Raw genomic sequence first — 71,659 nt, 5'->3', positions numbered from 1 at the left:
ATATGAAACTAGCGGGTCCAGTGTGAGGCAGAACAGAGACGCCGTCAAGGCTCTCAGGAGGCTGAACGGGAAGCCCATGGCTCAGGCCCCGCAACGCCCTAATGGTGCCTGGAGCAGCCCACAGGTCTGTGTCCTTCGTGTGGGTTCACCTTCCTAGTTTCCTGGGTGAATTCAATGTACAGCATTTATTCGCCAAGAAAAGAACATTCAAATCAAACTACTGTCATAACTCTGAAGGGCTCTTAACACTCCAGTCCGCACGTTCAAAAGCCCACAAATATCAGTGCTGCCACTGTGCAGGTAACAATGTTTTGGATGCATCATGCACGTAACCAGTAACGATGTTTTCATGTTTTCCGTAGCCATCTCATTCGGGATACATAAATATCTGTGACGACTTGACACTTAGTTATCTGTGACTTTCAGATAGATTTAACAAGTCTACCTGACGGAGAAGGCCTCACCCTCCTGATCCCGGGCACAGGCGCCCCTACGTGCACCCGGGGCCTGGGGAGCGCACTCTCCATCACCTCCCGCTCTTCAATGTTAAATGTCCTCCCGGCGCGCCCGCGTCGTGGGCCCAGGCTCGGGCCCCTCCTGGAGAGCCGCTTCCACATTGCAGGGCAGGGGAAGCCCAGAGCCCGCGCCGCGGCGCCGCTGACGTCCCGGAGTCCCAGCTTTCTGGTCCTTCCGGTCCGAGCGGAGGCTGGCGGGAGTGCCTGGGACCCATTTTAGTTTTCAGTTTTGTCACGAGCCGGAAGGCGACAGCACATGCGAGCACAAGAAACCCTTTTTGTAAATCTTCCAGCGGAAACGCGAGGGGCTGCCGGACCGCCTCGGAGACGCCAGGCGGGAACCCAGAGCACCCACGCCGCGTCCTGCATTGCAGCAGCCGGGACCCCGCCCACACTGCGCGGGGCACGAGGCTACAGGAGGCGTGCGGGGACCCGCCGTTTCTTCCTCGACACGCTGGGTGGTGGCGTGGGGCGGAGTTGGGGGGCGGGGGGCCACTTAGGAAGTGATCGCGCTGTACCCTCGCTTCGGAGGGGAAGCCCGGCCCAGTCCTACAGCTCAGAGGCAGAACGACCCCCGAGGGCGCTCCAGGCGACCCCTCTGCCAGGTTCAATTTAAAACATAAACCGGAGGGGATGGAAAGCTCACTATCTTTCGGATGGAGGTTCCTACGGCCATGTCCCTTCCTCCTCCGCCCCACCCGGCAAGGACCCCGGGGCTGCCTTGACGGTTCACGCTGCCCCTCAGGTACCCCTGCCCTGCCGCTCCCGGGCACCGGCTTCGACCCAGTTCTCCCGATCGCTTCCCCGCTCTTCTCCCCGGTTCTTCCCATCGCTTCCCCATCTTTCCCCGGGTCCTCCCATCGCTCCCCCCCTCTTCTGCCCTATCCCCCCATCCCCTTCGCCCTGTTCTCCCTCTCTCCGTCCGTCCCGACCTCGCCGCCTGGAGGGGGGCGCGCACCTTGAGCATCCCCGCCACTGGTCAGCACGCCGATGGCCTTGCCGGCCCCGGAGAGGTGCTCCAGCAACTTCCGCAAAGAGCCCTTGGGGGCCCGGGAGTCGTCCGCGTCCATGGCGAGGAGGCCGAGGGTAGTCGCTAGTCCGGGTGCGCGGCAGGCAATGGGGACCCTGCCCGCGGGCGCCGGACTCGGAACTGCTGCCCCGCCCGCGCCCCCGCCTGGCGTCAGCGCCCATGGGCAGTGACGGGCGGGGCCCGAGCGCACCCGAGGGCCTGCGGGGACGGGGGCGCGGCTAGGGGCAGGAGCAGGGAAAGGGGCAGGGAAAGGGCAGGGGCTGGCGGGGAGGGCGCGTGTGTAGGCAGGAGCACCTACGCGGGGGTCGTCGTAGGTAAGGGCCGCGCTAGCGATGGGGGAGGTCGCAGATGCGGAGGTACCGCCACAGGTGGGCGGGGTCCCTGTGGGTGGGGCCGCGTTGCTGGTGCGCGAGCCTCGCGGGTGGGTTGGAGGACTCTGGTTGGGGGCTTTAGAGATGCCCGGAGCGCCACAGGTGGGGGCAGGGGCAGCGTCCGGGGAGGGGGATACCGCAGGGGGGCGAGGTCACAACGTTTGCTGGGCGCGCCATGGCGGGGCGGAATAGAACGCGGGGAGCATCTCCCGGGGGGGGCAAGGGAGACCGTGAGTGGGCGCGAACGCCGGGGCGGGTGGAAACCCCGCACTTGCTGGGAGCGCCGATGGCGGGGCGGGATGGAATTGGGGCGCGGAGACCCTACCTGGACGAGGAGGCTCGCGGCAGGCCCGGCCGCTCCTGCTGTTGTCGGCGCCTAGCCCGGCCGCTCGCACAGCTCGTTGTTGCCCGCAGGATTCCTCTGGGGGCTGCGCTGGGAGCCCCGGGGCGCGGCTTCCTCGACCCCCGCCCCCAAGTTTTCTCTGCAGCCTGAGGTCGGGAAGGACGCACGGAGAGTGAGTGGATCATTCAGGTGGCGAGAAAAGCTGAGCGCGGCGGGCTTAGCTATAACGAAGCTGCGATTTCCCGGGCCCACGGGGGCTGTGGCGCTCCTGAGCCACCAGCCCGGCCCTTTGGGAGAAGCAGCCTTGGGGTGGAGGAGGATATCGGGGCGCGACCCTCAGAGACGCCTGGGCGCGCCGAAGTCAGAGTGGGGCAGGAGGAGGCGCAACAGGACTGGCCTGAAGGGGAGGCGGGACGACCCTTCCTCCCCACGGACACGCGCGCTGCTGTACGCTGTGCTGACCTCGGCTGACTTCACTGGCCAACTCCACGTACTGAAATACGCACACCCGATGGGATGTGCGGTTGTCCATCCACAGCTTAACAGCCTGGTGCCGGTTACCCTGCGACGGGAGAGGGGGCAGCCCCCACAAAAGCACGGGCCTATGGGGCCCCGGTTCCTTCAGTGCTCACCCCACGAAGTAGGGCTGCCAAACGGCCCCACTCGAGGGCTTACCGGAGGATGGTCCTGCGCGGTGGGTGTTTGTTGAACAGATAAGAGACAACAAAAGAGACTAAGAAGAGGTTTGTTCTATGAACCGGGGAATACGAAGCAATCGCAAAGGAGAGTCTCGCCAAAGGGCAATCCTGGGGAAGAGATGGAGAGGCATGGATTTTTCTTGGATGTGTGCCTCATCCTGGGGCTCATCCCGCTGAGCATCAAATATTCCTTGCAAAAGAGGAAAAAAAAAATATGCTGCGGACAATGCTGGATGGTCTGATCTCTCCCTTGGCCAGAATTAACGGGGAAATTCCTAACCCCTCGTGGTCCTCAGAATCACCTGTCCTATGCACACCCCCACTAAACCACTGAAGTCCAGTTTCAGCCAGCGCAGCCAGGGAATGTATATTTTTAAACAAACCACCTAGGTTACTCTGATGAATGCAAAGTCAGAGAGCGCTGCTCTCATGCACTGAGCCTGAGCATTATTCTATTAATAAAAAAGGAGAGGAGAATCCTGGGTGTCTTCAGGTGGCAGTTGAGTGGCCTTTGCCTTCTGGCGGGCAGAAGAGCAGACCGAGGCTCTGAGCACCTGCACCCACCGCTGGGCTCAGGATCTGTGCTGGAGAATAGAAGGGCTAATTTAATTATTCATGCCTTTTTAGAGCATATTACATGTGGAGAAGGTAGGGCACACTGAATTTTATTTTAGCCAAATACCCCTTATCTCCTTATACAATTGACATTTTTGTATTGAACATGAGGGGATGGGTCATTTGTCATGAAATTGTCTATAACACAGAAAACGATAGACACAACCTAAGAGTTCAAACATGATGAGTTAAAGAAATGATGGTAAAAATAGACGCTGCAATAATATTTAGTTGCTGTTACCGCTACGAAGATAAGTGTCTACTGACATGGAAATAAGTTCAGGACATACAAATCAGTGAAAAGGCAGGCCTAGACACAGTGCGAGCCTGTGCGTGCGAGTGTGCGAGTATGTGTGTGTGTCTGCATATATATGTAAATGTTTCTGAGCATTTCATTTCCTTTCTTTTGCTTAGTATAGGTAATGCCATTTTTTCTCTCCGATGAACAGGTATTGCTTAGGGAATAGAAATAGTAAATTAAAGCAATAAAATTTAGAGTGTCAAGACCCCCAAGGCTACAGATTATGTTCAAAAGTTTGTCTGTATATAAGGGCTGAGGTCAGGGTGGTCACTGACGGTCCTCACACATCTGTTCTTATGAGTCTGGCCCATTGCTCAGTCAGTCAGGGAATTAACACATATTAATATATACCTGTAGCTAAGATGGAAAAGAATGGCTATGGCTATTTTTTTTTTTTTTTTTTTTGCAAGTCATGTTTTTTAATGGTGCTACAATTAGAGGTTTTCTTTTTTTTTTTTAAATCTTTGGCCTTAGCAATGAATCTTCTAATTCAACTGGAAGATATTGTCATGCTCGTCCCTGCGAAGAGACCACCAAAGAGGTTTTGTGTGAGCAACATGGCTGTTTATTTCACCTGGGTGCACGTGGGCTGAGTCCCAAAAGAGAGTCAGCAAAGGGAGATAAGGGTGGGACCGTTTTATAGGATTTGGGTAAGTAAAGGAAAATTACAGTCAAAGGGGAGTTGTTCTCTGGCGGGCAGGAGTGGGGGTCACAAGGTGCTCAGTGGGGGAGTTTTTGAGCCAGGATGAGCCAGGAAAGGGAATTTCACAAGATAATATCATCGCTTAAGGCAAGGACCGGCCATTTTCACCTCTTTTGTGGTGGAATGTCATCGGTTAAGGCGAGGCAGGCCATTTGCACTTCTTTTGTGATTCTTCAGTTACTTCAGGCCATCTGGGCGTATACCTGCAAGTCACAGGGGATGCGATGGCTTGGCTTGGGCTCAGAGGCCTGACAGATACTACATGCCCTGCTGACCGTACAGCTTCCACCCAGTAGGACCTGAGGTGTGTGTTTGTTCTTCATTGTCCCTTGACAGGTTACTCCAAACTGTGGCCCACACCAGCACACAGTTATACCCCAGGAATGATTACTCCTTGGGCCGGGAGTTCAGGCTTCACTGGGCCCTCTGCCCCAGGGGCTCTCCGTGGCTGCAGCAGGTGTCTGCCCAGGGCTGCTGTGTCTTCTGAAGGCTCAGGCTCATCAGGGGAGGAGCTGCTTCCACGCTCGCTTCTGTGTTGCTGGCAGGATTCTTTTGCTTGCAGGCTGTTGGACTGAAGGCCCCTGACTCTCCGTGGCATCAGCTTAAGGCCTCCCTCTGCCCTGGGCAGGTGACTGGCTATGCCAGAACTAGCACCTATGAAGACCCAGGGGGAGAGTACCAGTGGATGGAAGCTGCAGCCCTCCCAATCCAATCTCAGGAGAGACCGCCATCTCTTTTGCCTGCTTCTATTCATTAGAAGTGAGCCGCTGAGTCCAGCCCTCTTCGAGGGTCTGGCTGTGAACACTAGGGGCAGGGGCCAAGGTGAGCCACTTGGGAGGGGAGGTGCTGCCTGGGACCTGCCTAGGACCAAGTCCCGCTTCCCCTCTGTGGTGAGCGCAGGAGATGCCGATGTGCTCTGAAAGAGTTGTGGCATCCCAGGAGGGAAGCAGCTCCCAGCCATGAGGGCACCATGACCCAGTGCCCCAGCATGTCGGGCTGCACGTTCCAGGGCTACCTGAGCTGCAGCCTCTTCCCCTTCCCTGCCGTCTCTGCCTGTGCATGGAGTGGGCATCTCAAATCTGCAGGGGCCAAACTGAGCTCAGGCCTCTGCACCCCCGCACAACCCCCCACCGCTCAGTCTTCCTCACCTCAGCTCGTGGTGACTCCATCCTCCCAGGGGCTCAGGCTGAAGCCTTGCAGTGCTCCTCCGCCCCGGCATCTAAGTCCCTCAGGAAAGTCCCTCTTGGCTCTTCATTGAATCTGGAGCCACTGGGGCCAAGTCACTTCCACTGACCTGGACCGGAACAGGCTCCTTCCCCATCCCCTGCTCTGCCCCCACATCCACCCCACCTCCATGCCTCGGGTATGCTCAACTTCAAAGTCAGGGTGCACCTATCAGGAGGTAATTCAGGCATCTTCTCTGCTGACTTGGAGTCACAGGCCCCACACGTGGTACACTGGCCTGTCCTCTGGTCCCTTCAGATCCTGGTGTTGCCCAGAGGCCGATGCAGGCACCCGACAACCTCAGGCCCAGCCTGCTCTTTCCTCAGCCCAGGCCCTCCTCTCCCTACCCACTCTGCCCACCTTCCTCAAGTCTGTCCTGCAAGGTCTTCTGCAGTGGTGAGGTGTCCCCAGATCACCCTCTTAGAAATTCTGGGCTCCATGCACACTCCTGTTCCCTCCCTGCTTCTCTTTTTTTTTTTTTTTTTTTTTTTTTTTTTTTTGAGACGGAGTCTCGCTGTGTCGCCCAGGCTGGAGTGCAGTGGCCGGATCTCAGCTCACTGCAAGCTCTGCCTCCCGGGTTTTTACACCATTCTCCTGCCTCAGCTTCCCGAGTAGCCGGGACTACAGGCGCCCGCCACCTCGCCCGGCTAGTTTTTTGTATTTTTTAGTAGAGACGGGGTTTCACCGTGTTAGCCAGGATGGTCTCGATCTCCTGACCTTGTGATCCGCCCGTCTCGGCCTCCCAAAGTGCTGGGATTACAGGCTTGAGCCACCGCGCCCGGCCTGCTTCTCTTAAAACATCCTCATCAGTGTCACACATGGGGCATTTCACCTATCTACTGGGCTTCTCCAGAGGTCCCCCTGCTGAACTCTGAATGCCATGGATTCAGAGATCTTTGACTATTCCCTGCTGCAGGCCCAGGGCAACAGCAGAGCCCACGACAGAGTGAACCTGTCATGGATGCTGCTGAATGAATGAATGAAGGAGTGAGTGAGTGAGTGAAGGAGTAAATGAGTGAGTACATGAGTGAATGGGTGAGTGAGTGATCCAGTCAGTGAAGGAGCGAGTGAGTGGATGAGGGAAGGAGTAAATGAGTGAGTGAGTGGGTAAATGAGTGAATGAGTGAACGTGAGTGAGTGAGTGAATTGCTAAGTGAGTGAATGAGTGAAAGAGTGAGTGAGTGAATGGGTGAGTGAATAAGTAAGTGAATGAATGAGCGACTTAGTGAATGAGTGAGTGAATGAGTGAGTGACTGAGGGAATGAGTGATGAGCGAGTGAGTGAGTGAATGAATGAGTGAGTGAGTGAATGAATGAGTGAGTGACTGGGTGAGTGGGCGAATGAGTGAGTGAACAAACGAGTGAGTGAGTGAGTGAATGGGTGAGGGAAAGAGTGAGTGAATGAGTCAGTGAGTGAACAAGTGAATGAGTGAGTGAAGAAGTGAGTGAGTGAATGAACGAATGAGTGAGTGAATGAGTCAATAAATGAGTGAGTCTGTGAGTAAAGGGTGAGTGAATGAGTGAGTGAGTGAGTGAATGAATGAAGAGGTGAATGAGTGAGTGAATGATTGAGTGAATGAATGAGGAAATGAGTGAGCAAGTGAATGAGTGAGCGAATGAGTGAATGGCTGAGTGAGTGGATGAGTGAATGAATGAGTGAGTGAATGGGTGAGTGAATGAGTGAGTGAATGGCTTAGTGAATGAGTGAATGAGTGAGTGAATGGGTTAGTAAATAAGTGAATGAGTGAGTGAATGGGTTAGTTAATGAGCGAGTGAATGGGTGAGTGAGTGAATGGGTGAGTGAGTGAATGGGTGAGTGAGTGAATGGGTGAGTGAGTGAATGGGTGAGTGAGTAAGTGAATGGGTGATTGAATGAGTAAATGAATGAGCGAGGAGTAAAACGGTGAGTGAATGAATAAAGGACTGAGTGAGTGAATGAGTGAGTGAGCGAGTGAAGCAGTGAATGAGTGAGTGAGTGAGTGAATGAGTTAACGAGTGAGTGAATGAGTGAGTGGGTCGCTCAGCGGAGATGAGGACCGGAGCTGCCCTCTGACTGCTACAGTAGACAGGAGCTGAGGGAGGAGTCTGAATGGTGGGATGTGCCCACTCAGTACATATACCCTGCTCCACACATCCCCAAGAAACCCAATCTCACCAGAGTGGTCTCTTGAGAATTATTAGTAATAACCTTTTTTCCCAATGTTTCATATATGCAGGATGACTTCTTACTGTCCTTTAAAATGCCAATCGCTTTTTGGACTTGGAATTCTCCACTGGTGGTCCATGCCACTGTATTCTCCCAGAGGGGCATCCCCCGAGTTGGAGAAAGCGTCATTCCCAGGAATGGATAAAAGCCAGAAGAGCATCATCAGATGGGGCACCTTCTCCTATCATCCTCTCCTTCCTGCTTGGGTAACCCTGAGTGACTTGGTTTGGAGGTCTACAAAATGCGGACATACCAAATTCGGATAAAAGCCTAAGCAGTTTAAGAGGTTGCAATGCTAGCAGGAAGGTCTTTGGCTCCCGGCACCCTCCTCCCGTCCAGTCTCTGCTGGACCCAGGACTCTGTCTCTACCTTCGGGCTTGGGAATTTCCTTCCTTCCTTCCCAGCCACTGAGCCGCCTTGGGCTAATCTGCAACCTCAGAGGCGCAGCCCTCCTCCTTTCCTCCCGCCTCTTCCACCCTTCTCAGTTGCCTTCTGCTTCTTTCGGGACTTTGGAAAGTCCAAGAATAAGCAAAACCGTAGACCAAAAAACGCTGCCTTCAGCCCATTCCCCTCCCACAAGCTTCCCTTCAGATTCCTTGATCTTTACACGTTATTTTGCTTTGTATCCAGATGCTAAACTTTATACAGAAAACAGGTGGAGCTGATTTCTTGGCCAGGTACAGTGGCTCACATCTATAATCCCACCGATTTGGAGGCCAAGGCGGAAGGATTGCTTGAGGTCACATGTTTGAGACTAGCCTGGGCAACACAGGGAGACCTCGTCTCTACAAAATTCAAAAAAAAAAAAAAAAAAAAAATTAGCCTGGAGCGATGGCACATCTGTAGTCCCAGCTTCTTGGGAGGCTGAGGCAGGAGGATCACTTTAACTCAGGAGTTTGAGATTACAGTGAGCTATGATTATATCACTGCACTCCAGCTTGAGTAAGAGAGTGAGACACTATCTCCTAAGAAAATAAAAATAAAAAGTGCTGGAGTTCATATCCAAGCCCACAGTCAATTGCGACATGTGGATCTTTTATTTTTATAATCCGCCTCTCTTGTCTAAGTGCCAAATGACACTCACATCGTGTGTAACTACTTCCACCTTTGTCTGGCTTCTATTTCCTTATGTATTAAGAATCAGGTCGCATAGTTCTGAGAAAATAAATAAATAAATCAGCTGTGTGCCGTGGCTCATGTCTATAGTCTCAGCGCATTAGGAGGCTGACATAAGTATTGTTTGAGACCAGGAGTTTGAGACCGGCTTTGGCCACATAACGAGATCCTGACTCTACACAAAATAAAACAATAACAATAAAACATTAGCAGGACATGGTGGCACACCTGCAGTCCCAGCTGCTCAGGTGGTGGAGGCCTGAGGATTGGCTTGAGCCTGGGAGGTTGAGACTGCAGTTAGCTGTGATCACACCACTACACTTTGGCCTGGGTGACACAGTGAGACTCTATTTCTAAATAAATAAATAAAATAAAATAAAACAAAAACAGGTGGAAGCTTCCCAAGACTTTGATGCAGAAACAGGTTGCCCTGAACCAATTAATATTAATATCTAAAAACTGGAAAGAAACGAAAGAAGAAAGTTGCATTATTTCTGTAAAGTATGAGGCCATTACAAGTTTTACTTTCTCTAGGACATTTTCTCAGTAGTGTTAACTGAAGTCCACTTCACGGAATGACTTCATCTCCTGAGCACCTTGGAGAACGATGGTTAAAGAGACTTCCTGGCACTCCTGATACTTTTAGTGTCACATGGAAGCAGCAAGAGTCATATGTGTGAAATGGGTGGTATTACAGCGGAAGACATTGGTTTGTTCTTTCACGAACATCATCGGAACATTTCCCTAATGACTAGCGTTATGTCAGAAAATGGGGGAGAGAGATGGTTCTTTATTGGCAAATCAGTTACATAAATTTCCCAGTTAGAAAAACAATCATGATTTTAGCCATGTCAGATGAGGTCAGATATGCCCTATGCTTCAGTTACGGAATGCTACCTCTGAATATTGATTGACAGGCATCTTCCACAGACCTGTGACCTGTCGCTGTGTACAAGCTTGAATTCGTAACTACCAGTCCTTGACGCTCCCTTGCTGCCCACGCTGAACTGAAGTGGCTCCCGACAGAGGCATTCAAGGGAGAACTCACTGAAATATTGGAAACCACCGCCATGAACAAGAATGCTCTTCCTGTGTGCCAGGATGTACACCCACAGTGTTATCTTGTTAGCTGTATATGCCAGCATCCCGCAGGAGCTTTTACCTTTTTTTGGGTGTCAGCATTGAGATTCTCAAGTAAGCCCCAGACCTCTTCCTCTGCCTGCAAGCACGCCCACCCACAACCACGTGTTGCCTGGGTTAGAGAACTCCTGAGCCTGTGGCCGCGGCCGCCTACAGGAGGAGGAGTGAAGCCCAGACCAGGGACAGCGTCAGAGCTGCGGTCACTCATCCAGGAATGGACAGCTCTGCATTCTTGGGAGGACCCAGATACCTCTTCTGTTGGAAGGCCAAGCCCAGAGCCTAGGTGATCTTTGAACCCAAATAGACTTTGTGGTCTAGGGAATGAGAGCCCCACTCACCAGATGAAGAAATTGGGGATCTTGGTCCTCAGTTTGTGGGGCAGACTTTTGCCATTTTCCACCCCCTTTCCCTGCCATGCCCTATTTGAAAAGAAGTCACTTCCATTTCAGTGAGCCAAGATCAAGCCGCTGCAGTCCAACCTGGGCAACAGAGTGAGACTCTGTCTCAAGAAAAAAAAAGAGGTCACTTCAAAACTTCCCTGTTCAAACAGTTGACCCTTGAACAACAGGGTTTAAACCGCGTGGGTCACTTACTTACACTTGGACTTTCTTTCACTTCTGTCACCCCTTAGACAGCAAGACCAATCCTTCCTCCTCTCCTCCCACCTCCTCCTCCTCAGCCTACTCAATGCAAAAATGAGGAGAAGAAACTCTATGATGAGCCACTTAATGAATAGTAAACACATTTTTCCTATGATTTCTTCTAGCTTACTTTACTCTAAGAATACACTATACAATACATACAACACACAAAATGTGCATTAACCGACTCTCTGCGTGATCACTGAGGCTTCCACCCAAGAATAGGCTATTAGTAAATTCCTTTTGGTATAGTCAAAAGTTATTGTAGAAATTTCAACTGTGTGGCGGCTTGGTGCCCGAATCTCTGCATTGCTCACGGGTCAATTGTATTGCCTAAGAGGTGGTCATTGGAACACTCCTTAGGGGCTATTTTTTTTTTTTTTTTTTTGAGACAGAGTCTCGCTTTGTCGCCCAGGCTGGAGTGCAGTGGCCGGATCTCAGCTCACTGCAAGCTCCGCTCCTGGGTTTACACCATTCTCCTGCCTCAGCCTCCCGAGTAGCAGGGACTACAGGCGCCTGACACCTCGCCCGGCTAGTTTTTTGTATTTTTTTAGTAGAGACGGGGTTTCACCGTGTTAGCCAGGATGGTCTCGATCTCCTGACCTCGTGATCTGCCCGTCTCGGCCTCCCAAAGTGCTGGGATTACAGGCCTGAGCCACCGCGCATGGCCCAAGGGGCTATTTTTTTTGTTAAAAAAGTTTTTGCCACAATGAGCCACTCATTTAAGGCCCTAGGACTCCTCACTTCTGAGCTCCTGCTGCCATAGACCAAGTGCTGGTCATTTTTGTTGCTCAACATACTTGTCACTTCCATCCATCACAGGACCCACTCTGACCTTCCAGGAGCTGCTCCTTCCACTGCCTGTGATCCTGAGGGTCAGCACGTCCAGCCAGGCCAAGTAGCGAGATCAGTCCTCTCCTCTGCCCCAGGTCATGGATGGGTACAGGATGCGGGTGGTGGGGGTGGTCCACCCGGTTCCTGCTAATACTACTGGATCATCAGGTGGGGAAAGTCAGCTTGCATAGTGAAACCAAAGAGAGCTGCGAGATGGAGAGTGAGAGTGAGAAACCAAGAGAGTGAGACACACACACACGCAGAGAAAGAAAGAAAGAAAGAAAGAAAGAAAGAAAGAAAGAAAGAAAGAAAGAAAGAAAGAAAGAAAGAAAGAAAGAAAGAAAAAAGGAGAGTGAGAGAGACAGAGAGAGAGACAGAAAAAGTCAGAGAAGCAGAGACACAGAGAGACATGGAAAGATGGAGAAAGAAATGAGGGGAAGAGAGAGACAGAGACACACACAGAGTCTTGAAAAGAGACAAAGAGAGACAGAGCAACCAGGAAAGAGGCACAGAGAGGGAGAAACAGAGACAGACAAAGTGAGAGGCAGAGAGAGATGGAAAGAGAGATGGGGAGAGGGACAGAAAGAGGGAAGCAAAAGCACAACATTCCTTGAATTGCTTCTCCCTGAAGTCACCATTCTATTTCTGCACTTCCAGTTGCCACCAAGAATCTTTCTAAGTCACCTGTCCTCCTTCCTTCCCCATCTTCCTCACGCACTCTTACTAAAGCCTCCTGAAATCTGCCTTCCCAATCACAACTCCTCCTTGAAATGTCACCACTGACTTCCAAACAACCAACAAATAAAAAAGGTTTTTAAAACAATTACTTCCACCAGTTTCTCAGTTTAACTAAAGTTGTGGTGCTGTTTCTTAAATCCTCTCTCAAAAATCCTTCTCTTTGTTGTTTATTTCTTTGCATAAAGTAACATGAAGATAGAGCACAACATATTATAGTGAATATAGACTATAAATGATGTTTTGTGCATACCTTATTATTAGTGATAAACACTGTCTAAGTAATTTATTTTTGCCATTTCTTTCTTACTATGGCTTGAAAGTGTCCCCCAAATTTCAAGTGTTGGAAACTGCATCCCCCATGCAGTAGTGCTGAGCGGAGGGATCTTAAAGGGGTGATCAGGTCATGAGGGTTTCGCCCTGGTGAGTGGACTAATGTTGTTATTGGGGGAGCAGGTTCCTTATCACAAGAATTGGTCTGTTACAAAAGTGAGTTTGACCCCTCTTACTCCTTCATGCTCTCTTGCCCTTCCACCTACCTGTGGGATGACACAGCACAAAGGTCCTTGCCAGATGCCCATCACCCCTTAACCCTGTACTTCCCACTTCCAGGACTGTGAGAAGTGAATCTCTGTTTTTGTAAATTACCCAGTCTCAGGCAGTCTGCTAAGAGAAGCAGAAAACAGGCTAAGACAAAATGTTGTAGGATTCTCTTCCCTCACAGTTGCAGTGAGAAGTTTATAGCTTTGTTTTGCTTTGTGCAAGATAAAATGCTAAATAATAGGCATAATTTTGAAGGTTTCTCCTTCCATCCAAATATTTTATTCATTTTAAAATTTCTATTACACTGAGTTGTTGACCCTTGCTTCTGATGCCTCAGAGATGTCTGGAAGAAAACCGCGGAGGAAACCTTGAGTGCCATGTAATCCGTCTTAGCTAAGTGCCCTCTGGATTTCAAGAAGGCTCTTTCTGTGAAGCAGAGAGCTAACAATGTAGCCCAGCTCAAGACAGTTTCCTTGAAAAGCTTTCAGAACACAGCCATTCCTGGGGAGCATCACAGCTTTTAGACTTCACAACAGGCACCAGAGAGCAATCAGAAGACTATGGAATATTTTGCCTGAATTCCTTCCAGCATTTTGTTCCAGGAACCTTGAAACTCCCTCCCCCTGCACTTGGGTCTTAGGTTTCTCTTTCCCAACCCAAACAGACTAGTGTTTAAACAATCCCCAAGAAGACGACGTCTCAGCGTTACCTATAATTGAATTGTAAATCTTCTAAATTCAGAAAGAAAAAGTATGGAAATAATTCAGAAGCCCTTGAGTTTTTAGCAAGAAGAATCTGCAGCGAGGGGGAGACTCTTTTTATCCTCCGAATTCCCAGCGTGCTTCTTCCACACACGATCCTTGCTTGTGTCTCTCTCCAAGCCTGTCTGTGAATAACCCACTCATCCTTCCAAGCTCAACTAAAACGCCATGTGACAGAAACAGTTGGTTCAACATCCATTTCTTCCTCTTCTGACCAAGGCTCTGCACTAAATGCTTCGTTTCCCAGCTGTCTTTGTGCACCCATGTGGCCATGTTGGTGCATTCTGGCCCATGTGATAGAAGTGGAATTGTTGAGTAGGACATCCAAAAGGACTTAAAAGAAGCCAAACTACTGAGTATGACGTTGTTTTATTTTTTCTTTTTCCTGCTGCTTTGAATGCAGCTGTGATTGCAGGAACAAAGCTGCTCTCTTGGGGCATGAGGTGATCTAGAAGATACAACCACCTTCAGTCAAAGTGCCTGAGGGAATGATAGGAGAAGCTGGGCTCTCTGATAAGATCACAGATCCAGTGCACAGGGAGGACTGCCTGCCTTCAGATTCCTTTCATGTGAAAAGACAGACCTTTCTATGTGTGAGCCTCTGTTAGCTTGTGTCTTCTGTTTTATGCAGCCAAACTTAACCCTAACTGCCACACACCGTCTACTTCTATTTTATGACGCTCTCTCTAATCTCTTAGGTAATTGTGTCCCCCCAGAAACCTATGGAGAGCTGAAGGGGTTTTAGGATCATGGAATTCACCCTCCTCCTTTGGTAAAAGAGGACAAAAGCCAGGGAGCTGTGTGATGGCTGAGGCATGCGATTGTAAACCAAAAGGTACCTGAGACCAATCTCAATCCATTTAAAAGGTAATTCTGCCAAGGTTAAGGACATGCTTGGAAGAAAAAAACACGGAATCACAGAAACAGTCTGTGGTCTGCGCCTTCCTCCCAAGATGATTTTGAGGGCTTCAGTAGTTAAAGGGGAAGGGTGTGCTGGAGGGAAGGGTGGGCTGGAGGAAAAGGGTGGGCTGGAGGGAAGGGTGTGCTGGAGGGAAGGGTGGGCTGGAGGCAAAGGGTGGGCTGGAGGAAAGGGTGGGCTGGAGGGAAGGGTGGGCTGGAGGCAAAGGGTGGGCTGGAGGCAAAGGGTGGGCTGGAGGGAAGGGTGGGCTGGAGGGGAAAGAGGGAGCCTGTGGTCGTCCTCAGGTTGCAAGAGAAAGAGAGCAGGTGGGGAATGGTCCGTTATGTCTTCATCTCACATGCGGTAAATCAGTCCTTTACATAAGATAAGGTGAACATAGACCAGCTTCCTGTGGAGATATGTAACCCTTTATCTGTAGCTATCCGCTTAGGAACAAAAGGAAAGGCAGTTTCTTGCATGATTCAGCTTCCAGCTTAATGTCTTTTTCTTTTTGGCTGTGAATTGGGGTCCTGAGGCTTCATTTTTCCCTGCATACTATATTGTATGTGAAAATTGTTGTTCAGGATCTCAAGTTGTTTACCCACTCCAGCTACATCCCTGAGCTCAATTTCCATTTGGAGTGGCTTCTGGAAGGCTGGAATTGAAATCCACCAGTGCCCATTTCAAGGTGTTCCCAACATCGCCTGGAAAAAAGGAGCCCAGATACGCTTCCCTGTGGATGCAGGTCAGTCATCATAATGCACAGAAACAGCGTTGACCTCAGCCTGGAGCCATTGTCCTGAAAGGGGATTCTTCCCAGCTCAGGCCTGAGACTGATCCCTGAGAAGCGGCCTCTCCATCCCTGAACCCTTCCTGCTTGTGTCTCCTCACTTCCTAGTGATCACGGCGTTCAGGTTCAGAATGCCACAAGCCTATCCCACTGGAAGCTGCCGAGGTGTGTCCTGCCACACAGGACGCCCGGGCACGGCAGCAGCATCAAGGGACGAGCAGGGAAGAGGCTGCACTGATTTGGGGGAACAGCCTGAAAATCACCTGGAGCCTGGTGGCAGGTGGCCCCACCTCCTCCCCAATATTGGTTCCCAGAGAAAATGACAATATGAGCACCTCATGTTGTCATTATTAGCAGAGTCTTTTTATTCTTTCTTTAAATTTTGCCATTCAATTGAGCTCTATAATAGGCCCATTTTCTTCTCTTTTCTTTCGTTTTTTTTTTTAGACAGAGTCTTGCTCTGTTGCCCAGGCTGGAGGGCAGTGAGGCGATCTCAGCTCACTGCAAGCTCCGCCTCCCCGGTTCACGCCATTCTCCTGCCTCAGCCTCCTGAGTAGCTGGAAGTACAGGCGTCCGCCACCATGCCTGGCTAATTTTTTGTATTTTTAGTAGAGACGGGGTTTCACCGTGTTAGCCAGGATGGTCTCAATCTCCTGACCCCGTGATCCTCCCGCTTTGGCCTCCCAAAGTGCTGGGATTACAGGCATGAGCCACTCCTCCACGTCTATAGGCCCACTTTCTGCTTTTAATGCCACCAATACATGAAATTCCAGAGCTGCTACTGCAAAAAAAGTTTCATTTTCATTATTTTATTATTCATTACATTAATTCTAGTATTTTATTCTCTTTGTTTTTTTAAGAAGAACTTCAGCGAGAGAGGGGCTATCCCTGCTGCCTTGTGGCTGCAGAAGGAGAGAGAAGGAGCCTCTCCTAAAAAGGGTTTCATGAAAGCCCTGAGGCGAGATACCCACTTCAGAGGGTTCAGGACAAGGACACTCACTTTGTTCTGTGCGGTGTGGAGACACGGGGGAGCGTTCCTCAGTGACACCAACTGGTTCTCTCTCGTCCTCAGCTGCCAGTGCCCTGGGGCATGTCATTTGGACAGAACACTTTTCCATGTGCTGCCATCCATTCCACGGAGGCAGGAGAAAAGGATCTGCAGGCAGGAACATAAGGCCGATTCACCCTGACTTGGGAGAACGAAATCAAATGGAAACTCTTGGGCTATGACAGGAAATAGCCTCTCCATTTACACAGGGCATACACCGAGTACATGACATTGTAATTGTACTTCCTCCTTTTCATTTACATAGGGTGCACACCAAGTAACCAAAGGACACCTCTAGAGGGGATTCAAACTCCAGAAACTTCAGTAACGGGCTCCCTGTGCTCAGGCGCTCCCACCCTGTGGAGTGTGCTTTCATTTTCCGTCAATCTCTGCTTTGCTGCTTCCTTCTTTCCTTGCTCCATTTTTGCGTTGTGTCCGAGTCTTGCTTCAAGGCACCAAGAACCTGGAAACCTTCAACCAGTAACATTATCTTAATATCTTGCTTTAAAACTGAATTCTGTTTTTCATCTGTTCACCTAGTTTTTAGAAACTTACAGTGAAGGCCGGGCGCGGTGGCTCAAGCCTGTAATCCCAGCACTTTGGGAGGCCGAGACGGGCGGATCACGAGGTCAGGATATCAAGACCATCCTGGTGAACATGGTGAAACCCCGTCTCTACTAAAAAATACAAAAAAACTAGTCGGGCGCGGTGGCGGGCGCCTGTAGTCCCAGCTACTCGGGAGGCTGAGGCAGGAGAATGGCGTAAACCCGGGAGGCGGAGCTTGCAGTGAGCTGAGATCCGGCCACTGCACTCCAGCCTGGGCGACAGAGCCAGACTCCATCTCAAAAAAAAAAAAGAAAGAAACTTACAGTGAAATGCAACTTGGAGCTTACCACAGCTTAATACGAGGGTCACTATGAGCTATACGACAGGTTTGATGTTTAAAAGTTTGCAACATTTTTTATTGCTCTTTCATTTACAAACTACAGTAAATATTTTATTTTTTATGTTTAATTTTGAAATATATCACACGTAAGAGTCTATAAAATTTGGCTGGGCAAGGTGGCCCATGCCTGTAACCCCAACACTTTCGGGGGCTGAGGCAGGTGGATCATTTGAGGTCAAGTGTTCAAGACCAGCCTGGCCAACATGGTGAAACCTGTCTCTACTAAAAAAATACAAAAAGTTGGCTGAGGATCATGGCAGGCACCTGTGATCCCAGCTACTCAGGAGGCTGAGGTGGGAGAATTGTTTGAACCCAGGAGAGAGGAGCTGCAGTGAGCTGACATCATACCATTACACTCTAGCCTGGGCAACATGAGCAAAACTCTGCCTCAAAAACCAACCAACAAACAAAACTGAATGCATAATACCAAAGATTAATAATTGCACTGATGTCATCATCCATTAGCATCAACTGTCTTGAAAGGCTACAATATGCCCTTCCTTGATCACCTGGGTCTCCCTTCTTCACCCAGAGATAGGACTAATGTGTTAATGTTTGTCTCGCTTTTCATAAGGTTTATCATTTCTCTGTATATTATTAAGCAATGTCATATGTTATGGTTTGTGAACTGTATATGGAATAGCATTGTATTTTTCAGTAATTTCCTTTGTTCACTGTAATTTTTCATTGTTGATGCTTCTAACTGCAGTTCATTTTCACAGCTCTATCATATTCCACAATGTGACTATGCCAGCTTTTTTCCTTGATAGGTGTGTGTTTGGATGGCTTTCAGGTGTTTTCTATTTCTGCAATCACTGCCTAAATTTTCTTGTCCCATACGTTTCTCTTGGAGAAGATAGTGCAAGGGCATTTCTGGGGCAGACATGCCTGACAAGGCAAGTGTGAAGCTACAGAGGGGCGTGTCTAGCTTTTTATGAAATACAGTCTCTTAACAGGAGCAACAGCAGTGGATCCTTTGCCACCAGTTGATCTTTTCCACCTTTTGGATTTTTGTGGCTCTGCTGAATTTGTTTCTTGAATTATTGGAGGTATCCACAGTACTTTGTTGACTTATATTTTGTAACTTTTTGCACGCGGACTTATCTTCCTTGGAATTTTATGTGGGGAGATATTTTGAGGACAGGGTTGCATTGTTTCAGCAAAGATGTTCACTCACATGGGGTAGAGGTGAAGTGAGCAGCCGCCTGGTGCCACGTCGATTTGACCCATGCTCTCCAGGTCTTCCAGCATGAACTCCTGGAGGACTGTTTCTCGTCGGTTCTCAGGGTCAGGGTTTTCCCTCCACCCAGCACCAATGCAGGGACAGCTGCTCTCCTCGCTGCTCCTGCTCTGAGGTGGGCTTTCATTTTAAGTCTAAGATGTCAGATTTCTGACTTCATTTTGGAGAGACATACAGTTTTGTTTCTGATGCCCCATCCTCTGTGCAACTGTCTAAACAGGAAAAAAAATGCCACTTTGGTTCCTGCCAATTCTTTATTGACTGCTGTGGATTCCATCCTTCAATGCCAGCTCAGTAATGCACTTACAAAGATGCATTTTGGTAGGTTTTACCCAACATCTCAGTTGTTTTTGTTGGGAAAGCTATTTAGTGTCCCTTATGTTGAAAGTTGGAAGCACCTGGCAACACCATAGGTGAGAGAGCTGCTCTTATCCCTTTTCATCATCTTCGTGCTGGGTCCAGGCCTTCTTTTCCTCTGTGATTAAGCTGCCACAATGGGCCGGGTACTGTGGCTCATGCCTGTAATCTTAGCACTTTAGGAGGGCAAGGTGGGTGAATCACCCGAGGCCAGGGGTTCAAGACCAACCTTGCCCACGTGGTGAAACTCCGTCTCTACTAAAAGTACACAAAATTAGCCCGGCATGGGGGTGCATGTCTGTAATCTCAGCTATTCGGGAGGCTGAGGAAGGACAATTGCTTGAACCAGGACCCGGCAGGTGGAGGTTGTAGTGAGCCGAGATCATGCCACTGCACTCCAACGTGAGATACAGAGTGAGACTCTGTCTAAAATATGTATATGTATATGTATATGTATATGTATATTTATGTATACATATATATTTGAAGGATTATCCAATGAGAGCAGGTGTTCTGGAAGACCTCATCTAAATACACAATCTGAATGGGGGCCCATGTCACACATGCCAATTTTTTATCTTTGCAACTGGGCTTTTCTCCTCTTCTCTGCTGGACTCTGCTGGTTTCTCACAAGATGTTCAGAGAGTCTGCCCTTACAACCAGGACATGAGAAGCACAGAGTGACACCAGCAGAACATAAAGTTGTGGTGACAGTTATCCTCCTCCTGCAGAGTCCAGAGCAGTGCACTCCTACTGCTGGTGCCCTAGCTAAGCCTGGGGGCCAGCATGCCTGATGACTGTCTGGGAGAGCTGCAGTCAGGGTCCCCAAAATGGGCACCCAGCCTGTGCCCTTGCACTCTGCATGAGTGTGACCATTGTCACCTCAGAGCCCCAGTGTACAGATCAATGCATCCTACCAGAGCTGCATGTGAGGAAGAACCACGTGAGTCCTGGGAGAGAGCTGAGGCCCTGCAGGGGGAGGTGGTCAGGACCGAGACCTGATGCCTGTCTGCAGAATCATCTGTGAGTGTGAGTGGTACTGTGGGGTCAGCGCCCGGGTTCTGCTGCTCCCCCTCCTCAAAGATCAGGACCCGAGCAGGGGCTGGCGTGTGTGTGGCACCTGGAACTGCAGGGCCACCACCCATGTATGAAGCCGTCACGGGGACCTGAACACGGTGTCGTGTGCAGACCCCACCCATCCGTTGGCCCCAATTCCTGGCCAGCTTCGGCCAAGGTGAGAGGGTGGAATTTGGAATGTGAATGCAAGCTGAAGCCTGTCCCCCGGTGGCTGACATACAGTGGTGACACTCTGTGTGGGGGAAAGAAAGAGAGATCAGACTGTTATTGTGTCTATAGAGAAAGACGAAGACATAAGAAAGTCCGTTTTGATCTGTACTGAGAAAAATTCTTCTGCCTTGAGATGCTGTTAATCTGTAACCCTAGACCCAACCCTGTGCTCACAGAAGCATGTGCTCTATTGACTCAAGGTTGAATGGATTTAGGGCTGTGCAGGACGTGCCTTAGTGAAAATGTGTTTGCACCGCCTGGGCTCCAGGCTGCCAGCTGTCTGCCCAGGGTCTGAATGTCCTACTGTGACCTGTTTCCTCACCTGGCCCAAAGGACAGATAGGGAAGGCTTGTTTTGAGGATTAGGCAGGGTAATCCCAGTCAGTCCTCATTGGCTTGCCTATCCTCCAGGTCTTTTTGATTTCTTTTTTCTCTTCTTTGTTAGGAAACTCTGGAGAACTGTCCGGCAGCCTGTCTTCAGCTGGGGAGGTGGAAAGACTGGACCATGCCCTTGACTTCAGGGCCCCTTCTAGTTGCCCCCTCCTCCTAGGGTTTTTAAAAGCATATACTTAGCAACATACGCTATACCTGAGAGAGTTACAGAGAACCTCCTTCGTGTCCAAACCAGAACACTTTGTTCCCTGACCCCAGGCCCTCATCACACCCCAAAGCCCAAATACTTTCAGGTGGCCAACTTCAGACAAGAGTCTGAATTCAATGCTTGTTTTCTGGGGTCTACACAGGCCTGTATGATGGGGCTACCTCCATTCTACTCCTGTGCTTCCCCCAATCCATTAGGGACCTCAACTCCAGTGATCCCTAACTGGGAGCTAGGTTCCCCAGGCAGGGAATGCAGCCCTCCCCAGGATGCTGGCCTGGCCATGTCCCAGTGGACATCAGTCCTGGAGCAAGAGGTCCAAGACAGGGAGTTTCACCGCCCATTTCACCAGGTGTGGTGACCTTTCTGGGTTCCTCGCCTTCAAGATGGGATTTTTACACTGTGCCACAGTGGGGGAAACCGAGACACAGGGCCGGTGAGCGGTAAAGAAAGAAAACCTCTGTGACTAGGAAACGTGTCCCTTGCGCAGCACAGCCGCTCCAGGATAGCACCCTCTGGGATGTACCGCTGAGCTGTTCCTGGCACGTGGCATGGCACTGTGGTGGAGGTCAGCAGCTTGTGGAGTTGGGGGTGGGGGTGCTGGCAGTAACAGGTAGTTTTGGACCCGCCATGGGAAGGAAGGGGACATTGCCCCTTTCCCCACACCTTGGGCACAGCAGCAATTTTCTTCTGTGATGTGTGTGGGCACCAATGCCTATGTGGATGTGGGCGCGTCCTCCCCTTTTGTTGATGAAGAATCTTCCTGCAGCCGTTGGGGTGGATATGGGCACCACACATGCCTGGCAGCAGGGTGGTGCCTGTGGAGGCTTGGCTACTCTATGTCTCACTGCCACCTTCCCAGGGGAAGCAGACCCTGTGCCCTAGTGCCCCTCATACCCAGTCCCTCACATTCTTCACTTGGCATCTCCCTGCCTGATTCTCCCAACTCAGGCCCTGTGGGCCCTGGGATGGGATCAAAGGAGGCAGCAACTGTGCTGTCTGCCTCTGCCTGACGTCAGGGATCCCTGGCCGCTACTGGCATCTGGTGGGTAGGATAGGTGGGGAGGTCGGGGGTCAGCTTTTCCACTCCCCAACCTGCACTGGGTAAGTCACCAGGTATAACTGGTCTGGAGGCTGATCTGTGTCCCCCACAGTCCCTTGATGCATTATATTGAAGCCAATCCTTGTGTGAATGACTTGACCTGTTGTTACCGCCCAGATCAAACCAGAACCAGAAGACTGTTGCACTTGGGCCCAGAGTCTGGGGCTGAGGCTGCCGTGACCACTCTGTTCTCTTCCTTCTGTTGCGCTTGGGCGCAGAGCCTGGGGCTGAGGCTGCCATGGCCACCCTGTTCTCTTCCTTTTGGGGTCCCCAGGAGGCTCCCAGGACTGAATGATTCCCATAAAACACAGTGGCCAGGATGGGAGGGCTGGAGGTCAACACCCCCCCACCCCTGCCACCACAACCAGGAAAACCCCATGGAGGTTGGCCCCGAGATGTGGGTCCCTGTGGGATGCAGGCTCCACAGATACTTCAGGGGATGAGCACGGGTCCTCCTGGCTGACAGGAGCCTGGTGGGCACTGGGTGTGTGGGAACTGTGTAGGTGGGTTGGACAGCACTGGGTCTAACCAGGGAGCCAGGGACTGGTGTGGCCAAAGAGGGCAGCAATATGTCGCCAGAACCAAAACTACAGTGCCACCAGCCCAGCTGGTAGGGAGAAGGAGGCCTGCCTAGCAGGACCATCCAGCCCTATCCTGGCCCCAAGCCCAGACTGCCTGCCTGTACTGGACATTGCCTGGTCCAGGAGGCCTGGGCATAAGGGTCAGGTGGTGTGTCCCTGGGTTCCAGGCCTTCGTGGTCCCTTGGGAGCTGAGCATCCTCGGGGCAGGAGAAGGGCCCGCGGTCCACTGTTTGCATCGGCCCCTGGGGGTGTGCCCCCACCCCAGCTTCTTAGCCCGCATGGGGACTTAGCCAGGGCTCCTCCCCTGCTCTGTGGCTCCAGCTCTGAGCAGCTCACTTGGTGAATCTGACAGCTTCCTGCCATACGCTCGAGTCCTCCTCTGTGGGAATGGGTTGTCCCAGGCCCCCTGCAGGCAGGAACCCACCCCCAGCGCCTCTGGTGGGCCCTCCTGGGATTTCTTACCTAGTGGCTTGTGAGACCCGGTTGTCCAAACTTGGTGTCCTATTTTTATTTTGGCCTTTTTCTTAGTGTGTGTTTTCTGTAACTACTGCTGTGTAGATCTTCTATTTGAGTTTTAGGTAGAAAATCTTGCCCACCCAGAGGGCCCCCACCCCAGAGAGCCTCCACTTCGGCCCCCCCGGGCTGGTCCTGCCTGTGCTCTGCTTGGTGTGAATGTTGAGTGTGATGGATCCACACAGTTGCTTGACCCTGCATCTCCTTCCTTCTTGTTGCTGAGGCCGATTCTGTTCTCTTTCTCCACCTGAACTGCACTTGAAGCCAAGAGGAAGGATGAGAAGTGGTTGCTACGAAGGACCCTCCTGCAGCCAATCCCCTGTGAGTAGGCTGCGCTGGCCCAGCCTGTCCGTTCCTTCTCTAAGCTCATTCCAGAGGTCGGCAAGGGGCAGCCTGTCCCTTCCTGTTCTTGTGGCCCGTGAATCAAGAACAGATTTTACATTTTCAAATGGTTGAACAAATAATAAATTAACACTTCATGACACTGAGAAATTTCCATGTCCATGAGTAAAGTTTGATGGGGGTGCAGTCATGCCCATCTCTTCACAGGCCACCTGCAGAAGGCTGCTGTCATGCAGCCATGGCAGAGTTGCATCCTTGAGGCAAAGATCAGTTGGCAAAGCTGAAAATACTGACTCCTGGCTCTTTAGGGAAATAGTTTCCAGTCCCTGGTATAAGGGCTGTGCGGCAGAACTCCAGGATCTTGGTCAGCTTGTTCCTCACTCAGGGCCTTCTGTGGCCTTCGCTAGTATGTCTGCAAAGTCTGCGTGCTATGGTGCCTCTCATGGGGGCGTTGAGCTCTGTCGTGCTAGATTTCAGGGTATCTGCCTCATGATCACCTGTCTCCCCAACAGAGACCCTGTGACCAGATTCAAACTAGCAGGAGCAGTTGGTCTTTGGCAGCAGGGATACCTTTGAGCTGAGCTACCACCCACCCTGAGGTAGTCCCATGACACCCACGGTCTGGGTCAAGTATGGGGCAGGGCTGGTGTCCTGAACTGCCGTGCGATGTGGATCGTAATAGCCAGTGGGGAGAGGGGGTTGCTATTATTCCCCATATCTTGGGGAGTGCCTCACCCCCTGCGATGTGGATTGTAATAGCCAATTACTCCCCCCTGCAATGTGTATACATTATTAGCAGTTTCTTTTGTTCAGGATATTAGGAAGAATTTCACAGGTTGTGTGTACACAGCCTGCGACAGGAGAACGAATACCATCCTCGGCACCTCCGGATATTAGCAGCCATATCACACAATGGGTGTACACTTTTTGGGAGATTTGGGGTAATGTCCTCCTGTGTGTCCCTGAATATTCGGAGACATATCACAGGGCGGCTGTACAGCCACTACTCTCCTGGCAGGAACATAGTACTTTATCTATTGGAAATCAGGAGCAGTATCACAGACTGGGTGTCAAGCCACTGTCATACTGGAAGAAATATCATGCTCTCCCCCACAACTTATGAGGAACAATATCACAGGGGGGTGTGTACCTTCTCCGGTAGTGGGAGTAGTATCATCATCTCTTCCTTTAGATGACAGGAACAATATCATAGGGTGAGCGTACACCTCGTGTGTTTTTGGAAGCAATGTCATTCTCTCTTCCTCTAGGTTTTACGATTCATATCACAGGCGGGGTGTACACCCCTTGTTACATTGGATGGAGCCTCATCCTCCTTTAACCTGTATCTTTAGAACAATATCCCTTGGGGGCTGTCCATCCCTTCAATATTGGTAGTAATATCATCTTCTCCTTTCCAGGATATAAGAAACAATATCACAGGAGGGGTGTACACCCCTTGCAATGTTGGTAGTAATATCACCTCTCCCCTGTGGTTACTAAGGACAAAATCCCAGGGTGGCTGTACGGTTCCTACTTTATTGGGAGTAATATCATCCACACACCCCCTGGATAAGAGGAACCATATCACCGAAGAGGTGTCCACCCCCTTCGATATTGTCAGTCATGTCATCTTCTTCCCGCCTGGATATTAGGAACTATACCCCGGGGTTGGGGACGGTGTACACTCACTAGCACAAAAAAAAAAAAAAAAAAAGGCAAGAAATGCCCGTTAAAATGATGAGTAACATAACCACATTTATTAAAGAGGGTATTCCAGTATCAAATAGCAAATTCCAAGAATGCAAAAACTGCCATTACTTTTGTACTCACCTTACAATAATTTGTGTGATTTCTTTTTTCTTTGTTAGCCTGGCTTGATAGTTACCAATTTTGTTGATCTTTATGAAGAAACAGCTATTGTTCTATTGAGTTCTTCTGTCGATTTTCTGTTTTCAGTGCCACTGACTTGTCATCTTGTTTTTATTTCATTTGAGTGAATTTGGGTTATATTGTTCTTTTTTTTTTGTTTTTTTGAGACTTAGTCTCGCTCTGTCACCCAGGCGACCTCGCTCTTTCGCACGAGGTCGGGAGATCGAGACCATCCTGGCTAACACGGTGAAACCCCGTCTCCACTAAAAATACAAAACATTAGCCGGGCGTGGTGGCAGGTGCCTGTACTCCCAGCTACTCGGAAGGCTGAGCCAGGAGAATAGCTTGAACCCAGGAGATGGAAACTACAGTGAGTCGAGATCGTGCCACTGCACTCCAGCATAGGTGACAGAGCATGAATCTGTCTCAAGAAAAAAAAAACATATTAGCAGGGTATGGTGATGCATGCCTGTAATCTCAGCTATTTGGGAGACTGAGGCAGGAGAATTGCTTGAACCAGGACCCGGGAGGTGGAGGTTGAAGTGAGCCGAGATCATGCCACTGCACTCCAGCGTGGGCTACAGAGCGAGACTCTGTCTCAAAAATAAATAAATAAATAAATAAATAAATAATAAAAATTTATTTATATAAATACACACACACACAAATATATTTATATTTGAAGCATTATCCAATGAGAGCAGGTGTTCCGGAAGACCTCATTTAAATACAGAATGGGAATTGGGTGCCCATGTCATACCTGCCAGTTTTTCGTCTTTGCAGCTGGGCTTTTCTCCTCTTCTCTACTGGACTCTACTGTTTCTCACAAGGTGGTCAGAGAGTCTGTCCTGAATCCTACAACAAGGAGATGAGCAGCACAGAGTGACACCAGCAGGAGAACATAAAGATGCGGTGACAGTTGTCCTCCTCCTGCAGAGTCCAGAGCAGTGCACTCCTACCGCTGGTGCCCTAGCTAAGCCTGGGGGCCAACATGTCCGATGATACTCTGGGGGTGCTGTAGTCAGGGTCCCCACAATGGGCACCCAGCCTGTGCCCTTGCACTCTGCATGAGTGTGACCATTGTCACCTCAGAGCCCCTGGGTACAGAGCAATGCATCCTACCAGAGCTGCATGTGAGGAAGGACCACGTGAGTCCCGGGAAAGAGCTGAGGCCCTGCGGGGGTAGGTGGCCAGGACCGAGACCTGATGCCTGTGTGGAGAAGCGTCTGTGAGTGTGAGTGGCACTGTGGGGTCAGTGCCCGGGTTCTATTGCTCCCCCTCCTCAAAGATCAGGGCCCGAGCAGGGGCTGGCGTGTGTGTGGCACCTGGAACTGCACGACCACCACCCATGTGTGAGGCCATCATGGGGACCTGAACACGGTGTCGTCTGCAGACCCCATCCATCCGTCAGCCCCAATTCCTGGCCAGCTTCTGCCAAGGTGAGAGGGTGGAATTTGGAAGGTGGGTGTAAGCTGAAGTCTGTTCCCCAGTGGCTGGAGCCACTTTTTTTTTTTTTTTTTTTGCCATGACTGATATTTGAAAGTACATGGGTTTCTACTGAAAACACAGCTACCACCTGCATGGCTATGACCAAAATAGTCACATTCATATACACAATTTTGTAGTACTATTTTCAGGTAAACTGTTTTCCAAACACTGACTGCTACACTGAAGTATGTTACATTTTGGGTGAAATTTTTCTAAAAAGAAATAAGTGTCAAGTGACTCTTATTTGTTTCGATCGCTTGTTTTTAAGTTTATGACATGTTAAGATTCCTTCAGAGGACTTAATTACCTCTTCTCAGTGCACATTATCTTATATCTTTCCCAGGTTTCTCGAAGTGATCTTCAATATTCTGGTCTTTCCATTTGTTTCCTAAAATGCAGACCCACAAAATTATCATGAATTATTACAAACTGTAGAAACATTACTAGATTTCATGTTCATTGTACACAGTGCCCATGCCTGATTTCTTCACCACATCATTCCCTTGCCCCATTCCAAATCACAAATAGCACTGATGATAGGGCAATACTCCTGTAATTAAGTGAAATGTGTTGTCATTCTTACCTACAGAAGCCAGTTTCCTGCAGGTTTCCTGCATCACTTCTCTGTAGAGATTCTTCGGAGAAGATTCTAGCAAAACCCATTCCTGCTGGGTAAAGTTCACAGCCACATCCTCAAAAGCCACAGAGTCCTGGAACATTCCACATATGTGGATAGAAGGATGGGTGAGACTGAGAGCACTGGGAATCTATATTCAATTCATAAGCTGTTTACATGATTCTCAAATTTCCAAGCATTTATTCTACGACTTGACTGTCACAACTCTAAACACTGTTCACACATGCTCCCTCCCACACAGCAGTACTAATGCTAGAAGTGAACTATTCAAAAAGGCAACAGCAAAGTAGAAACGCCCATCTCATTAGAGAATCCAGGGAGTAAGATGTGCTGCTAGGAGTCACCTTTCAACTTCACTTTGTACATTTCTAGTATCTGTCAAAGTAAAATCCTACCTGATGTGCATAAGTGAGTTAATATTATCAGTCCTGAGTCTACTTATTCTTAAAAATGCCTGCTCGCAAACTTCCATCTTTGTTTGTATTAGTAACTTACATTTTGAAAGGGATTCCACCAACCCAAGTTATAAGAATGACTCACTGCTTCTAAATGCCTTATGCAATATATTTGCCAAAACTTCTTCTGCTGAAGGTCTATTATTTTGTGTCACTGCAGTGGTGCTGAGGGAACCAGATACCAAATCACAGTCTGAACACAAAGTGTTCAATGAGTTTCCCTGGTACACAATATTTTAGATGTGCAGTCACTTGTTTACTGGGGAGTTGAGCCCATTGCATGGGATTACACCAAGAGACAATAGGCTGATTAAATTTAATTGAGTAGTAAATAAAACCAATAATTGATGTCTAACAATACTAATACAACAAATTTTAAAATTTCTAATTCACAATGTCAAGGCAGAAAGGAATAAGAGGAAATATGACACACGATTTTTAAAATGACATTAATGTCACCACTTCCAGATGCTATTCCTATGAAATCACATCAATTCCCAAATCAGGTGGTTTTAGGCAAGAAAAACTACTTTTTCATACGTAGTAAAAATGACAAATGTCTAATGATTTTTAGTCATCTAAAAAAGGAGTGATGGCTTGTCTAACATACTTCTAAGATTTTCAAGAGAAAATATTCAGGACAGCACAGTATTAGCAGAGAGATGAGCAAGCAGACCAAGGGGAAGAAAAGTCTTAATGACCCAGCATTTATATGGAAAGTTGATGAATGATAGAGTAGGCACTGTACAATAGAAAAAGAAATCACATGCACTTTAAGATATTAGGCAAACCGGCCGGGCGCGGTGGCTCAAGCCTGTAATCCCAGCATTTTGGGAGGCCGAGACGGGCGGATCACGAGGTCAGGAGATCGAGACCATCCTGGCTAACACGGTGAAACCCCGTCTCTACTAAAAATACAAAAAATTAGCCGGGAGAGGTGGCGGGAGCCTGTAGTCCCAACAACTCGGGAGGCTGAGGCAGGAGAATGGCGTGAACCCGGGAGGCGGAGCTTGCAGTGAGCTGAGATCCGGCCATTGCACTCCAGCCTGGGCGGCAGAGCGAGACTCCATCTCAAAAAAAAAAAAAAAAAAAAAAAGATATTAGGCAAACCAGGCTGGCATCTACTTGGGAAAATGCACTGCATTCTTCTCTATTCCATGAACCATAATCAACTTATTATATATCAAATATGAAAGATAAAACCAGAACAATTTTAGAAGTCACAGGAATTTTTTTTTTTTTTTTTACGAAGGATTAGGCAGAATTTTTTCATGTAAGAAAAAAGTGATAAAGGAACAGACAAAGTCAAACATATTAAAATTTAAGGAGTAAAAAGAAAATAGGCCGGGCGCAGTGGCTCACGACTGTAATCCCAGCAGTTTGGGAGGCTGAGGCGGGTGGATCACAAGGTCAGGAGATCGAGACCATCCTGGCTAAAACGGTGAAACCCCGTCTCTACTAAAAATACAAAAAATTAGCCGGGCGCAGAGGCGGGCGCCTGTGGTCCCAGCTACTCGGGAGGCTGAGGCAGGAGAATGGCGTCGGCCCGGGAGGCGGAGCTTGCAGTGAGCCGAGATCGCGCCACTGCACTCCAGCCTGGGCGACAGATCGAGACTCCGTCTCAAAAAAAAAAAAAAAAGAAAAGAAAAGAAAAGAAAAGAAAATAGAGTGGGCCGGGCATGATGTGTCATGCCTGTAATCCCAGCACCTTGGGAGGCTGAGGCGGGCGATCACCCCAGCTCAGGAGGTTGAGACCGGCCTGGCTAACGTGGCAAAACCCCATCTTTTTGTTGTTTGTTTCTTTGTTTTTTGAGACGGAGTCTCGCATTGTCGCTTGTTCTGCGGTGCAGTGGCAAGATCTTGGCCCACTGCAACCTCCACCTCCTGGCTTCAAGCAATTCTCTTGCCTCAGCCACCCAAGTAGCTGGGATTACAAGTGCCTGCCACCACGCTCAGCTAATTTTTTTCTATTTTTAGTAGAGACGGGGTTTCACCATGTTGGCCAGGCTGCTCTGGAACTCCTGATCTCGTGATCCACACACCTTAGCCTCCCAAAGTGCTGGGATTACAGGCATGAGCCACCGTGCCAGGCCTAAAATCCTGTGTTTACTAAAAACACAAAAATTAGCTGGGTGTGGTGGTGGCCGCCTATAATCCTAGTTACTTAAAAAAAACAAGCAACAACAACAACAACAAACCCTCAGATATCCATATAAGAGGATACACATGTTTCCACTGTCATAAATTCTTCACCATCCTACAAGAGGGGAACTGACATTTTGGTGAATCTTTGTAAATGATTAATTTATCTATCACACTTTTATTTCACCAGTAGCATTGACAAAGCTAAGTCCTACAATTCCATTTGAAATTACCCTTAAAAAGAACAGACCTTTAAAACTTACTACACTCATTCTGGGGAAGAAATAAATACAAATTTTTAGCAAGTAAAATACATCATTTTACCTTGCCTCTTTGAAATAGTATTTTTGTCTTTCAAGCTGTACTGACCAAATGTATCTTACAGTCAATTCAGAACTGAAACTCAAATAAGCAGACAAGCCTTTTCAAGGTAACAGACTCAGGGAGAGGCAGTGCTGACTCCAATACAGACCTTTCTAAGTGTCACGGCAGGCCATTCTATCCCTCGGGACACCCATCCTGCTCAGTCAAGTACTCAGTGACAACCTAGGAGGCACTGGCACTGCTCTTTGTCCTCCTGTGTGCCTTCAGTGCATTTTCCTATTCAGGTTCTTGCACATCCTCTCTGGGGTGGGTTTTCCTTGTCCTTTGGGACAGTTTTTCTCTCTTCACAAGTCTGAGACAAGCTAGAGAGCAGAAATCATTTCTGTCTTTTCCTCTCAATATCAGCATCCAATTGGCAGACCACCAATGTGTCTCTGAGGAATAAAACCTCGGGCTGGACGAACACTTTTAATGACCTAACTTTAACGACATTACATTGTATTGTCCATTCATTTTAATGTCCTAAAATTTTAATGACCCTCAGGGGTCACCATTTTAGATGAAACTATCCCAGGAGATTCTTCTAAGGCTAAGAGCATCCAGCTGCTCCCCTGAGAGACTCTACTCCCTACCTCAGGCTGTCCTTGGTGGTGAGATGACCCCGGGGCTGATACTCACTAGACCCTCCAATACGCATGGCCACTGTGGGTATCCTGGGTCATCCCCAGACGGTTCTAAAATGCCAGGACTAGGAAAAGACAGGAGGGTGGCTGAGGACACAATGCCCTGTAAACTTTTCACGGGGAGACCTCAACCTAAAGAGATTTTGGTAATATGTACACTTAGGAAAGATGAAAAGAAGAGACGCACGAACATTTTTTTTTTACAATAGAGTGTCGGGTGATTTATTCTCCACTTTCCTCTCATGTAAAATGTTTGGAAACAGAAAAATATTTTGGCCAAGGTGGCTCATGCCTATATTCCTAGCACCTTAGGAGGCCCAGGTGGGAGATCAATTAAGGTCAGGAGTTCAAAACCAACCTAGCCAACATGGCAAAACCCTGTCTCTACTGAAAATATAAAAATTAGCTGGACGTGGTAGTGTGCGCCTATAAGCCCAGCTACTTGGGAGGCTGAGGCAGGAGAATCGCTTAAACCCGTGAGTCAGAGATTGCAGTGATCTGAGACTGTGCCATTGCACTCCAGCCTGGCAACAAGGCAAGACTCTTTCTCAAAAAAAAAAAAATATATATATATATATGAAATATACATTTATAATTATTACATATAGATAGTGTTTTAAGTCAGGGAACTGACTGTAGGTAGAAACAAGAGAAGACAAGGAAAGTTTTTATATTTATATTTATATATAATTATATAAAATTAATATACATAATTATAACATATAAATATATCATATAGGCTGGGCACAGTGGCTTACACCTGTAATCGCAGCAATTCAGGAGGCCGAGGTGGGCAGATCACCTGAGGTCAGGAGTTCGAGACTAGCCTGACCAACATGGAGAAACCCCATCTCTACTAAAGATACAAAAATTAGCCAGCTGTGGGGGTGCGTGCCTGTAATCCCAGCTACTCAGGAGACTGAGGCAGGAAAATCACTTGAACCCCGGAGGTGGAGGTTGCGGTGAGCCCAGATTGCGTCATTGCACTCCAGCCTGGGCGACAAGGGTTAAACTCCGTCTCAAAATAAATAAATAAATAAATAAATAAATAAATAAATAAATAAAACAATAAATATATATATTTGTGTCTAAATATATAATTATAATACATAAATGTGTATATAAATATACATTTATAATAAACTTATTAATATATGAAATATGTTTATTTCTGAGACAGGGTCTGGCTCTGTCACCCAGGCTGGAGTGCAGTGGCACTATCAGAGCTCATTGGAGCCTTGAACAGATGGCTCAAGCGATCCTCCCACCTCAGCCTCCTGAGTGGCTAGGATTGCATGCACACAACACCATGCCCAGCTAATTTTAAAATTTTTTGTGGAGACAGGGTCTTCCGTTTTTGCCTAAGCTGGTCTTGAACTCCTGGGCTCAAGTGATCTTCCTGCCTCAGGCTTCCAATGTGTTAGACGTGGGTCACCGCATGTGGTCTAATGCATTTGTTAATTTGCGAGTTTATATTATTTAATCTTTTGGAGGACTGAATGTGTTGAACAATCAACTTGCAGAATTCCCAAACAATGGACAGTCAGCTCTCATGTCCTGGTTCAAATCGACCCAGCACACCACGGCTAGAAACCTTTTAGCCAACTTCCACTTATGTCTCCTGGGGCAGGACAATGTCACTTGCCCAACCTCCACTAAGAGGGACTCTGGAAAGGCAAGAAACTATTCTTTTCTCTATAATGGAACCTGACCAGGGAGAAGGCAGCTGGGAGGGCCAGCTGGGCCCTCCAACCAGCAGCGTCCACCATCGACCAACTGCCCTAGAACTACACCGTGCTGGGCATTTGGGGCACTGTTATGAGCAAGAGTTTCTATTTTTCTTCTCATAGGACCTTCATGCTAGTGGCAAGAGACAATGTTTGTTTGTTTTTTTGTTTTTCTTGAGACAGAGTTTTGTTCTTGTCACTCAGGCTGGAGTGCAATGCTGTAATCTCGGCTCACTGCACCTTCTGCCTCCTGGATTTAAGCAATTCTCCTGCCTCAGCCTTCGGAGTAGCTGGGATTACAGGATTGCACCACCACGTCTAGCTAATTTTTGTATTTTTAGTAGAGATGGAGTTTAACCATGTTGGCCAGGCTGGTCTGGAACTCGTGAGCCACTGCACCCAGTCAAGAGAGAGATTTTAAGTCAATAAGTATAATTGTGATGAATGTCAGAAAGAAGAATGTGTGTGAAGGGGAGGGGACCTAAGTTATTGTCTCATATTTTAACACTTTCACAGGCAATAACTAAAAACTTAGAAGCTTAAAACACCACACACCTTTAAGCCAATTTTGGCAAGCTAGGAGTTGAGCACATTTTAGCGGGTCCTGTGCTTGGGATCTCACGCTAAGCAGCTGGGCTGCATCCTCATCTGAGGCTCCGCCAGGGCAGAATCCATTTCCACATCCGCTGAGGTTACTGACAGAATTCATTTCCTCGGACCCGCTTGGCGAGGGCCCAGGTTTTTGCTTCCTTGCCTACGGGGCCCCTCCAAAGGTCCTTTCTCAGCACAGCATCTCCCCACTGCAGCGTCTGCAGGCGGAACCTTTCTCTCTAATGTGCAAAAGTGATGCACCGTGACAGTGACATCCCATTGCTTTTGCCAGGCTCTGTGGGTTAGAGGCCAGTCACCGGTTTTGCTCGTACTCAAGGTCAGGAAGACTGCGCAAGGGCATAGGTCATTGGGGGGTCAGTCACTTTAGGGTGTGGCTGCCACCACTGAACTTGGTGAGAATTTAAGGGTTGGTAGGAGCTGGCCAGGTACAGGGGTGAGGGTGTGTCAGGCAGGGGTGAGGGCACGGAGGGGGATGCAGAGGCCTGCACCCTGGAATGTCCTTTCACTCCCTGAGGTTTTGTTCTCCTGATCCCTGAGTACATCCCAGAACACGGTGGGGCCCTAGCAGGGGAGAGGTAGGGAAGCATGTGTTGTTCATCTGGGGACCTTGTTAGGCAAATCAGATTAGGGGCCAGGCTTTCAGTGGTGCGTGTGAGCGTGGGAGTGAAGAGTGTGCAGGTGTGTGTGGGAAGAGCGATGGGGATGGGGTCAGCCCCAGCCACCATGAAGACCTTAACTGTGCATCCACCCATCCCAGCAGCCTCCCTGAGTGAGCGCCTTCAGGGTGCAGGTCCTGTTTTGCACATGGAAGTGAATCAGAGTGGGACACTGCCTTGCCTTAGAGAGGTCACACTTGTCCTTCTTTTTTTTTTTTTTAAATTTGCGACAGAGTCTCAATCTGTTGCCCTGCCTGGAGTGCAGTGGTGTGACCTTGGCTCACTGCAACCTCTGTCTCCCAGGTTCAAGCAATTTTCCTGCCTCAGCCTCCTGGGCAGGGTAGCTGGGATGATAGGCATGGATTACCATGCCTGGCTACTTGTTGTATTTCAGTTTCACCATATTGACCAGGCTGGTCCCAGTCTCCTGGCCCCAAGCGATCTGCCCGCCTCAGCCTCCCAAAGTGCTGTGACTACAGGCATAAGCCACCACACCGGGCGAGAGGTCACACTTCATGCCAAGTGGGAGACAGCCACTCAGACAGCACCCCAGCTGGTGCTGGGAGTGAGGGGTGCTCACCGTCCTAGGAAGGCAGAGGGCTGCATGAGAGGTTCGGGGAGGAAGGACTGGAGGAGGATTTGAGATTTTCACCTGAGCAGCTGGGTGGATGGAGGGGCTGTACACAGAGAATCACAAGAACGTGGATGAGCAGGTTAGGGCACTAATAAAGCACTCTGTTTTGGCCCGCGGAAAATTGGAGATGCTTCCCTGTGTCCAGCTGGGGCTTTGGGAAAGGTCAGGGCTGGGCATCTGACTGGGATAGATGTCTCTGGCAGACAGCAGAGCATGTGGATGGTTTGTGAAGCCCGGAAGGGCATGAGATTTCCTGTGGCAGTGCCCACTGCAAATGGAAGGGCATTTGGCCTGAGCCCAGACATATACAAGTTGGGCAGAGCAGCTATGGAGGTACAGGAAAACCGAGGGTGTGGGGGCACATGAAGCAGGAAGCTCAAATAAGATGAGGACAGAGGTTTTAAAGACGATCAGGGCTGGGGACAGTGGTTCATGCCTGTAATCCCAACACTTTGGGAGGCTGAGAGGAGAGGATAGCTTGAGACCAGGAGTTTGAGACCACCCTGGCCAACATAAGGAGACCCCATTTCTATAAATAAATAAATACCATTGGTACTTGCATTTCAGGCGGGGAACAGCAAGCACATGAAAGCTCTGAGGCAGGAAAGGGAAGTGATTAGTGCTCGCTCCTGGTTCCTTTATCAGACCTTAAAGAGATGCAGAGACATTTCAGGTACTCCTTGGCCGAGCTCCTTCAGGGAAAGCCTAAGTTCGCTTCTACTTCCCATCTATTAATTTTTTTTTTTTGAGACAGAGTCTCACTTTGTCGTCCAGGCTGGAGCGCATGCAGTGGCACCATCTCAGCTCACTGCAACCTCCACCTCCCGGGTTCAAACGATTCTCCTACCTCAGCCTTCCCAGTAGCTGGGACCACAGGTATGCACCACCACGATCGGCTAAGTTGTTGTATTTTAAGCAGAGATGGGGTTTCATCTTGTTGGTCAGGCTGGTTTCGAACTCCTGGCCTCAAGTAATCCACCTGCCGCGGCCCCACAAAGTGCTGGGATTACAAGCGCGAGCCACCGCGCCCGGCCCTACTTCACTCCTAACGCCCACCATACGTGCTTCCAAATGTTTGCTGAATGACAAGGGGAACGAGTGAATGGGACTACGTGACTTCGGGCAGCAGGCAATCCTATTCCTTGGACCTGAGTTTCACTTTTTGTAAAGCAAGCCTGTCTCTGGCTCTCTGTCCTAAAAGCCTGAGTTCTGGGCTTGAGATGAGCGCGTCCTGTAGACCAGACTGCAGGTGGACGTTGAGCCAGGTCTTCTAGGAGGCCAGGATCCAGCCAGCTCTTGGGTCCGGTCCTCCCGCGGGACCCGTTACGCCCAGTCCCAGCGCCGCCCCGCCCAACCTCCATTTGTTCCCCCAAGCCCCGCCCTCTCCGCGCGGCTCGCTCTCCATTGGCCGGGGTGCGGGCCCTGGGCGCCCGGCTCAATGGGGGCCGGGTGGCGGGCGGCGGGCGGGGCCGTGTGCACCTGCAGGGTGTGTGTCCCGGCCGCAGCCCTGCGCCAGCTGCAGCTCCTTGATCCCAGCCGGATCCTGAGCGGGAAACACGGGCTGAAGCGGCGTCGGCGGCCCCGCCCCGGGACTCCATTGTTGAGGCTGCCTCGGCTCTGTCGGCTGCTCAGCTGCGCTCCAGTCGGCCCAGGCGCCCCGGCGAGGAGCGAGCGCTGCGAGCCGGCGGCCTGAGGTGAGACCGGGCGACGGGTCTCCGGACCGGGCGGGGGTCTCTGCCTCGGGCGTGGCGGCTCCGAGCTGGGTTCCGCAGGGTCCGAGGTCGGGATCCGAGGTCCTTGCACCTGGGCTTTGTCTCGGCCTCGGGTGGCACCGGGGGCTTCGCGCCTGCTGCGATACCGCTTGGGCCGGCGCGGGGGTCCCGGTCGCCCTGCGGGTGGGGGCCGGTCCCCACTGCTCCCCGGCTCCCCGCGTCTGCCGCGGAGGGGACTGCATGGACCCGGGCGCTGGCTTCCGAGCCGAGATGGCGTCACTGCACTCCAGCGTGGGCGACCGAGTGAAACTCCCTCTCGAAAAAAAAAAAAAACTTGGCAAAGCGTTTTACCCAGCCTAGGTACGTGTGGTAGAGCCGAGTGAAAGCTTAGAAAAAGATGACTGGAGAACTAGCCCAGCAGAGGAATCAGGTGGGATGTGTTGTTACTGAGTAAGTGAAATTTGTACCTGCTTTCTCCCAGGCCTCGTTGAGTTGTGTACAACAGAGAGCTCAGGTGTTGGGGGCAGTTGACCGGTTGAAGAATGCATTGCTATTATGTGAGGAACATTGGGCTTTGAAAAAGCAGAACTGGATCCACGTTCTTGCCTGGTAACTCTAACTATCATCTAGTTTGTAAAGGGGAATGCAGTTCACTGAAAAATTCTTCGGACAGTGGGGAAAGGATTGGGGTGTCTGCATTGGTTTGTGTAATATAGGTCATATGAAAGAGCATTTAGGCTGGAGGGAGACTTTTCATCTCTATAACTTTATTTTCACAGGACAATTCCATCACGATTTGAAGATTTTTGAGTCAAAACTACATTATTCTGCTATGTGTTTCGGGGCACATTTATACACACAATTTGCTTAAATATTTCAGATGATACAAGAATATATGTGTGGGCCGGGCGCGGTGGCTCAAGCCTGTAATCCCAGCACTTTGGGAGGCCGAGACGGGCGGATCACGAGGTCAGGAGATCGAGACCATCCTGGCGAACACGGTGAAACCCCGTCTCTGCTAAAAAATACAAAAAACTAGCCGGGCGCGGTGGCGGGCCCCTGTAGTCCCAACTACTCGGGAGGCTGAGGCAGGAGAATGGCGTGAACCCGGGAGGCGGAGCTTGCAGTGAGCTGAGATCCGGCACTGCACTCCAGCCTGGGCGGCAGAGCCAGACTCTGTCTCAAAAAAAAAAGAATATATGTGTGAGCTAAAAAGCTGAAATTTGCATTTCCCCTTCTCTAGAAGTAACCACAGTGAATAGTTAAGTCTGTATTCCAGCTATTTTGTATACTATAAATACACTGTGAACATTTGAGTGTGTATATATATGTATGTTACACACAGTTTTAGAGATGGAATATTGCTCTGTTGCCCATGCTAGTCTCAAACTCCTGGGCTCAAGTGAGCCTGTCGCCTCAGCCTCCCAAAGTTTTGGAATTACGGGCGTGAGCCACCACGCCTGGCCTGCATGAGTATATTTAGTAATTGCTAAATTACTCTGTTCTATACGTGTTTATTGAACTCCCCCATGTGCCAAGCATTGTTCTGAATACCTTATATGCACCAATTCACTTTATTTTTAGGGCAGCTCTATTATTGTGGCCCTTTTACAGTGAGGAAACTGAACCACAGAGAGGCTGGGGACGTCGTCTAACATCACACAGCCAGTGCTGTTGGAATTGAGGTTTGAACCCAGACAGCTGGCTTCAGATCTCTTAGCTGTTATCATAGACGGCACACCCAAACCTTAGGGCCGCCTCCCAAGCCTTGCCTCTGATATGGGCTCGCCTGAGCTCTGCGAGAGCTGTGTATGTGAGGTTTCTTTCCTCTTTAAGAACACAAGTCTTGGAATTGTCCCAGACCCTAGTAGGACCTCTTGAGGTCCAAAAACAGGGATTCTTCAAGCCTGCCCGAAGGGCCACATCTCTGATTTAGGTACTTGGAAGGTAGATGTAGAAGAGAGTAATTTTGCCAGAACAAAATGTCAGGATGGCTGAGCTGACTCCGCCAGACGCAGTGGCTCATGCCTGTAATGCCAGCACTTTGGGAGGCCAAAGCAGGTGGATCACCTGAGGTCGGGATTTCGAGAGCAGCCTGGCCAACAAGTTGAAAGTCCGTCTCTACTAAAAATATAAAAATTAGCTGGGCCTGGTGGCAGGTGCCTGTAATCCCAGGTACTTGGGAGGCTGAGGCAGGAGAATTGCTTGAACCCGGTTGGTAGAGGTGGCAGTGAGCTACTATTACGCCACTGCACTCCAGCTTGGGTGACAGAGTGAGACTCCATCTCAAAAAAAAAAAAAAAAAAAAAAGAAGAAGAATGGGGAAGAGGAATGGCTAGGCTGACTCATAGGGTAGAGGCCGAACAGCAGCTGTAGGAACTTGGCCACTTGGGTGGAAAAGAAGGAAGGAAGAGCTTCACTCATGGCGGTGACCTGCACTGCAGAAACCACACTAAACAGTCCACGTCCTGGAGCCTGGCCACCCCATTTGCTTCTCTTCTCCTTGGGTAGAGGGTATGGGGAGCTTTCTACCCCGGAGGCTGAGGAGCGCAGCTTCTAACCAGGGTAGGCGTTTGTCTGTCCCTGGGAATACAGACAGCATTCTCATAAGCAGCCCAAATACTCCTGAACGGCTTTTTGTAGGGTGGGGCGGGGCGGGGCAGAGGGTCATTTTGACTCCTAGGTGCCTTTTCCACTTTCACTGCTGATAACTGTGTTACAGATTAAAGTTTTGTTTTTGATACTGAAGAGGGCTTAAGAGAGTGAGCTATTATGGCACATCTAAGTCTGCTAAAATAGAACCACGGGGTAGTGTAGGAAAATCTCTTCTAAATAATGTATCATATATGGTGAACGTTAGAAGCCATGTGTACCTAAGTTGAAAAATCAAAACATGTCTTGCATTTGGGTGACCCCGGTAAGTCTGGATGCCACTGCGCCTTGTGTAAACACAGGATGCTGAGGTGTAGGGATCAACAGGCTTTTTCTGGACATCTTGCGCTTCTCCCTTGGGGTAAAGTGGGGCGGCAGTAGGAGCGCACAGCTGTTGGGCCCCTGATATTTGTCAGCTGGTTTACATGTGGGATTCCGTTTAATGCAATCTTGGAGGGAAAACTATTTTATTGAACATGAAGATAGAGGCTTAGAGAAGTTAAGAAAATTGTTCAAGGTCACGTCATTTGTTTTGCTTTGTTTTGTTTTGTTTTGTTTTGTTTTGTTTTGAGACAGAGTTTTGCTCTTGTTGCCCAGGCTGGAGTGCAATGGCGCGATCTCGGCTCGCCACAACCTCTGCTTCCCGGGTTCAAGTGATTCTCCTGCCTCAGCCTCCTGAGTAGCTGGGATGACACACATGTGCCACCACACCAGGCTGATTTTCTTTCTTTCTTTTTTTTTTTGTTTTGAGACAGAGTCTCGCTCTGTGGCCCAGGCTGGAGTGCAGTGGCCAGATCTCAGCTCACTGCAAGCTCTGCCTCCCGGGTTCACGCCATTCTTCTGCCTCAGCCTCTCGAGTAGCTGGGATTACAGGCGTCCGCCACCTCGCCCGGCTAGTTTTTTGTATTTTTTAGTAGAGACGGGGTTTCACCGTGTTCGCCAGGATGGTCTCGATCTCCTGACCTCGTGATCCACCCGTCTCGGCCTCCCAAAGTGCTGGGATTACAGGCTTGAGCCACCGCGCCCTGCCTGATTTTGTATTTTTAGTAGGGACGGGGTTTCTCCATGTTGGTTAGGCTGGCCTTGACTCCCATCCTTGGGTGATCCATCCAACTCGGCCTCCTCAAGTGTTGGGATTACAGGTGTGAGCCACCAGGCCTGGCCAAGGCCATGTAATTTCTTAAGTGGAAAGATGAAGTACTTGGTGAACTCAGAAGTTTGACTCAAGGCCCTTGATCTTTCCATAACACGTGGTTCCTTCCCTGGTTGTTCGGAGTGACTAAGAACTCCAGGAAGCTGTGTTTTGTGGAAAGAGGACCTGAGGGGTGTATGGTCTTTCCAGGCTTGGAATCGGCCATGCTGGGCTTCTGAATTGTATAGCTTGGCCATATAGAGAGAAGCCCCTCATTGAAGATTTATTCTTTGGGGGAAATAAAGGAAGGCCGCCCACATGAGACAGGTAGAGGCGACTTTCTCAGAGCTGCTGTGGCAAGGGAGTCGGTACCATCACTTGCGTGTGGCAGAGACTGACATGCAGGTGAGTGGCGGATGAGGAGTGGGAAAACTTCAGGATGCAAAAGAACAGCTCTCAGTGGAGCTGTTGTGGTGGCTGGAGGCGACTGTGCAGAAGTGGGGTGTCCTATGTGATTGGTTAGGGGCATATTTGGCTTTCTCTAAATGATCCTAACTGGAAACAGGGGCCAGAATTAGGGTGGCTGTCAGTTTTGAGTCAAGTCCTGGCCACGTGGGACAGAGTCGTGGTTTAGTTTCTGGGTTGTGGAGAGAGAGCAGTCTGACTTCCTGTCTGATGTGCTAGCCTGGCTGGCCTCCTGGCTGTTGACTGTAGATAGGGGATTGGTTTCCTGGGTGGGCAGCTACAGGTTGTGGTCTGAGTTCTGTCTTTATACATATGATCAGGCATGGTCCGTTTGTATATTCAGTCCCGCATTCTTCTTGTCAGTAAAAATATCAAATGACAAATTGGATACATTGGGAACATTTGAGATGTCTGTGTCCCCTGGAGGCAGTTTTCACGTTCACATTTAATCAGAATGAATATAAACAATTGGGCATTTATCTTGAAGATTTAAAATAGGAAATCTTCAACAATACTACCTCGGCGCCATTGCCTCTCTGTCTGTCGTTAGGGAATGTGTTTTTATCCACCGCTGGCTCATCGTCCACCAGTTTCTGGTTGATCCACTTCTCTATATGTCTTGTCTTGTGTGCATCTCATTGTTTGCTAGTGTTAGCTTTCCCCTTCATCAGTGTAATTTATTTGTATAGCATCTGTTGGTAGGAAGTTATTTGTGGAATTTGTGAATGGGAGGGACCTTAGAGGTCTGCTAGGTCAGCCCAGTGATTTTCAAGATAAACGGAAATACAGGGAAATGTTCCAGCTTTTTTGGTGGCAAAATCAGGAATAGAAAGCAGTGTTCTTTGTGCCACAATGTCATTGAAAGGCAGCTCAATGTGGGTCTAAAATGCAGAGTAACTAACTTGCATTTATCTCTGCTGCTGACTCTTGTTATCAGACATTTTAAATTGACCTTAATGTGTTAGCAGAAATATGAAAAGTCCTGACTTGTTTACATATAAGGTACTTCTTTGCCTACTCATTTGGTTGTTTTTTTCAACAGGATTGAAAAGACATTGCTATACACTGAATGTTTATGTCTCCCCCAGATTCTTGTACTGGAGCCCTAACTGCCAGTGTGATGGTATTAGGGGGTAGGACCTTTGGGAAGTGATTAGGGTTAGATGAGGTCATGAGCGTGGGCCCTGGTCTGACAGGATTAGTGCCCTTAGAAGAAGAGAAACCAGGCCGGGTGTGGTGGCTCACACCTGTAATCCCAGCACTTTGGGAGGTCGTGATGGGCAGATCACAAACTCAGGAGATTGAGACCATCGTGAAACCCTGTTTCTACTAAAAATACCAAAATTAGTTGGCTGCGGTGGTACGTGCCTGTAATCCCAGCTACTCGGGAGGCTGAGGCAGGAGAGTTGCTTGAACCAGAGAGTCAGAGGTTGCAGTGAGCTGAGATTGTGCCACTACACTCCAGCCTGGTGACAGAGCGAGACTCTCTCTCAAAAAAAGAAAAAAGAGAAAGTAGAGAGCTCCCACTGCCCTGGTGTGAGGAATCAAGAAGAAAGGTGGCTGTCTGCAAGCCAGGAAGAGGTCCCTGTCCCGGCACTGAGTTGGCCAACACTTTGATCCTGGACTTCCAGCCTCCAGAGCTGTGAGAAATAAACTAATGTTTCAACCATACAGCCTATGGTGTTTTTGATGGTATTTGCCTATGGTATTATGGCCATCTGATTTGACTGATACAGAGATGGTTCCAGAATACTGTAGCCTGTTGGCATCTAAGTTGGTGATGCCATGAAAATAAATGTGGTAGTTCATTCCTTTATATAAAGATAGTGCTGTGAGCCCAGGGCCTTTGCTCATGTCTTAGTTGAGTCTTGTTTTCTTATAATAGCTTCCTAAATTCTCTTTTCCCCCTCTAATTTATATTATATATCTGGATTAAATCATATATGGTATGATTTTATACTTTATGTCTATACAAACTTGTAGTGATTTCATTTCATTTGATTTGATTTTTGAGACATGCCCTTGCTCTGTTGCTCAGGCTGGAATGCAGGCGTGCCGTTACAGCTCACTGTAACCCTAAATTCCTGGGCTCAAGTGATCCTCCCGCCTCAGCCTCCTGAGTAGCTGGAACTACAGTTGTGCTATCCTGCCCAGCTAATTTTTAATTTTTTTGTAAGAACAGAGTCTTGCCGTGCTGTCCAGAGTGGTTTCAAACTCCTGGCCTCAAGCAGTCCTCTCGTCTCAGCCTCTCAAAGCACTGGATTACAGGGATGAGCCGCCACACCCGGCCCAGTGATTTTTCATTGTTAAGATCAAGGACGGGTTCCCTGGCTTGGCATTCAAGGCTCATGATCAGGGCGTGATACGCAAGTTTGGGCTTCAGTGTTTCCATTCCCGCCGTCAGCCTCGCGCTCCAGCTTGTTGCCTAAGCCCTGTTCTGAAGCCCAGCCTGAGAGCTGCACTTAGAATTTATACCTTCTCATCTCTTCATCGTCTTCGCCTATGTTCTTATCTCCATCTGGGGCATCATCTCCACACTTCTGCCTCTTTAAATCTTCTCCATCCTTCAAGACTTGAAATCCTCACTTCCTTTACATGATCCCCGCTCTGACATCCAAGCTAGAATTAATCTTTCTTCCTTTGAACTCTGATAGTGCTTAATGTTTTTCGTCCTTTAATTATACAGCAGTCCTGTGTGTTAGATATTATTATTCTCCCAGTTTTTCATAGTTACTTTGAAAATATTTACTGTAGTCATATTTTGAAGATGTAATATGAGTGACGTTCAAAAGGTCCTGGAGAGTGAAAGGCAGTCCTACTCCCATCACTGCCCTGTGACCACTGTTGCCAGTTTTTGTTTGTTTTTCCAAGGCAGAGTCTTGCTCTGTCACTATGGTGGCGTGATCTCAGCTCACTGCAACCTTCGACTCCCAGGTTCAAGCGGTTCTCCTGCCTCAACCTCCCGAGTAGCTGGGACTACAGGTGTGCACCACCACGCGCAGATAAGTTTTGTATTTTTAGTAGAGACGGGGTTTCACCATGTGGGCCAGGATGGTCTGGATATCTTGGCCTCGTGATCCACCTGCCTCAGCCTCTCAGACTGCTGGGATTACATACGTGAGCCACTGCGCCAAGCCTATGTGTCTTGTTTTTAAAAACACAGACGTTGGCATAAGATAAACACGGTTGTCCACCGGTAAGTATTTAGGTTGTTCCCAACCGTTTCGATTAATCAATGCTGAGTTCTAATTCTTGCATATTTGCGTGAATATGTTCATAGGATGCATTGCTAGAAATGGAATTGTGGGATCCAGGGTTCTGCGCATTTTAAATGTTGATGGGTGTTGCTGGATTCCCTTCCATTAGGGCCATACTGTTATCTCACTGTCAATGTGTAAGGGCGCCTATTTCTATTTCCTTGCCAACAGTTTCTTCTCAGCTGTTTTCTTTGACATCACACACACACAAATAGCACCCTTGTTCCAAAAACATGGACATTCTACATTTCTCCTTAAAGTGTGCGCACACTGACTGAAGCTCTGTGTTGCAGTGATGTGTGCTGCTAGGATTGTGGCTCTGTTTCGAATTTGCTAGCCAGACTATGACTTTCCAGTCAGGTAATTTTTGTTTTGTTCATGCTGTTGCTGAGGTTGCGCTGTGTGAATTTCCCTCCACTGCCCAGCCAGATTTCCTTTCCGGTGGGTGGGCTTAGTGTCTCATCCGGCAGCCCTGTTTCCTAGTGACCTGGGCCGAGTGTCTCATCCAGCAGCCCTGTGTTCTGGTGATCTGGGCTGAGTGTCTCATCTGGCAGCCCTGTTTCCTGGTGATCTGGGCTGAGTGTCTCATCCGGCAGCCCTGTTTCCTGGTGATCTGGGCCGAGTGTCTCATCCGGCAGCCCTGTTTCCTGGTGATCTGGACTGAGTGCCTCCATGGGAAGTTGCACCCATCTTCTCCAGTAGTGCATCTTTTCACAGCAAGCAAAACATTTTCACCACGTTTCTAGCGGGACAGGCACTAGCTCTTTTCTGGGCATCAGGAGACCTGGCTTTGTTCTGGTTCAAGCAACAGCTGGTGAGTTACCAAAGACAAGTCGCATCTGGCCCCTGGTCCTTTGCTTTATAAGCAGAATCACAGTCCGAGTGGGCATCACTGCCCTGGTCTCTATACGGGGCTGAGTGTTGTGGGGATGATGGCTAAATGTCAGGGTGCATTTGCGCCACTAGGGGATTACAGGCCAGCCAAAGACACAGGAGGAAAGCTAACAGCCCCGGGCAGATATACAGAACCAGAGGAGTGTGGAAGGGTGGTTCCAAGCTCCTTGGTGTGATTGATGTGATCACAATAAACATTTTATCTCTAAGTCTTGGGCCATTGGACCAAGAGAAGAGAGAGCTGGTGTTGAGTTGTAGTGAGAGGTGTGTGGTTCGTGTGCCTGCCGAGCCTGGCTTGGACTCAATTCCATTGAGTCCCATTCCATTTTACCTTCTGTTTCCACCTTTTTCCTGCTCCTGCTTGTTTCTCCAGAAAAAAATGCAATAAATTCCTTTCAAAAACTTTACAAAAGTCATAGATGCTTATTGAAAATAGTTCAAATGCTATGGAAGACAGAAAGATAGTGAGTGTTTTTCTGTTGTGTGTTTGTATGAATGTGTCTTTGGGGTAGTCACGATTAACGCTGGGTGTATTTCCTTCCAGATCCTTTCCAGTGTACCTACAAATATATATGTACACATTCTAAAAAACAAAATAGTACCTGATAAACATTGAGTCCCCCCACTCCCACTCAGCAGTCTACATGGACATCCTTTCATGGTGATACGATGAGACCTGATCGACTCCTTTTGTTCGCTGGAGTCGCAGGTAATAATAGCTACAGATAACTCACCTTCAGTGGGCATTTACCATGTGACAGGGTCTGTGCTCCAGGCAGGCTACATGAAGTGGGTCTTAAGGCTGTTTACAACAATGCTATGGGTGAACACAGTAATTGTTAACATTTTGCAAGTGATAGAATTGCAGTAGAGAGAAGCAAAGCTGCTTGCTCCAACTCATGGCACGATTCCCGAGAGAGAGAGAGAGAGAGAGAGAGAGAGAGAGAGAGAGAACACTTTTAAAACAATTCTTGTTATAGTAGGTGATTTATGATCATTTCAAGAAATAGTGCATTCAGTGAATACATTTCAGGGTCTGGTACAGTCTGGGAGCTGTTCCTGAAAATGCACTGGGCTAGAGGTAAAAGAGTGGTCCATTGTCCCTGGGCCCCTAGTGCAAGGAGGGAGGTCCCGCGGAGAGGGGACATGGAGAGGAGGTCTCTCTGAACAAACCGTGCAACATCCATTTCTGCTGAGTCTGGTCCGAGGTCTGGTTCTTTTTTTTTTTTTTTTTTTTGAGACGGAGTCTCGCGCTGTGTCACCCAGGCTGGAGTGCAGTGGCGCGATCTCGGCTCACTGCAAGCTCCGCCTCCCAGGTTCACGCCATTCTCCTGCCTCAGCCTCCGAGTAGCTGGGACTACAGGCGCCCGCCACCACGCCCGGCTAGTTTTTTGTATTTTTAGTAGAGACGGGGTTTCACCATGTTAGCCAGGATGGTCTTGATCTCCTGACCTCGTGATCCACCCGCCTCGGCCTCCCAAAGTGCTGGGATTACAGGCTTGAGCCACCGCGCCCGGCCTGGTTCTTGACATGAACACTTTTCAGAAATACTTGGTTTTGATTTTTATCACGGCTTACCTGAGCAGCCATGGTTTCAAACTGCCTGGAGATGTGGTCTGGCAGGCCAGTGCTCTGCCCATCCTTCCGGCTCCTGCAGGAGGGGAGTCATCCTGGACTAGAGGGCTTCACCTGTAATCAGCTATCTCATAATAAGTGGATTTGATGCTGGTTTCGCTAGGTCAGGAAATTTCCCATTTGGAAGGAAAACTGATACTTGTTTTTGGGTTTTGCTGAGGAGCCACAGGGTTTAGAACAGAGACTGGAAGTTTGTTGAGACGCACGTGAGTGCACTCAAACATCTTCCATGAAACATGGAAATAAACAGTGTTCCAGAGAGGTCCCTGGCTTTGGGATAAAAATATTTCTGTAACAGAATGGCACTGGATGTCTTCTGTATCTTTTTCTCTGCTATTTTGGCAAGTTTTATTTGGGTGTGTGTCTACTGTACAGAAGGTATGACATCAGTTTTTGCCACCAAGTATTTAACAGCTGTTGGTACCTCCTATGTGGGTCACTTTTGTGCCGTGGTTTCTTTGGGGAAATTGTAGGTCTCCTACCCAAAGCACATTGCCCATTTCAAGGTACTCCTGGTTTCTGAACACCTGTGGCAGTGCCTTCCATGTGGGTGAAGCCAGCCGAGAAAGTACCCCTCCCCAGGAGTTGGGGACTCGTGATTGCCAGAGTGAGGAGGCTGGGGATGGACCCTGGACTAGATGCTACCCCCTACCCACCCTTTTTTCCATTTGTAAGGGACAAGGATCCAGGAAGGAAAGTATCAGCTTACAAAGGCTTTTGTTACAATTAATCGTTCATGTTCTTTCTTTTGGTATCTTATTCTCTGTTTACATTTTTTTAATTTAATTTTTTTTTTGAGACAGAGTCTTGCTCTGTCACCCAGGCTGGAGTGCAGTGGCATGATCTCGGCTCACTCCAACCTCTGCCTCCCAGGTTCAAGTGATTCTTGTGCCTCAGCTTCCTGAGTAACTGCGATTACAGGCATGTGCCACCACATCCAGCTAATTTTTGTGTTTTTAGTAGAGACAGGGTTTAGCCGTGTCGCTCAGGCTGATCTTGAACTCCTGAACTCAAGTGATCTGCCTGCCTCAGTCTCCCAAAGAGCTGAGAGTACAGGTGTGAGCCACGGCGCCCGGCCGCTGTTTCCATTTTGTAATGCTAGCATCACCCCAGTGTAGGGTGGCTAGGGGTATTTTTCTTTCCTGTTTCTTGGTGTATTTTCCTCTACAGCATTGATCACTCTTTAACATACTTTTTGGTTGTCTATCTCTACCTACAAAAATATATGTTCCCTGTTATATCACCAGTGCCTGGCACATAGATAGTCAGTCCATATTTGTTAATGGATGAATGAATGAATGGGCTGAAAGAACCTTATTCTTCTTTCTTCTGTCACTTCACACCAAATGCTTTTGGAAAATGCTATGTGAACAGGGATCGTAAGCAGGAGAGGTTACACACATGGCTGTGGGATAGCCCATCATCCTCAGAAGGACGTGGAGTACTTGAGTGGAAATGATACAAGATAACTTCTTCAGGAAATCAGCCAAGTGTCACAGCTTTTCACATAGGCGTGTGATGTTAGTGTATGTGTGTATGAAGAGCTGTCGTGGCCTAGAATCACGGGCTTTTAGATCCCTTGTACAGATAGAAAAGTAAAGGCAGAGGCCCAGGAATGCTGTAGGCCACCGAGGTAGAGTCCCTGTCTGTCCTTCTCAGTGTCCGGTCACTTCTCACTGCACTCCCCTCTTTACTGCTAAAGCCACCTTCCCTGACTCTGAATGTGTAACCACGAGGGAGAAAATGTACTCCAGGCTCACAGTTTGTGGAGAAAAAGCCCAGCAGCTGAAAATAATGTTCACGAGTTTGTACCTAGAAAAAGTGGCCATTTCTATCATGTCTTTGAATATCCCTGTTTCTCATACATTTTATAAACAAGACAGTAGAAGGAGATTCGGGAACAGCCACTTTCGAACAAGGGGGAAAAAATCAAACCTAGAGCATTCCAGTTCCTGTTTTCTTCTCAGTTTAGTGCTGAGGCACTTTAGCTTCCTGTCTAAGGGACTACTCAAATCTGATTAGAAGCCATTGTGGGCTGGTAATTATCTGTCATTTTAGGAAGACAGATGCAGCACCAACTCTGTTCCCTAATAGCAGGCGTATTAATTTCACATTTGGATGGCAGGAGAAGCAGATGGCGAGGTGGGATAAGCGTTCAGATGCTTGGTCATTGATAGCTTTTTTCTTCCAGTATCACATGGGGATTTGGGACCCGGGAAGCCCGCTGAGAACTGATGGTTATCTGTCCCCTAACCAGCTGGGTTCTTTTTCCTCCTGAGCTCAGAAAGATTGCTCCTACTGCAGCCAGGGAAGACAGGTTGTTGACTGGTTAGAAATCATGGCAGGTTATTTTCTCCACCCACAGTTCGCAGTTGGAAAGCAGAGCTATCAAAAAGTTGTCTTCTCTGTTGTATTTCAAATCTGGGTGTTAAAAAAATTATGTAAGCAAATTAAGCATTTCTTGAATGGTAGTTGTGTGTGTTCTTGATGCGAATGAGAGGTGCATTCCCCCGTAAAATCCCTGGGACTTTATAGGAGGATGTGAGCCTTAGAACAGAAGTTGGTTTTCTAGATGATCACGTAGACATGATGCTGAGCACTAGACAAAAATGTTGATTGAAGTGATTTAAAAAAATTTTGTCTGAGTTCAGATTTTACACCAATATTTAGAAAATCAGCAAAAGAACTTGTAGGAATTTCTCAGGCATCCAGTTCAGCCCCCTGCGCACATTGTCATAAAATCCGAGTGTGTGTACAGGGAGACGCATTCCTTTCCGTTCTCATCACAAGTCCTTCCCTGGCTCTGCACCTGCCTGTCATGCGTGTCCGTGTGAAGAGACCACCAAACAGGCTTTGTGTGAGCAATAAAGCTTTTGAATCACCTGGGTGCAGGCGGGCTGAGTCCGAAAAGAGAGTCAGGGAAAGGAGATGAGGGTGGGACTGTTTTATAGGGTTTGGGTAGGTAAAGGAAAATTGCAGTCAAAGGTGGGTTGTTCTCTGGCAGGCAGGAGTGGGGGTCACAAGGTGCTCAGTGGGGAAGCTTTTTGAGCCAGAATAAGCCAGGAAAAGGAATTATCATCCCTTAAGATAATATCATCCCTTAAGGCAAGGACCAGCCATTTTCACTTCTTTTGTGGTAGAATGTCATCAGTTAAGGCGGGACAGGGCATTTGCACTTCTTTTTTTTTTTTTTTTTTTGAGACGGAGTCTTGCTCTGTCACCCAGGCTGGAGTGCAGTGGCCGGATCTCAGCTCACTGCAAGCTTGTGATTCTACAGTTACTTCAGGCCATCTGGGTGTATACCTGCAAGTCACAGGGGATGCGGTGGCTCGGATTGGGCTCAGAAGCCTGACATTGGCCTCTTCCCTACCTTCCCTACCTTTTCCCTCCTGTGTGGTTCTCTCACAAAGTGAATGGCCTCAGCCACAGCTTCTCTGCAGCTGCATCAGACTGTGGCGACAGGAGTGGTGGCTGCTGCAGGGCCTGCTGTCCCCACGGAGCCCAGTCTTGCTTGCCGCTGCAGCCTGGTGATCATTTTGCACCAAAAGTATGTAATTCTACAGAATGAGAGCCCACATGCTGGGGTTGGAGGCCTCTTTATCACGGTGCTCTGCATATTTTAATCTTGGGTAGAAAGTATGGGAAAGTATGGGATACATGTGGTTTGATGTCAGAAGGACGTTGTGAACTTGACGTGGACTGAGGATGCTCAGGTGCAACGGGCACCCCGGCTTCATTAAATGAGACTTCCCCATCTACCTGCCAGGCATGCACAGGTGTATGGCCACATCTTTTGTGTTATCCTTATCTAGAGTGCGCCTTGTCGACATGCTTCAAGTTCCATGATGATATTCTGCCTCATAGAGTAGGTCCCAAACCGCATTCAACACAGAAATGTACTCCTGCTATTCTACATAGAAAGTGCTTTCATATACCAAGTGGGAGAGCAGTCCTAAAATCTAGGCTGGAATCACAGAAGGAAGGCTTTGGGAAGCAACAGATTCCCTAATCCAAAGCGGGTTTTTGATGAACCTAGAAACAGGACCAAGAGAAGTGAATTTGCCTAAGGCCCTGACAGTGTCTCACGGTAGCATTTGAACCTAGCAGTTTCTTGACCTATTTCTTTAAATGGTTAGTCATGCTTCCTCTGATTCCTATAGAAACGTATTCCTCATTCATTCTTTTGTTTCAGTGAATTCTTGCGGTGCTACCACGTAACAGTATTTGAGTCAAAATGTGGCAGTGTTGATCCCTTTCCAAGGTTTTTAGTTGCACAGTTTTTCAAAGTTGTGCTCACAGTTTCTTGTTGGTTGCAAGGTGTCCTTTCAGAAGCCAATTGTGTGGTGTATTTACGTTGATTGTTGGAGGTAGTTTGGTTAGAACCTACTTCGAGTGGCTGGCGTGGGCCTGGGGACAATGACAGCTGCCTGCTTCGTGGGCAGAGATGGAGTAATTGCTTCCTGGGAAGTACCATCCTCCTGGCCACACTCTCCAGCCCATTTCGTTTGTGTGGGTTTCCTCGCATCTGCACGTTTCTGGCTTCGTGTGAGTCTCATTTATTTTAGCATATGACTTCAGGCTGTGGGGAAGAATGGCCATTTTAGCACAGAGATGCACACAAAGGAACAACTGGCTAAATGTGACTGAAGACATTCTTAGGGCGGTTTCATTTCTTTCATTCTGTAACAGGCAATCTGGGAAGCAATCTGAAAATGTGGCCTGCACTGTCACAGCTCCTCCCTGCAGGATTGCAGATGTTTGGAGATTGTAGTGATGACTGTTATCATTGAGAAGGGCATTCTCACAGGCTCTAATCAGTCCGGATTTATTCCATGTTAATTTGTTAAAGACAACTGTATTTCTAGCCAAATCCATGGGAGACGTTTCTCCTGGCAGTGTTGCTGGGGGTATTCCCGTGGCTTAGTCTTAGGGCAGCGCACGCCTTTGAACACTGCTGAAGCTGTGAGTACCCAAAGCGCACCGGAGTACTTTTGTCATACGGGGTGTTAGTCACTGATACACGTCTCAGTCAGACCTGATGGATTCTTGACCCCTTCCTTTTCTAATTTTTTAATTTTTATTTTTTATTTTTGTGTTTTAAGAGCACAACCCCTCAGGTGGCCACCATGAATCTCTGGTGTTTTCGGTTGGCTGCAGCCTATTTGCCACCTCTGGTTCAAACCTACTCGAAGCCTGATGATGCTTGCCTCGGTTGTTCTGCTGTGTGACCTCCGCGCCCGCAGGGTTCAAGACTGTCAGAGCTCGGAGCCACCTTCACAACTACCAGGGTTTCCGGAACCTCCTTTCTCTAGCCCTGGGGATGGAAGAGATGTCATCAGAGGTGAAGGCTTATTAGGTTTCCATGCCATTGATAACGAATGAGGTTTTCTTTTATATAAGGGGAGCTTCTTATGACGTGCTCTAGTAGGGTAAAGAAGCTTTTGAGGTTTGCTTTCTCTGGAAAGAGAATTTGTGATCCTGCTGTTGCTTTCAACAAAAATAGAATTTGCATACCAGTGCATGTTGTATTACTGAGCACTGGCTGACAAATGGTTCTTAACTCGTCATTCACTCCACCACTGTTTCTTGAATGGCATACGTGTGCCAGCTGTAGTAGGAACTTGCTAGACTCTAGGACTAACCCTTATGAAATAGGGGTCCTGGGGGAAGCAAATGCATATAACTATAAAGGTTGGAGGGGATATCAGAGGGGGTGCCTGTAGGTGCAAAACTTTGTTCATTCATTGCCCCATCTAGGAGGTTTTGTGTCTTAGCAGCGTGTTCCATAGCAACACATCCCTCTATCAAAATGTTGATCATATTATTTTGAAATTCTCTGCTTAGGTATGTGTTTTTCCGACTAAGTTTAAAACTGGTTAAGGACAGGCTATGGCGTATGTATTATATACATCTACACACACACACATATATTTATATACATACACATTACCATATAAATAAACAATATATATTTTTATATATATGTTCATATATATATATTTCCCTCTCTATATATACATACACATCACACACATATATATACACACACATATATATGAAATACACACACAGACACACACATACTTCTACTGCCAAGCACAGAAAGTCAAAACTAGGCAAGAGTTCTTTTAGTGTTCATGAAAAAATAGATGTGCTTAGTCGAGAGCGTCCTTAAGTTGCCAGGGGAAAGACAGGATGGATTCACAAAGGGAGATAGTGTTTTTTTGTTTTGTTTTTTTTCTCTTTGTTTAACTCTTGAATTCGAAATAATTCATACTTATTGAAAAGTTGCAAAAGTAGTACAGACAATTCCCATATACTCTTCCCTCAGATTCCCCAAACCTTTCACCCCATTTGTACTTTCTCTCTCTGTGGATATAATTCTTTTTTTTTTCTGAAATATTTGAGAGTGGAAGGTAGAATGCAGAGCAGGGTGAAAGGCGGAAGGAGACAGGTGAGTTGGGAGGCTTTTTTTTTTTTTTTTTTTTTTAACCTTCTGAGATGGAGTTTCGCTCTTGTCACCCAGGCTGGAGTGCAATGGCAGGATCTCGGCTCACTGTAACCTCTGCCTTCTGAGTTCAAGTGATTCTCCTGCTTCAGTCTCCCGGATAGCTGGGATTACAGGCGCCCACCACCATGCTCGGCTAATGTGTTATATTTTTTGTGGAGGGGTTTCACCATGTTGGTCAGGCTGGTCTTGAGCTCCTGACCTCTGATGATCCACCTGCCTTGGCCTACCAAAGGGCTGGGATTATAGGCGTGAGCCACTGTGCCTGGCGATTGGGAGGCTTTTGCAGTAACCCAGAGCGCTATGATGAGAGCTGGACCTGGTTGGAAATGATAAGAAAGGTGAGAAGTGGTTAGGTCTGGCACATATTTTGAAAGAAGAGTTTAAATGGGTTGGATGACAAGAGAGAGAAAAAGAAGTTTTAAGAATGATGTCAAGGACTTTGGCCTGAGTAACTGGAAGACTAGAGATGCTGTTATTGGGATCGGGAAGACTATGGGAGGAGTGGGTTATAGCAGGGGGAATCAAAAGTGTGTTTTCGGCATGCTAAATTTGAGGTCCAAAAAGGGATGTCAAGAAGTGTTGGCCGGGCGCGGTGGCTCACGCCTGTAATTCCAGCACTTTGGGAGGCTGAGGCGGCAGATCACCTGAGGTCAAGACTTCGAGACCAGCCTGATAATTATTAAAATCGATCATTGATGTTTACTAATTAATCATATTATTGCTCCTAATACTGCCGGGGGTGAACACCTACCTGTGATGTTCTTCCTAATATCCAGGGACAGAGAGCATGATTTTCGTTTCAATACCACAGTAGGGGTACAATCACCCTGTGACACTGATCCTAATATTGAGAGGGGTAGAATATGACATGACTCCCACCATAGCAATGAATGGACAGCCACCCGGTGATATTACTCCTAATATTCACAGAAGCAGCATATGATATTACTCCCAATATCGCAGGGAGGGTACAGCTCTTCTGTGATATGGTTCCTAGTATCTGGAGGGGGAGAGGATGATCATAATTCCAGTATCGCAGGCTGTGTTCACCCACCCTGTGATATTGTTATTAATATCCTGGAAGGGAGAAGATGATATGACTTCCCATAGAGCAGGAGGCGTACACCCAGCCTGGGATATTGTTCCTAATATCCATGGAGAGGAGAGGCTGATATTACTCCCAATATGGCAGGGGGTGTACATCCACCCTGTGATATTCTTCGTAATATTCCAAGGCTGAGAGGTTGATATTACTCCTAGTATCGGAGACACCGTACACCCCTGTGTGATAGTCTTCCTGATATCCGGAAGGGGAGAAGATGGTGCTAATCCCCATGTCGCAGCAGGTGAACACCCACTCTGTGATATCTTTCAGAATTTGCAGGGGGAGAGAGGATAATTTCATTCCCAATACTGCAGAAGATGTACAAGCCCCACCCCGTGATATTGTCCTGAATATTCCAAGGCACAGAAGACGATGTTACTCCCAATATCGCAGAAAGTGTCCACCCCCCAGTGATGTTGTTCCCATGATCCAGGAGGGAGGAGGATGATATGACTTTCCACCCTTGAACCCTGCGATGCTCTCACCCTGCAACACCGACACCAGCTCAACCTGACATGGGCCCAGAGGTGCTGGCTGGGGGTGTTGATTGCTTCTCTTTTCTCCCTTGCCAGACTCAGTAGAGGAAGCTGAGACCGAGCAGCCTCGGGAACAAAATAGGTTTTGCCCGTGGCTCAGGCTTCCTCTGGTTATGAGCTGGGCCTTGGAGTAACGCCGGGGGAGGGGACAGAGCTGAGTACGGTGGGCATTGGATGCGGCTGTCACCCCTCTGTGGTGTGGGCCGGGGACTTGAGGGACATCGCCTGAGGTGGGCCTGAACCTCCCGTCTACTCTGGCACTGGAGGCCGTGGGGTCCCACACTTCTTCCAATGAACATGCTGACCCCCGCCTGGTCCCCGACCGAGGTGGGGCATCCTTTCCACTGCTGGGGCCCACATGTAGCTGTGGGTTCCTTTTTCATGACCTGGAGAAGCTACAGTTCACCCTGTGCTCCGCCTCAGAGATGGGAGGCCACACTGTCCTCAGCGGGTAGCAGAATTCAGAGCCTTAGGTTGCAGGGGCCTCAACTGAGGTCCTTGAAGGGTCTGCTCCTTCCTGAGGGGAGCCAGAGAGGAAGGGAAGGCTGTTGTAGGTTTGCCTCGGGGAGGGGGTGGTTCCACCCTCTGCCAAAGTCTCTGGAGCCAAGGCACGTGGCTCTCCAGCTGCCCCGGAGGCCAGGGTAGTGGCTGGGAGGGGCTGTGTGCCTCTGCCGGGTGGGGGAGATTTCTTAGCTCATCTAGTGTAGTCAAGTCAGACATTTGCCTCGAAATCGTATTTATTTACTTTTTTAATTCCAAGGCTTTACAGATGAATAAGGAGGCAGTTTGTATTGAAAATATTTTTTACGTGTGAGCTTGAAACAGAGAGTCTGTTTCAATCTAGGTTTTTCCTTCCCAGTAATGCCTCCTTTCATCCCAGGTTTTCCGACAGGAAATGCGCTTGTTTGCTCACCTCTGGGAGGGGGATTTGGCTAGGAATCCACCAAAGCCAGCAGGCACCAGTGGGTTGCTTGAGCAGGCTGGCCTTTGTTAACCCTTTAGGAACTGAGGGCTTCAGGTTTTCAGACCATCCAAGGTGAAGGTGGCCACAGGGGCCTGGAAGCTTTCCCATCCTTCCTGCAGGGATGGTCCGTTTCCCTGCACGGAGCTGGGTACATGGGTACAACACCCCTGTCCTGTGCCGTCGGTGGCTTTACCAATTTTGCATAGCAGCTTTTGAGCTGATCCATAGCTCTGATTGGCTGTTGAGGGTTTCATGGATTCCTGTACCGCACCGGGGGGCCCAATATGCCGACAAAAGTTGCATTTGTAGTTGTAGTGCTGCATATACATGGGTCCAGTTAGAAGGCTTTGATTCTTTCTAAAGGGAAAGGCATCTCTGAGGGATCACTGAGCTGACATAGTCTCCTCAAACCATGCTGTGAGGTGGCGACAAAGCAGGACAGAAGGGTGATTTTGTAGGAGAGTCGGGCCACGGGCCTGCGTGTTCTCTGTGTCCCCATAGTGCCGGAGTTCCTCCGTGCTCCAGGCCCCGGGTTTGCATTGCACATAATTCTCAAGGGCTCATGGCAAGCTGCGCCAGGGACACAGAGGGCGGGGATGCGGGGACCCTGCCCCCAGTGGACCAAGGACTCACTGCTGGACTCTAATCTGTCTAGGTGTTCTTGTGACTTGCAGAAATACCTCCGCCTTGCCTGGGCCCGGAGCCACAGGAGACCCTGCCGAAGGTGAAGAATGTTCTGGAACAATGCAAGACCTGCCCAGGCTGCCCCCAGCAGCCAGCGTCCTGGGGTCTCTGTGCGGCGTCCAGCAACGTGAGCTTGCAGGACCCCGAGGAGCCCTCCTTCTGCTTGGAAGCTGAGGACGACTGGGAGGACCCGGAGGCCCTGAGCTCACTGCTGCTGTTCCTGAACGCCCCCGGGTACAAGGCCAGCTTCCGTGGCCTGTATGACGTGGTGCTGCCATGGCTGAGTGGCATGTTCTGCAGCTTTAGCAACGAAGAGGAGCTGACTGGGTGCCTGGCACAGGCCCAAGGGGCAGCCAAGAAAGCTGGCCTCCTCATGGCCCTGGCCAGACTCTGTTTCCTTCTGGGGTGGCTGTGCAGCAGGAGACTCAAGCTGTCCCAGGCCCGGGTGTACTTTGAGGAAGCACTGGGGGCCCTGGAGGGCAGCTTTGGGGACCTGCTCCTGGTGGTGGCTGTGTACGCCAACCTGGCCAGCGTTTAAGAGAAGCAGAACCGGGAGAAGTGTACACAGGCGGTTCCCAAAGTTATGGCCCTGCTCCTGGGGACGCCCGGCAACATCTGCAGCACCGAGGTGGAGGGAGAGCTCCTACAGCTGGCGCTGCAGCAGGCGGTGGGTGGCCAGAGCCTGCCGGCCGAGGCCCGGGCCTGCTTCCTGCTGGCCAGACACCATGTGCGCCTCAAGCAGCCCGAGGAGGCCCTGCCCTTCCTAGAGCGGCTGCTGCTTTTGCACAGGGACTCGGGAGCCCCAGAGGCTGCGTGGCTCTCAGACTGCTCCCCACTCCTGGCTGACATCTACTCCCGGCTCCTACTCCTGGCCGCAAGTGCCTGTCCCACCTGGTGCTGAGCTGTGTCAAGGTGGCCTCATTGAGGACACAGGACTCGCCGGCCGGATCGCTGAGAAGCATGAACCTGGTGCTCCAGAACGCCCTCCAGCCCCACAGCCTCCTCACCCAGACTTCCCACTACCTCAGGCGAGCGCTGGCCTCCCTAACCCCGGGCACAGGCCAGGCGCTGCGCGGCCTTCTCCACGCCAGCCTGGCCCAACTGTACAGCCACCGTGGCTACCACGGCCCAGCCATCACCTTCATGACGCAGGCGGTGGAAGCCAGTGCTGTTGCCGGAGTCCGTGCCATCGTGGACTGCCTGGTGGGCCTGGCCTGGCTGCACGTGCTTCATGGACAGAGCCCTGTGGCCCTGAACTTCCTGCAGTCTGTCCAGGACGCAGTGGTGGCCAGCGAGGACCAGGAGGGTGTGATTGCCAACATGGTGGCCGTGGCTCTGAAGAGGACGGGCCGGACGAGGCAGGCAGCCGAGGGCTACTACTGTGCCTCACGTGTGGCTTGGGACCTGGGCCAGCGGAGGAACCAGGCAGTAGTGCTGGCCAACTTCAGGACCCTGTGCCTGCCCTGCAGGGAGTGTGGCCGGGACTTCACCCACGTGCTCCTGTAGCTGGGCCACCTCTGCACCCGCCAGGGCCTGGCCCAGCAGGGCAAGGGCTCCTATGAGTGAGCCCTTCTGGTCGCCGTGGAGATGGGCCATGTGGAGAGTGAGTGCCCCAGTTCCTCCTGCGCACCTTCTGGGGCCACTCGGGTCAGGGCACACTTGGGGTTTGTGATTCAGAAACAAGTGGTGGTTTTTCCACCATCGAAAGTGCTGAGTCATGGCCAGCAGCAGATGTTGGCAAGCGCCCTGGAGACAGGCGGTTCCCATGCAGGGCCAGGCCCTCTGTGCCCTTCTGAGGCAGCCAGCTCCTCCTGGTTTGCCCAGGGACCATCTTGCCTTGAGCACTGAAAGTCCTGCATGCTGGGAATTCCTAGACATAACCCTGGGATCAAGGCAGGATCTGCTGCGCTGGGACTTGGGGCCCCTCCATGAGCCAAGCCCTGAACGCCAGTTCTTGTGCCCGTGTTATCTGCTTGGTATGTCGGCAGCCTGCGCACCTGTCATCCCACTTCACAGAGGACACGGGCGGGTGATTGCCCAAAGCCGCAGAGTAGTTCATGCAAAAGCAGCTCGTTGTGCAGAGTGTGCCAGGCCCCACCCACAAATGGGGCTTGTGGGGTCCGCGGGTGACAGAGACTGAGCGTGGGAATGTGAGCTTCAGGCCACAGAAGCCGCAAAAGGGTGAGTGGCGTGATGGTGGGGCAGCACTTGGCCCCGGGTTAGGGAAGCCTCTTTTGTCTAGGACCAGAGGGTTGAGAGGATTTAGTCTAGTAATAGGTGGTGGATGAGGGGCTGGTGGTGGGGGAGGGGCTGGTGGTGTAGCCTGTGTGAATGCCCAGGGGTGAGCGAGTGGGGGTGAGTGAGTGGGGTTGAGTGGGTTGTGAGCGGGGTTGAGTGGGGTGTGAGCGGGGGTGAGTGGGGTGTGAGCGGGGGTGAGTGGGGTGTGAGTGGGGGTGAGTGAGTGGGGTTGAGTGGGTTGTGAGCGGGGGTGAGTGGGGTGTGAGCGGGGGTGAGTGGGGTGTGAGTGGGGGTGAGTGAGTGGGGTTGAGTGGGTTGTGAGCGGGGTTGAGTGGGGTGAGCGGGGGTGAGTGGGGTGTGAGTGGGGGTGAGTGAGTGGGGGTGAGTGAGCGGGAGTGTGAGCGGGGATGAGTGGGGTGTGAGCGGGGGTGAGTGAGCAGGGCTTATGCAGGGAGGTGCAGAGTTGGGAGTGGGTGGGTTGGGTGCTGGATGGTGAGCTCTTCTGGAGAGCTAAGCAGGGCCTGAGGCCTCAGACTGTGGCTTGGCCTTTTCCCCAAGAGCACTGGGGAGCCATGGAGTGCTATGGAACAGTCACTGCAGACTGAGCAGTGAACGGACAGTAGGTGGGCAGGGCTGTCCGAAATCTAGGCCACAGAGGATAGATGAGGAAGTTGAGTCCAGGGAAATGGCTGAGACAAGGGATACTGTTGTGGGTCCCCTCTGCCTTGCAGCACTTTGGCCATCCTCCCAGGATGGACGTCATGGCACAGTGAAACCACTCAGAGGTGCCTCCTGTTGCCTGGACCAGAGCCCTAGGGGCTGTGGTCAAATCTGCCCATTTCCCAGCACAGGCCTGGCACCCACTCCTGGCCCTAGGAGGGATGAGATTTTGGAAAGGACCGTGTGAAGGGGCCCCGGTCCCACACATCTGCCCAAGGAGGGTTGGGGGGTTCAGACCCAGGCTTCTTCCCCAGGGGCATTCTCTGACTGGAAGGAGACCCTGCAGGAACCCAGTGCCCCAGCCCCCACTGCAGCCTCCGGTGGCTCCTGGCACAATAGCCTGTGGCACCTCCTCGTACGAGGCCCTCCCCCGGGTGCTGGGGGATTCAGACTTGGAAATGCAGGCCAGGGAACGGGGATCATGCTTCCCTGTCTCCCCACCCTGGGCTGATCGGTCGAGGAGACCGAGGGCGGGGCTGATAGCCCACGTGCTTACCTGGGGTCATTTTTGAGTCACTTTCCGTAGTTTGTGTCCTTCTAGGAGTTTGGCTGTTGTGTCTAGATGGTCAGATTTGTTGGTGTACGATTGTTCGTAGTGTTTTCATGGAATCCTTTTATTTCTGTCAGGTTGGCAATAATGTTTCCTCTCTCATTTCTGATTTGAGAAACTTGGGTTCTTATTTATTTATTTATTTATTTATTTATTTATTTATATTAGAGATGGGGTCTCATCATGTTCCCCCAGGCTGGTCTTGAATGCTGGCCTCAGCGATCCTTCCCCCTAGGCCTCACAAAGCGCTGGGATGACAGGCGTGAGCCATGGTGCTCAGTCTGATTTTAGTCATTTGTGTCCTATCTTTCTTTTCTTGGTCAGTCTGGTGAAAGATTTGTCAATTTTGTTATTATTTTCAAAAAACCCACTTTTGGTTCTGTTGACTATCTCTTTTGTTTTTCCATTCTCTGTATTTTTACTTCCCGTTTCCACTCTTATGTTTATTATTTTCTCCCTTTTATTCGCTTTGGGTTTAGTTCATTCTTTTTTTAGTTTCTCAAGGTGGAAGGTTAGGTTTTTGATTTCAGATTTTTCTTCTTTCTTTGAATGTAGACATTTACAGTAATAAATTTCCCTTTCAGCACTGCCTTAACTGCATCTTGGAATTTTTGATGGGCTGTGCTATTTTTTTTTTTAAAGACAGAGTTTTGCTCTATTGCCCAGGCTGGGGTGCAGTGGTGCAATCTTGGCTCACTGCAACTTCTACCCAGGTTCAAGCCATTCTCATGCCTCAGCCTCCCGAGTAGCTGGGATTACAGACGTGCACCACCCCACCCGGCTAATTTTTGTATTTTTTTTTTTTTTTTTGTAGAGATGAGGTTTCACCGTGTTTCCCAGGCTGATCTCAAACTCCTGGACTCAAGCGATCCTCCCACCTCGGCCTCCCACAGTGCTGGGATGACAGGCGTGAGCCACTGCGCCGGCCCGGGCTGTGCATTTGTTTGCATTCTTCTCAAATTAGTTTTCGGTTTCCCTGATGGTCTCTTTGACTCACTGGTTGTGTAGGAGTGTGTAGTTTCCACATATTTTTGAATTTCCCACATTTCCTTCACTGTCGATTTCCAGTTTCATGCCAGTACAGCTGAAGAACACCTCTGCTTTGGTCTCAGTCCTTCTCCATTCACTGAGGCTCGTTTTGTGGCCTGGCACATGGTCCGTCATGGGGAATGTCCCGTGGGTGCTCGAGAGGACTGTGTATTCAGCTGTTGTTGGGTGGCGTGTGTGACAGATGTCCATTCGGCGTACCTGGTTTCCTGTGTGAATCTCCGGAATGTTTCTGACACTAGAAAATCAGAAGCTTTCCACCGTTCCCAGCACACTGGCTTTGGGAGAGGCCAGTGAGCCTGTGGGTTTGGAGACTGGTTGCATCAGAGAAGCATGTGTGGGAACGCCAGGGGCTGGCTTTGAATCCCATTCCCCCAACATGATGCCGTGTGTGGCAGACATGACGCTTGGCTTTGCTCTCTCAGGGTTCCATCTGCGACAGCGGCTACTTGTGCCCCTGGCCTCATCAGCTCAGGCTGAAGGCGGCCCTGGTCCTAGCCAGAGGGGCTTTGTGAAGCAGAAATAGATGGCCTGGTGCAGGGGCTGAGACTGGCCAGGACCTCGGCCCTGGGAGTTGTAAAGAAGGCCGGCCTGTACCATGAGCATCTGCACCAAGCTGTGCCCACTTCACGGTGTGCTTGGCATCTATCCTGGCACAGGTGCATGGCCTGTCTGCGCTCAGGCTCCCCGCCTATGGGGCCCAGGCTCACAGAGGTGTGAAGGAGGCAAGCACGGCGCAGGGGCCTCCGAGCCCAGCCAGCCTCGCTTCGATGCTGGGAGACTAACATCTTGCATTTTGTCTTCTGCCCAGGCCAGCTGCGGACCGTCCAGCGGCTGTGCTACTTCTACAGCGTCGTCATGCCCAGGAAGGCCCAGTGTGTCATCTACCATGAGCTCCAGCTCTCCCTGGCCCGCAAGGTGGCCGACAAGGTGCTGGAGAGGGCAGCTCCTGGAGACCATCAGTCAGCTCTACCTGTCCCTGGACACCGAGCGGTGAGGGCTGGCTTTGCAGTGGTGGGGGTGGGGGACAGGGCAGGGAGGGGGGCACAAGGAAGCTGGCCCAGGGCCCCAGCATCCCCTCTCCTTTTGATCATTTGGTTCCTTGGCATCAGATGCTTTGAGCTGGCAGCTCTGGGGTCGTCCCAGGGCTGCTGCTAGCCCATGAGTCCCAGCTTGAGCCTCCCTTGTTGGGTCAAAGGTCATCTCCACCCCAGCAGAGGCAGTAGGTGCACTCTGGACTGTTCTTCCTACTATGGTGGCTTTTGTCATCTGACCTGTGCCTGCCCCGAGTCCCCGAGTCTTCACTCCTGGCCTTCATCTGTCCCCTTAAAAGTGACCACAGCAGCCACCTGTGGCTTCTCTCCCACAGAAGACAGAGCCAATTGTGTCACCTGCTTCCCTGGGGCAGGGTTTCAAGGTCTCACATCCCATGTGTGGCCCACTCGACTTCCCCTGAGCATCCTGACCTGGTGGGGTAACCGTGGCCCTGGCCACCCGACCCACAGGGCCTAGTGACATTGCTGCAGTCACACCCCCTGGAATGTTGGACTTACTGAGAGAGCAGGGAAGGAGCCAGATTCCATGGGGACCTGGGAGACTGGCTCCAGTCTTGGCCTCAGGTTCACAGAGGGAAAATGGGCCAGTGTGCTAGAGCAATGTTTCTCAAAGTGTAGTCCCTGGACCAGTAGAGCAGCATCCATGTCACCTAGGAGCTTGTGGCAAGTGGGAGTTCTAGGGCCTGCCCCAGGCCTGTGGAGCCGGAAGGTCTGGGGGGCAAAGCCAGCAAGCTATAAGGGCAGGCCTCCGGGTGACTGTGATGCCTGCACACCTTGAGAACCATCGGCCTAGATAGCCTCTGAACACTAACGGCTCCTGGTGCGTCTGGAGAAGACACCGGCCATGTCTGGGAGGCAGGGGAGATGGACTAGCACACTCCTCCTGCCACAGGGCAGCATGATGCTCGACTCCCTCAGAAGGATGTCCTTCATCTTTTCCATGCCGTGTGTGTTCACCCTGGCCCTCCCAGCAGCCTGGGAAGGGCAGAACACTGCACACACAAGAGGGCCGTTCCCAGTCTGCACATGCCAGATTCATCTGTCACCAGACCCACGGGAGGAGGCAGACTGGTTCCAGGAGGATGAGAGCCCTTGTTCTGACACCTGTGTCTGATTCCAGGCCCTACAGATCCGCTCTGGACCACACCAAACGAAGTCTGGGGATTTTCATTGACCTCCAGAAGAAAGAGAAGGAGGCGCATGCCTGGCTGCAAGCAGGGAAGATCTATTACATCCTGCAGCAGAGCGAGCTGGTGGACCTGTACATCCAGGTGAGCGGCAAGGGATGCAGGAGGGCCCCTGTGCTATTCACTCTCTGTCCATCCATCCATCCGTTCATCCTTCCATCATCTATTTACCTGTTCATCCTTCCATCCATCCATCCATCCATCCATCATCCATCCATCTGTCCCTTCATCCATCCATCATTCTTCCATCCTTTTATCATCCATCTATTCACCCGTCTGTCCATCCATTCACCTGTCCTTCCGCCCATCCATTCATCCTTCCATCATCTATCTGTTTACCTGTTCATCCTTCCATCCATCCGTCCATTATCCATTCATCCATCCATCCATTCTTCCATCATCTTCCCATATACCTGTGGGTCCTTCCTTCCTTCCATCCATCCATCCATCCATCCATCCATCCATCCATCATCCATCATCCATCATCCATCCATTCACCTGTTCATTTTCCCACCCATCCATCCATCCATCCATCATCCATCCCTCCGTCCATCCATCCATCTATCATCCATCCATCCATTCACCTGTCCATCCATCCATTCACCTGTTCGTCCATCCATTCACCTGTTCGTCCATCCATTCATCCTTCCATCTATCTTTCCATCATCCATCCAACTGTTCATCCTCCTATCCATCCATCCATCCATCATTCTTCTGTTCACCTCTTTGTCCATCCATTCACCTCTTCGTCCATCCATCCATCCATCCTTCCATCCATCCATCCTTCCGTCCATCCATCCTTCCATCCATCTTTCCAATATCCATCCAACCATCTTCCATCCATCCATGATCCATCCATTCACCTGTCCATCCATCCATCCATTCAGTCATCATCCGTCCTTTTATCATCCATCCTTTTATCATCCATCCATCCATTCATTCACCTGTTCATCCATCCCTCCATCCATTCTTCCATCCTTCCATCATCCATTCACCTGTTCATTCTTCCATCCATCCATCATCCATCCTTCTATCATCCATCCATTCACCTGTTCATCCTTCCATTCATCCATCCATCATCCATCCATCCATCCAACCATCCATCCATTAGTCCATCCATCATTCATGCATTCCTTTATCATCCATTCATTCAGCCACCATCCATCCATCCACCTGTTCGTCCATTCATCCATCCATCCTTCCATCATCCATCCATTCACCTGTTTATCCTTCCATCCATCCATCCTTCATCCATCTATCCATTTATCCATTCATCCATATATCCATCCATTCATCTATCATCTATCTATCCTTCCATCATCCATCCATTCACTTCCTGTTCATCCTTCCATCCATCCATTTATCCATTCATTCATCCATCCATCCTTCCATCATCCATCCATCTTTCCATCATGCATCCTTCCATCATCCATCCATTCATCTGTTCATCTTTCCATCCATCCATCATCCATTCAGCCATCATCCATCCATCTGTCTATTCATCCATCCATCCTTTTATCATTCATCCTCCATCCATTTATCATCCATCCATTCGCCCGTCTATCCATCCATTCACCTGTTCATCCATCCATCCGTCCATTCATCCTTCCATCAACCATCCATCCACCTGTTCATCCTTCCGTCCATCTACCATTCATCCATCCACCATCCATCCATCATCCATCCATCCATCCATTTATCCATTCATCCATTTATCCATTCGTCCATGTATCCATCCATCATCCATCCATCCTTCCATCAACCATCTACTCACCACCTGTTCATCCTTCCATCCATCCATCATTCATCCATCTATCCATTTATCCATTCATCCCTCCATCCTTCCATCATCCATCCATTCATCTGTTCATCCTTCCATCCATCCATCATCTATCCATCCATCCATCCATCCATCCATCCATCCATCATCCATCCCTCCATCATCCATCTGTCCATTCATCCATCTGTCCATTCATCCATCCATCATTCATCCATCCTTTTATCCATTCACCCGTCTATCCATCCATTCACCTGTTGTTCCATCCATCTGTCCATTCATCCTTCCATCATCCATCCATTCACCTGTTCATCCTTCCATCCATCCATCATCCATCCACATATCTATTTATCCATTCATCCATCCATCATCTCTCCATGCTTCCATTATCCATTCATGCTTCCATCATCCATCCATCCACCTGTTCATCCTTCCATCCATCCATCGTCCATCCACCCATCCATTCATCCATCCTTCCATCATCCATCCATCCCTCCATCATCCATCTGTCCATTCATCCATCTGTCCATTCATCCATCCATCATTCATCCATCCTTTTATCCATTCATCCGTCTATCCATCCATTCACCTGTTGTTCCATCCATCTGTCCATTCATCCTTCCATCATCCATCCATTCACCTGTTCATCCTTCCATCCATCCATCATCCATCCACATATCTATTTATCCATTCATCCATCCATCATCTATCCATGCTTCCATTATCCATTCATGCTTCCATCATCCATCCATCCACCTGTTCATCCTTCCATCCATCCATCGTCCATCCACCCATCCATTCATCCATCCTTCCATCATCCATCCATCCTTCCATCATCCATCCTTTCTCCCATCCATCCATTCACCATTCGTCCATCCATCAATCATTCATCCATCCACCCACCAGTCTACCTATTTTTTTTTTTTTTTTTTTTTTTTTTTTTTTTGAGACGGAGTCTCACGCTGTTGCCCAGGCTGGAGTGCAGTGGCCCGATCTTGGCTCACTGCAAGCTCCGCCTCCCGGGTTCCCGCCATTCTCCTGCCTCAGCCTCCTGAGTAGCTGGGACTACAGGCGCCCGCCACCGCGCCCGGCTAATTTTTTGTATTTTTAGTAGAGACGGGGTTTCACTGTGGTCTCGATCTCCTGACCTTGTGATCCGCCCGCCTCGGCCTCCCAAAGTGCTGGGATTACAGGCTTGAGCCACCGCGCCCGGCCCAGTCTACCTATTAATCCATCCCTCCATTCATTTTTCTGTCCATTTGTTTATCTATACATTCGTCTGTCCACCATCTATGCATCCACATGTACATACATCATCTACCCTCCACCCATCCATACATTATCTACCCACCCATACATACATACAGACATACACACATCATTCCACCCACCCACCCGCCCATCCATCCATCCATCCATTCATCCATTCATCCATCCAAGCATTAATCTATCCACATACCCATCCATCCATCCATGTGTCTACGTCTCCTCATCCATTCATCCATCCATCCACTCATTCCTAAGCCACTGCAGAGCACCTGTGGTGTGCCTTTTCCCTCCCTCCAACTGGTTCCTTCACATCCTCCCCCAGTGGCCAGCATCTTCTCCCTGAGGGCAGAGGCGTGGCCCCTCACAGTGCACAGCACCTACTGGTATACAGCACATGCTCAAATAATGTGACCACTCAGTTAACACACAGAAGAACTTGCTCCAAGCGACATGTGGCACATCTCCTTACAAAACGAATCTATCATAGTGGCTGTTTTCAGAGGCTTTCCCAAACACAGTGTGATCTGGAACAAATTGTGAAGCCCACGAGCCTGGTGAAGCTTTCATTATTGAGCACCTGCTGTATACTTCCTTGAGCTGAGGAGAGGGATCAAGAGCTCATGGTCAAGAGGGGACCAGGCCCACCCACAAACACTGCTGCTGTGGCAGGGATGTAGCAACGCAGAAAGGAGCCAGTGGCTGGGCTCCCAGCAATCTGGGGGCCACGGAGACTGGTTTGAGTGCAGGGGGAGTGGGCTAGGGCTAGCCCTAGTGGTAGGATTCATAGGTGTCGGGCTCCTGGGCTGCAGCTGCTCAGTCACCTCCTGGCACTCAGGTGCATCAGTTCATTGTCCTCATGCCAGTGGTGGGGGCAGCCCTGATGCACAGGGTCTGAAAAATGCTCAGGTGTACCTGGAGTGTGTGAGAGGAAGGAGGCTGGCAAAGGTGCGCGTAGCCACCTCGCCAGGTGTGGGTCTTGAGGAAACTGCTGTCTCCTTTCAGGTGGCACAGAATGTGGCCCTGTACACAGGCGACCCCAGCCTGGGGCTGCAGCTGTTTGAGGCAGCCGGAGACATCTTCTTCAATGGGGCCTGGGAGCGGGAGGAAGGCATGTCCTTCTACCGGGTGAGCTGGCCTGTGGGCTGATGTGGGTGGGCCTCAGGGGGGCACCTGGAGGGCTGAGGCCTCCCACCTGGAGGCAGGGCCACCCATGCACATGATTAGTTTCCAAGTGGTCTTACCGGGAATGATATTGACCGTGCCCCTGCCCGGGACAAATGCTCAGGGCCTGGACGTGACAATGGCTCTACCCTTGTACCTGACGACCTCCAGCAACTATGAGTGGGAAATCCTGTCCCCATCTTCCAGATGAGGAAACTGAGGCTTAGAGAGGCACAGGGACATGTCAAAGGACACACAGCATGTCAGTGGGAGGCCCAGGTCTGCGTGCACCCCGAAGTGGCACGGCTTCTCCCTTCCTCTGAGCTCACGGTGTGGCTCGGCCCTGGGCACAGATAAATGTGGTGTTTTTAGAGCAGAGAGGAGTGCTGGCTCCCCCCAGTCAGACCCCCGGGGCCCAGGTGGGAGAGGCTGGTCTGAGGCTGTCGGGTGTAGCTGGATGGGCCTCGGGTGACTCTTCAGCCCCCAACTTGGGTGTCTGAACTGTGTGTTAACCCAGAGCACAGAGCTGTGTCGAGGTGCAGGGGTAGCTGGGGCGTGGGAAGCTCCAAGCACATGTTTGAGCTCTGAGGAGGGCGCTGGGCAAGGTGGGTGCTTCGGGAAACCTGGCCCCACCTGCCTGTGTGGTAGGACCTGGCCCTGCCCCTGCAGTGACTACGGGCAACCATAAGGCGGAGCTGCAGCTACAGCTGTGCAAGAAGCTGGTGGCACTCCTGGCCACACTGGAGAAGCCCCAGGAGGGCTTGGAGTTTGCCCACATGGCCCTAGCACTCAGCATCACTCTGGGTAAGTCCCCTGAGCCCCCACCCTGCCAGGACCCACACTTTGCCAGAGCCTAGCCTCCAGGTCTGCAGGCCAGGAGCTGAAACAGCTGCTGGATTTTCCTGGTCTCCTGTCCAGGCAGGCAGATCTGCCCAACTGGCTTCCTCGTCCGGCCGTGGGGCACAGCCCGGGGTCTCTCACACAGTGCAGAGCTCCCTGCCTGACTGAGCTCTGCTTCCTCTACCTGTTCCCGCTGCTGACCACAAGGGCCGCCCAGTGTGCCCTCTGCCTTCCAGACATGCCAGGCATCTCGTTGGTCCCTGTATGTGCCAGGCTGAGTGGCACATTCCCTTTCTCTTGTGCCCTTCCCACCCTTATCAACCACATGGCTCTCTGGCTGATAAAATCCAAGTTCCCCTTCCAGCAGCCTGCTCCTTAAGGCCGGGCATCCCCTGGTGCTGTGCCAGGGTTGTCTGTCCCCCTCCAGAGACAGGGAACCCTATGCAGGCCACATGTCCCAGCCCCTTGTGCCCCGTGGCCCAGTACACAGTAGGTGCGCAGCTGACTCCCCGAGGTAGGGGTCTCTGATCGTGACACACCCCAGAGGAGTTGGATGTCACGTCTGTGGGTTGCCTGGAGCCAGGGTGCCCGGGAGCACCTGGACTGCATGGCTTTTGGGCTCCCCTGGTGAAAACCAGTGAGCAAAGGCAGGTGGCTATGTGTAGGCACAGAGCTGGGCCATCCAAGTCCAACTTTACCAAAGCCTCACAGTAGACAGGGGCAGGCCTTATTAGTTCTGCTTTGCAGATGGGAAAGTGAGTCTGGGAACCTGGAAGGGAATGGCCAGAGCTGCCCAGGTGACCACAGGTGCCTGGCGGCAAGCCAGGTGTGCTGCCTGGAGTCTGCATACCTGCTCCGGAGGGGCCTGTGCCCTCCCTGCCCCAGGGAGCCACATCCTCACACCTGCCCCTTTGGCCTGTACCCCAGGGGACCGGCTGAACGAGCGCGTGGCCTACCAACGGCTGGCCACCCTGCACCACCGGCTGAGCCAAGGCAAGCTGGCGGAGCACTTCTACCTCAAGGCCCTGTAGCTCTGCCACTCGCCGCTGGAGTTCAAAAAGGAGACCCTCTACTACGTGAAGGTGTACCTGGTGCTCGGTGACATCATCTTCTATGACCTGAAGGTGGGTGGGAGGGGCAGGACTCGGGGTGTTCCCGGCCCCCTTGCAGTGGGATCTCCACCCAGAACCCAGAGGCCTGGGTTCCAGCCTTCCTTAGGAATGGCCCAGTGGCCTCCCTGGAGCTCTGCACCCAGCAGAGGAGAGGAGGAGCCGGCAAGGTTAGCAGACACAACCCAGCTCCCAAGATGGCCAGGCCCCACCCTCAGGAACTCAGTCTCAGCCAGGGAGGCTGACACATGAGTGGGCAATGGTGGCCTCTGGGTAAAGAAGGGGGATTGTAGTCAAGGTGGCCCTCCTGGAGGAGGTGACACCAAAGCTGAGTCTTGACAGTCAAGTGTCAAGTTGCATTTAAGAAAGAAGACAGGGTCGGGAGAAGGATATTTCGGAGGACGGCATCATCCTCACATTGAATCCACGTTGCAAGATCCAACCCAAATACTGGCGCCTCCTCTAGGAAGCCTGTGCAGGGTGTCAGGCTGCACTGAGCAACTCCTTCCTGGAGTCCTGAGACACCTTGAATCTTCACATGACCCAGGAAGGGTGGGGTAGGACCAGTGTCTTACCATTGGGTTCACAGACAGGGAAACCCCAGCTCAGGGCAGGTGCAGTGGGGCGGGGCCCCAGCCAGCCAGGCCGAGGACTTGCTGGGTCGGGTGTGTCTCGAGGGGAGGTGCTGTGCTCCCTCTGCCCCCAGCCCTGCAGGGGTGGAGAGCTGGGACTGGCAGACTCAGACCTGGGGTGTCTCCACCCCTCTGCCCAGCAGGCACCGCCCCTCCTCAGCATCGCACCGGCACCGTGTCAGTGCTCCTTATGGGCTGAGGGGCCAGGACGCTCCAGTCCAGGGTCCGAGATCTTGGGGGCCTTAGAACAACATGAGGAGCTGGGGCAGCCCTAAGACCCCGCCCCGTATCCCCCACCGCAGGCCTGGGGCTGCCCGGGAGGCCCCCGCCCAGTGCTGGTGACACCTGCTGGTCAGAAGTGGTCCCTGTGGCCTCCCAAGTCCCAGCCAGACAGGGAGGTGTCAGGTGTCAGGCCCAGAGGGACGCTGCTCACCGCTCAGGGGCTCGCCTGGGACCCAGGGGGACGGGCCTGCCAGAAGAGGCCTTTATCTCTCTTGGTCAAGCCTGCCGCCCACTCCGCCTGTCCAGGAGAAAGGAAAGGGCCAAGTAATACCTGAGAGGCCAAAGTCCACGGTTGGGGTCGAGGGACAGAGGGCCTCCTTCACCTCCTTCCCACGCACAGCCCTCTGGGCCTCATCGTGACTATGCTGTCAGCGCAGGCCAGCTTCCCACAGGGAGGCCCCCTTGGAATTCCGCAAGGGCAGCTGTCTTTCCAAGGCTATACCCTCCTCCTTGTATAGGAGGCTCTGGACCCAGGGCCCAGAGGAGTGGGAGAAAAAGCCGGGCTGGATGGAGCCTGGAAGGCTGGCAGAGAGGCAGGGGTAAGTGGGCATCTTTGCCAATTGCCTCTAAAATGGGGTCCCCTTTAGTCTACACGTGAGAGTGAGCCCTGGAATAGAGTGGATTAGGTGTGTCCTGGCTCAGCCCGCCACTCACTAGCTGCTGCACACACTACAGGCACATGGAAATGTACACGCAAATGCACACGGGCACAGGCACACACACACACAGGCGCACACACAAGGACATACACAGGCACACAAACACGCACAGGTACATGCCCAGGCACACGCAGAGACTTATGCATTGGCTGGCTCCTTCCTGTTTCGTTGGGAAGCCCCCACCCCTTCAGGAAGCCTTTGCCTTCCACCCCCGGCTGAGTCTGGGGCCTCCTGGGCCCCCCACAGGCTCCTGGGCTTCCCTCTGCCACAGCCCGGGCCACCCTGTGTGGTCAGTGTTCACTCCCAGGTCCCTCAGACTGGGAGCAAGGACGTTAGGCTCAGTCACGCACCCAGCACAGAGTCCAGTGTTCGGCTGGGCCGGGGGCATTGGATGAGCGGTGGCGGTGACTCGGGGCCTTCTCACGCTCCTGCTCCGTGTGTGGGGCGGGGCAGTGAGGGAATGGACTGCTGCATCTTGGACTTGGTCATTGGCCCTGGGAGCCATCTTGAGGTGGTAAAGAGGGACAGGCCAGGCATGGGTCTTAGAGAGGTTCCTTGGGTGACCCCCATGTGGAGGAGGCGCCTGGGGAGAAGCCGGGTGGGGGATGGGAGGGTGAAGGAGGAGGTCTGGGAGGCGGCATCCCAACCCAGGGATGGTGAGTCTGAGCCAAAGACGCATTGAAAATGGGAGTGGATGTCTGGGGAGTCACACTCCGTCAATATTTCAGGGAACATTGCCAGAGAGGACCCCTGTGAGATGGTTTCGTACCTGGCCTGGCCCGTGGAGGGCCTGGAAATGGTCAGCATGGACAGGGGCCAGAGGGGAGCCTGGATCACTCAACACCGTGGCCCTGCTGTGGCTTGGAGCCACGGGTCCTGCATG

General features: G+C 50.4%; 1 pseudogene; it reads left to right on the top strand.

The window, feature by feature from the left end:
* The first annotated feature begins 44,358 nt into the window (after positions 1-44,358).
* On the top strand, positions 44,359-71,616 carry LOC139361471 (SH3 domain and tetratricopeptide repeat-containing protein 1-like; annotated as a pseudogene).
* Positions 71,617-71,659: the final 43 nt, after the last annotated feature.

This window comes from Macaca nemestrina, unplaced genomic scaffold (assembly GCF_043159975.1).
Source record: "Macaca nemestrina isolate mMacNem1 unplaced genomic scaffold, mMacNem.hap1 Scaffold_511, whole genome shotgun sequence".
In the NCBI taxonomy this organism is placed as follows: Eukaryota; Metazoa; Chordata; class Mammalia; order Primates; family Cercopithecidae; genus Macaca; species Macaca nemestrina.
Note: the sequence above shows the minus strand (reverse complement) of the source record. Positions and strands in the feature narration are given on the sequence as shown.